This window comes from Anastrepha obliqua, chromosome 1 (genome assembly GCF_027943255.1).
Source record: "Anastrepha obliqua isolate idAnaObli1 chromosome 1, idAnaObli1_1.0, whole genome shotgun sequence".
Classification (NCBI taxonomy): Eukaryota; Metazoa; Arthropoda; class Insecta; order Diptera; family Tephritidae; genus Anastrepha; species Anastrepha obliqua.
This window is the reverse complement of record NC_072892.1, coordinates 101189178-101261266: the sequence shown is the minus strand read 5'-3', so window position 1 is coordinate 101261266 and position 72089 is coordinate 101189178.

The following is a 72089-nucleotide window of genomic DNA, read 5'->3' as shown; positions in this document are numbered from 1 at the left end:
CTATTCTTATCTAGATTAAGAAAAAAAGTGTTTCTTTGTTCCAGATTAAAATTTGCACCCTCTGTGCTGCGTGCCGCGGAGCTCCTTCAAGAGAAACCACATTACAAAAATGTCTCCAATGCCGCCATTTTGTAAAATTTTTCGATCAAACTTTGTAGTTTTGTATTTTAGTATATAAGTAATAACTTCCAAAATCAGAGTGATTGTTTCCCCTTTCCTTCTATACAAAAAAATTCTTTAAAAATCGTGTTTATTTTACGCGTCTACAGTGGTGTTACCCCTTAAGGCAAATGCATACATATATACATTTTACTGTTGTGTTGCTATGGTAATTTGCAACTGTTCTTTGTTATAAGCCAAAACAATGTTACAATACGCATTTTACATATGATATATGATGTGATATAGCACCATATTCCAAATTATAAATATGTACATATAATATAAATAATACATCGTTTAAAAGCAGCCAAGATATCAATAGATACGATACATTTATGGGTTTTGTTTTTAACATAAGAAGTTAGAGGGTTCAGGAGCTATACTCGTAATATTAATTTTGAGTTGTATTCAACCATACCTACAACCTGCAGCATACGGACGTACCTAATTTGTTGATTATATTTTCAGTGTACCCTTCAAAAACGCATACAAAATGCATCTAACAAAACAAAAACGAGTACTGCTCAAGTAGCTGCTATGGGAGTTGTAGTAGCACAATAGAAGAAGAGTAAATAGGAGCGGTAGCGGGAGTGCGCATGAATAATTCCGTAATAGCCCGAGAGCCCGGGGTCGATTTTGGACTGCGCTTATATAGGTACCGTTAAATTCTTGACTATACTTGTTATTCAACTTTCATGAATAACGAACTTGTAAAATAAATTAATACGTAAAACTACTTTATGCCGATTGAAATTTACATAATTTTGGACACATATGAAAATATTATATAATAATGATGGTCAGCTGCGTATACTCGTATAGCGGTGGGAGACCGTCAGCGGAAGCAAGAATGTATCATTGCGTTCATACATCTCGGCGGCGCGCGGAATTTTCAATGCTTCGGCTGACGGTCTTTCCACCGCTATACGAGTATACGCAGCTGACCATCATTATTATATTTTCATATGTGTCCAAAATTATGTAAAAAAATTTCAATCGGCATAAAGTAGTTTTACTTTTTAATTTATTTTACAAGTTCACCTGTTCAGCTGACGTATTTTCCCACCTCTACGGCGCAGCTGACCATTTTTTTTTATTCTACTTAATGTCAACAATACACAAATAAAATTTCAGCCGGTATTAAATGAGTTGTTAAACATTTTTTTTCGACACGTTTCGCAGCATCCCCCGCACGTACCTACCGCTACTGGACCAGCTGACGGTTTTTTTCGTCATCCATTGGATGGCTTCTGCCTTCAGTATTCAAATCAGTCGGCATGAAATGATGAGGTCAAAATGACCCCTTGCTCACGGACTATAGGTAGCGCTCCGGCCGATTCCAAGTTTTCCGTTACTACTCCAACTACAGAGAGTACTGAACCTTTTTTTTACTGAGCTACTAGCAGTAACGAAAATTTAGGATATTTCAGGTTTTACTAATAGGACTATGTTTAAGTTCGTGCGGTTTTACAACAGATGGCGTAACTTGATTATTATTCCATCGATCCACATTTCCAAACATTCATTGGAGAGCTACTGTCGTAAGGCACAAACGTCAGTATAAGTTTTTTATTTGAAGCGTAAACAACAATATTTTTACCACACTTGAAAATGTCGAATTTCGTTTTTGCGAATTTTTTGCGGGGAATTTTTTAATATGAAGAAAAAAGCAGCCGAAAGTCATCGTATCTTGGTGGAAGTTTATGGTGAGCATGCTCTAGCTGAGCGAACGTGCCAGAAGTGGTTTGCACGCTTTAAAAGTGGTGATTTTGGCTTGGAAGACGAAGAACGCGAGGGTGCGCCGCCAAAGTTCATGGATACCGAATTGGAGGAATTGCTCGATCAAGATCCGGCTCAAACGCAAGAAGAGGTTGCAAAAACTTTGGGAGTTGATCAATCAACCATTTCCAAACGTTTAAAAGCCATGGGAATGATCCGAAAGGTAGGCCATTGGGTGCCGTATGAATTGAAGCCAAGAGACGTTGAACGCCGTTTTATGGCATGCGAACAACTGCTTCAACGGCACAAAAGAAAGGGTTTTTTGCATCGAATTGTGACTGGCGATGAAAAGTGGGTCCATTACGACAATCCAAAACGTCGGGCAACGTATGGATACCCTGGCCATGCTTCAACATCGACGTCGGCGCAGAATATTCATGGCCTGAAGGTTATGCTGTGTATCTGGTGGGACCAGCTGGGTGTTGTGTATTATGAGCTACTGAAACCGAATGAAACGATTACGGGGGATGTCTACCGACGACAATTGATGCGTTTGAGCCGAGCACTGCGAGAAAAACGGCCGCAATACGCCGATAGACACGACAAAGTTATTTTGCAACATGACAATGCTCGGCCACATGTTGCACAAGTGGTCAAAACATACTTAGAAACGCTCAAATGGGATGTCCTACCCCACCCGCCGTATAGTCCAGACCTTGCGCCATCCGATTACTATCTCTTCCGATCGATGCAACATGGCCTGGCTGACCAGCACTTCCGTAATTACGATGAAGTCAAAAAATGGATCGATTCGTGGATTGCGGCAAAACCGACCGAATTTTTCACAAAGGGAATCCGTGAATTGCCAGAAAGATGGGAAAAAGTAGTAGTAAGCGATGGACAATACTTTGAATATTAAATTTGTAACCATTTTACGTCAATAAAGTTTCAAATTTCGAAAAAAAACCGCACGAACTTAAACATAGTCCTATATTTTTATTCAAAATACGGCTCTTAAAAACTATACGTGAAAAATAGCACAATTTAAATGCCCATCTCGAACACGTCTACAGGTAAAATCCGCCAAACAGTAGATTTATGAATACGTTTATTGATGGGAACGTCGAGATATCGATGTTAAGAGGTTACATACGTCCAGAATTTTCAAAACATCGATTTTTTTACAGATTATTATTTTTTATAGTTTTAGGCGTATTTCTGTGGAAGTCGATTGTAAAAATTCCCCACAGATACAAAGTTATGGTAAAAAATGTAACTGCCCGACGAGAGTTTGATGCGCACAGGTAGCTGTCCTTCGTTTGAGGCAGAAAGTTTCAACTCGTTTTTCTCGAGACTACTTTTTCCGGCATGGTCAGCATGATAACTCATACAGTTTCTAATATTTTTTGATGCGATTTTTTTAAATATTCGAAAGTTTTTTCTCTATAGTCTGTCGAGCCGCATTTCTGATATTTTTATTAAGAATTTTTATAAACATAATTAAAATGTGACATTTATGACGTAAAACGCATACTTTTCTTTAAAATGCCGTAAATTGCAAAATATTTGGAAATTTATAAATCCGGCTCGACAACTATGTATAACTACAACGTTATTTTACAAGAATTGTTTTTTACTTTTTACAGATCTATCAACATTTCAAGGAGAAGTGATGCAGACCGTGCAGCAATTTTTTTTCATTGTACTTTGGGTCACGTGATTTTGTATGTACTAATTTTTGTATTTTGTATTTATTTCTATTGTTATCCTTTCTAAAAACAGTTTTTCTTTTCGCGCATTTTTGGCGCTATGTAACCCCTTAAAGATGATTCAGTAATACCTTGGGCTACAGCAACAATAGCTTCAACAGAACGCCCTGTTTTTGGTCAGTCAGTCCTTTTCCTATCCTCAACAGAATCAGTTTCTTCAAGTTTTTTAACCAATTGTCGACTCATTCGACGAATATTTCTATCAAAAAATCACGAATTTCGCAATGTGTCGTTCTTCAAGATCAACCTTTTTCATATAAATTTCAATAATTTTAACGCGTTGTTCTATCGTCTAAAATTGTACATCTGTCTACATGACAAAAAACCCTTCTAGAATTATTTTCATCTAGGCGTCACTTTTGAAAGGCCATTTATTTTCTAGATAGAGTTTTTTCTTTCCTTAAAAAAATACAGAACTACGGCCCAAATTATAGCGGCCGAAGTAATCGAATGAGTTGGTGCGTAGTTTTGAGTCTCCGTGCATGAAACGCCAAAATGATAGAAAACGTTTTTTCTAATAGCGGTCGCCCTTGGGAAGGAAATGGTGAACCTTTGAGTGTATTTCAGCCATGAAAAAGCTTCCCATAAAAAAATATCCGTCGTTCAAAATCCGTTTAAAATTGTTGCTATCTCTATTGTGGAACAACATCCAGAGGCACCATAAATAGTAGGAGAAACTCGGCCAAATATCTAAAAAGGGTGTAAGCGCCAACTATATAAAGTATGTACATATATATTTACTTATATATATACCTAAAAAAAATACAGAATTATGACCCCAAATAAGTTTAAATACAGAATTTAGATGCCCAGAACAGAAATTTTACATTACTTTGCCATTACACGATTTTGAAAATAAAAAATGATGACCCAGCTGAATAAAGACTACTTAGAATATGTTTCACAATTTTTTCAGAATTTTGGCCCAGAATATTATTTTAAGCAGAATTTAGTAACGCCCCCGAAAATAGTAGACTTTATAAGAAATTAAGCGTCAGAGCTTCCAATATACTTCTAGTAAGAAAAAATCAATTTTTTAAACACTTTTTCAAGAACTTTTGAACAAACGAATATTTTAAAAATGTCTACAATTTGAACGTCATAAAAACTGGGCTGATGGAAAGCATATTCCAACGATCGGTAAACTCGCCAGAAGAATAGAGGCATCGAAGGCTATACGAAAGGAGACATATATGGATGAACTGAAATGCAAAAATTGTCATTATCAGTATCATTATGAGCCAATTGAATATTGAAATGAATGTAAATATCCATTAAGTAAACTACATCATAGGATTTAAAAAGTTCAGTTTGAATTACTCATTACATTCGAAATTCAATCATTTCTCCAAACAATTTCAAACTAATCAGTTTATCGAAGAAATATAATAATATTGTATGTGAATGCTTATAAATACAAACGTGTGCAATACGCATATGTGTGTGTGTTCATTGATAACCGTGACCAAGCGTTAATAAATCTGTTATTGAAAGGGACTTAATTAGAGTAATCAAACACTAACACGTTACGGTACATGCGTGAAAGCGTGATTTGAAAGCGTGCATAGGATTGAATCAGCTCGTTGATGCAAGGTACGTCACAACAAAACAGAAGGTTGAGTTCAAACTAAATTACACAAACTATGTTTACTTATTGATTAATATAATTAAAGGTTTATCGGTGCTTACACGCACTTCATATTGCTGGCATAAGAGTACGGGCACAAAAAATATTGGAAAGTTTTGCTGCATTACTTTATTACATGTGAAAGGATTTCTAAGTAATGAGCTGTCATTTAAAAGGAAATGAGAGTGACTGCTTCTGGTTGCCTTAATTGTGTAATATAATCGTTTATAATTATAGTTCATGCTAATAATACATGGGCACAAAGTGACTAGGACATGGCAATAGCTTTTGCAAAACACTTGCGAAAACTTTCAACCCAACGAAAACCAATGTTACTATAAAAGAACTCAAAAGAGAAATAAAACAACTAAAAGGTAAAAAAGCGCTTGAATTCGATTTCCTTACAGCTGAGGTGCTAAAAAAGTTACCCTATGTAAGTTTGGTTAAATTAGTAAAGTTATTTAATCATTTAATTCATCTTTATTATGTTGTAAGCCTGTGGAAAGTTGCAGAAATGATAATGACTTCAAAACCGGGGAAAGGTCTACATCTGGTTTCCTCATACCGACCATTCTCGTTCCTGCCTCAAATTGGTAAGCCGTTCGAAAAGCTCATCGTCAATCGATTGACGCCAATTATCGAATCCAAAAATGTGTTACCTTCACATCAATTTAACTTTCGCTGTAAGCATTCAACCATCGACCAGGTGCACAGAATCACAGCTGAAATAGAAAACTCCGAGGCTGCACTTGAAAATAAAGATGCACTGCTCTACCAAATTTGTGTACACATTCGTGGTATTTCTCAATACATTTTTATTTGTGCCTTTCTTTCGTTTTGAATAAAGTAGGCGATGACAATCTTTGTGTGCTGACGACTTACTCTGTGCAATGCCAACTGGTCTAGAACTTTATCGAAATCAACTCTTATTGCGTCCTAGGAAAATATACTTTAGTTTCAAGTTTTACTTTAGTTTTTTAAGTATAGATATCATGCATGAGCGGCCGTCGTAGCCGAAGGGGTTGGTGCGTGACTACCATTCGGAATTCAGAGATAACGTAGGTTCGAATCTCGGTGGAAGATCAAAATAGTTTTTTCTAATAGTGGTCGCCTCTCAGCAGGCAATGGCAAGCTTCCGAGTGTATTTCTGCCATGAAAAAGCTCCTCATAAAAAATATCTGCCGTTCGGAGTCGGCTTGAAATATCCACATTTGTGGAACAACATCAAGACGCACACCACAAATAAAAGGAGGAGCTCGGCCAAACACCCAAAGAGGGTGTATGCGCCAATTATATATATATACATATATATCATGCAAGTTAATTGTTATCCCGAAAAACTTGGTCGCACTTTAGATTTGATATTTTAAAGTAAAATGGTTAATTTTTCCATACTTGAGTGTGCTCTATCTATTATAAAATCAGATATGCATCACGTACCACTAGTTTTTAAGCTTGAATTTTATGATTATGCTAAAACTAGATATCGTAATCCCAAATTTTCGTTTAATTTTATGTTATGTGATTTTTTTAAACTAAATAATCTTTTGCTCAAATAGAACTACTGTGGTAGACGTTTGTAAAAGTGTTATTCCTTCGATAACAAAAATAAAACAATATATAGTACCCTGGTACAATGCTGCGTTGATTAAACTTCAAAATAAGAGAAACAAATTTCTCCGTAAATTCAAAACATGTAAAAATTCAAATTTCTTTACTCTGTATAAAGATTGAATGGTATCAAAACGGCTTTAGTGCTACTTGAGTGCACTGAAGTGCCAGACTGGCACTTCAACCATTTCACCTACCTACCTATAAAGAGTATGATAAAAATTTCCGACCGCTATTTTTTCGGTGACAAAGCTGCTAATACTCCAGTCGATGCCGCTAATCTCTACGCTGAGTTCTTTAAGTCCAATTTTGCATCGGCCTCCGAGAGTGAAGAAAATGTTTCCTTCAATATACATCCATTTATTGACTTCGGCAAGCCAGTATTGTCCATGTCTAGGTCTATGGCTATGTCTATTCCTTTAAACTCAGTCTTCAAAAAATCTTCAATCAGTTGTCTATAGCGATGTCCATCGACAGTAACTGCTCTTTCATCTTCGAAGGAAAACGCAGCTATTATTCTACCAGCCCTAAACAAAAAAATATTCCACCAAACTAATTTCTATGAACAAAATCCTTTCAAAACAGTATTGACAACTGATTGTCAATTTTGCAGCTAATCTGCTATATGTGAACGGGTAGAGTAACTTTTATGGTTTTTTGCTAATCACTGCATATGTGAACGAACTTTTATTTTATTTCTCTCGTGTTTATTGAATTCAACTAAACCAGTTCTTTTGACAAATGAAAAGAAAAAAGATTACCTATTCTGGGAAATTGGATATATTTATTTATTTATTGCACCGTCATTGTCAGTATGTTTCATACAGCGGTAGGTAAATGGATTTCAAGTAGAAATTTGCGATTTACAGATTTTCTGTCGAAACGCACCGAATACTTCAAAACACCATATGGTTTTATTGCCTATTCTTATGCAAATTTACGAGTGACACAAAAGTTTTAAATATAATATATACATATACATATATCGACTTTCACTATACTTTCACAGACGACTTATTACTAACTTTATTGAAATCACGCGCTCCTTCGACGATTTCCGGCAATAATTCTTGCTGTGAACGAGTTGGTTTTTCATTGCCATATTCTCTAACCTATTTAAAACTATAAATATGTATATATACATATATATAATTACTATTGAAACCCAGTCCAACTATACATGTAAACCGTTAACAGGCTTAGTATAAAGCTGCTGATATGCTCAGAGTGCTGTAAATCCCTTTTTGACAAATACTTCACTTGAATTAATGTTTTTAAAATGCCTTAAGTCGAATTAAGGCACCATGGTTTATAGCCACGGAGTTTATTCAAGAAAAGTTATTAAAAAGTTAAAAGGGCAATTTCTCTCTCTTACTAAGTTTCCAATAAGTTTATTCAAAAAAGTTACAAAATGGCAGTAGGACTAAATTTTGTACGCAATTGAGATTTTCAGACCAATTTAAGTGCAGAAATATCAAAATCTATAACTTTCAGGGCACTGTAATATTGTTAAATTTTTAAATTTTTTGCAAAATTTATGCTTAGTTCTGTGTAGTCGCAGCTTTAAATAAAATAATATTAAATAAAATTTAACAGCCGCTTAAGGTATTCAAGATATGTTAAATATCCAGCAAAACTAACTTTGGAATACCATAAGTGAAAACTTTCGATACTTATAGTAGGGCATTTAAAAAGAATAAAAATTGTTAACATAATTAATTTACTAATTGCGTTGAATAAAAAATTGTATTTCATCCCTTATATAATATATATATTATATATATATATATATATATATATATATATATATTCCCATAGTTCCTAGATGAAACATAGGGCCTCAATAAACCAGTTATAATTTCGTTTGTTTAGAACTAGATGTTTACTTTGACTCCAGGAACGTCCTGCTCTCTTCGAAGATATTTGGATCTCAGAAAAGATACCTATTGAGCCGAAAGGAAGGCGTTGTTACGCTTTTACCGAAAAAAGGCAATTTATCTTAATGCGAAAATTGGAGAGGCATTACGTTGATGAGTATACTGAATGAAATCATAGCATATAAGTTAAACTACCCGGCCGTGGTGGCTTATAAAAAAAATTGTTCCGGACGAGACCGGTCTTTATTGGTTGATAATCTCTTTACAACTGAACTTAAAATATTTTAATTCTAATACTAAGACTAAAAGCTAAGCCCGTGTGCTTGCAACGTGACCAGTACTTTGCTGAGTAGGCGTTTCCCACGGGAACGCCAATCGCTGCTCTGGTATTTCCTCAAAAGCGTTGCGCGTGTGGAGTGTTGGGTTACAACGACTTTTTGGTTGAGGTGTGTGAAGTATTGCGTTAGCTTATATAATCAACAATGACTATCAGACGTTCTGTTATGATACCTGAGCGAATAACAAGCCGGATTTCGGTCACGACGCTCTTGCGTCGACCAAATTAACACCTTAAGAGTGATCGTAGAGCAGTCTGTGGAGAGGCGCACACCACTGCACATGTGTTTCATCGTAGTATATAGTAGTAGTAGAAGAGTTCGGCACATAGCTACACTCATACTGATTAATAATTTTTTGGGTATTTGTGTTTCAGATAAATATAAGAGCCAAAATGGACAACACCGTCCCGGTCCAATTTAATTAAGTAAAAAGCATAAAGAATTTAAATATCGTTTTTCATTTTTTTATTGTAAAAAAATTTCCTGAAAATACCCTAAATTTTCGAGCTCTAGACCACCGGGACCACTTAAGTCGAATTTAAATTTATTTATTGAGGCTCTTTGTTCCTTATAAGAACTATGACCAAATATACATATATGTAATAGATTGTTATATAAATGTTCGATAAGAAAAACACAATTTTATGGTTTCAAATACACATTATTATTCAGTATCGTCTCCCTGATCACCACTATACTTGCAAAATACGCTTTCACAGCTGTTATGACCTCATCATTTGATGAAAAACGCTTTCCAAGCATGCATTTATTTAGGTCTAGAAGCAGATGGAAGTCGGTAGAAGCCGAATCATGTGAATACGGTGCTCCAACAATTCGAACTTTAATTCATAGATTTTAGCCATTGTCAAAATGCTCTGGTGACTCGGTGCATTGTCCTGATGAAAAATAATATTTTTCTTTTACAAACTGGGGCATTTTTCACTAGTTTTTTTCTTCAGCTTGTCTAAAAGGTTACAGTAATAGTCAGAATTTAATGTTTACTAGTTTACAACTAGTCAACAAACAAAATTCCTTTCGCATCCCAAAAATCTTGTGCGAACATCTTCTTGGCCGATTTCTGGACTCGTTTCAGAGCCGAAGAGCCAGAGCCAGGTTCACACCACTCTTTAGCGTCTTGTTTTGATTTAGGATCGTGGTATAGATCAAAGTCTCACAAAATCTGCTTTATCCTTTGGAAAGCGCTCTAAATGCTGCTGAGAAAGTTGCATCCGAATGTGTTTTTGTTTCATTGTTAGCGCATTCGGCACTTACTATGCACACAGTTTTCTGAAACACAATGCTACTGCCCATTGCGATGCCTAGGGCTCCTACTAAATCACTTTCAGTCACTTGACAATTTTCCAATAAGATATCCTATTATTCTGTATTTTTCTCCGGATCGTCTTCAAGACTTGTACAACCACGTTTAAATTCAGCAACCCATTTGTACTAACTAATGGCGAAAAGTCCTTATACACTTTCAATATTCCTTCATAAATTCTTTCTATTGTAGATCCATTGTACAATTTTCATCAAACTATAAGTGCATACATATTCATGTAGACTTACGCCAAAGTGCCTCGTACCAGTAAAGTCTATTGCATTTATCAGCGGTTCATCAAATGTGGTCAGCAGGAAGGTCTGAGGTTAGCAATGCAAGGTCCCATTCGAAAATAATTTCTCATTAATGCAATTATGGTTTTTATACATTAAATAACTGTAAACATTGCACTATGGGCTGGCATCAAGAAAGGTGGCCAAAAGTCGGTTTTGGAACTGGGACCAATGGAGTATATTTTTGATATCTATACACTTTAGAGCAGCTATGAGCAAAATTTCAGAGAATTTCGTTTAGTAGTTTTGCCATTAAAGGGCGATAACCATTCATACTTCGGCTTTTTTTGCACTTGGTCATATAGTTAAAAACAGTGCGAAATTCGAATATCGCTCAAAATATATTATTTTTGGTAAATTTTACGTTTTTGTATTCAGTTAGAATATTCCAACACAGATTATACTGAAAAAGCTTTGAAATAAAGGAACTTGACGAAAAAAAATTAATTTTATTCTTAAAATGTTGTTTTTTACCAAAAAGTTTTAGCCGTCGAATGCTGGCAACTTTTGGCACTCCATGATATTAACAAAATTTCAATATGAAAATATTCTTTGAAGTATCTATTATTACCTATTAATGCGCAAATGTGCGCTTTTTAGTATTTTCAGAGATAACGGTAAAAACGTATGTGCGCTCTGAACAGCTTTTGTACTGTGTCTATGTTCAAATGCCCATAACGTTTTACTGAATTGACAGATTTGAGTCATTTTTGATATATTAAAAATATTTTTAAAAAATCGTTACACAGCCAATAGAAATGTTTTTTTTGTTTACATTACAAAAGTAACAAAGTAGCCATGATAAATTAAAAAAATCGTTGGGAGAACGTAATTCTGATTGGGGGAAGGTTTTTTTAAATGTCTAGAATTTTGCTTCTAACAACATAGTAGGCATTAAATCAAAAATAAATTTCAGAAAATTCGAAACTTAGTTGGTCGGCTCATTGTTAAATGCAATTTAATCAAAGCTGTTTCATTATAATGGCGACATTCACGAAGAAGGAAATTTTAGATGCCAATGATGCTGAAAAAGGAAGCGGTGTAAAATATATTTTAAATAAATTACTAATTGAAGAAAATAAGGTACATTCTGAGGATCTTAAGCGTTTAGTTAAGATGGTTGCGTCTCTTATTTCTAAAAGAAAGGTTAAATACAAAAAAACCAAAAAAAATAATAAATCATTTACAGAGAAAAATGTCGAATGGATTAATTCACAGTTTCTCATTCCAGAATTAAGAATAAAGTCTAGTTCCGATTCTTCTTCCTTGAAACGTGGTCGCCCATGTGTTGAATTTGAAAAAATGTCAGATCGATCGAAGCGGCGGGCAATTGCAAAAATAAGCCAGCAATGTGAAAACGATCCTCTAAAAATATTATTGGCGGCACGACAAGCTGCAATAAAGTCTCAGGAGTGCGAATTAAGTTCGGTTTTGAAGAAAATCATAGAAAACCCAGAGTATTGCGTGAAAATAAAGCAATCCAGTAAAGCCACGCTTTCACTTATTGTGAAATCTCCTGAAGAAGCTCTGGCTTTTTTGATCGATAATGGGCTTTCAAAATCAGTTTATACAAATATAAGGTTAGCAACAAAATTAAGCGGAGCTGATGTTTGGCCTCCTTACGATCGATTAAAGGAAGCTAAAGAGCAATGTAGACCTCTAAAAGAATTCATTCAAATAAATGAGAATGAAGCTAAGTGCGATCTTCAAGCGCTTTTAAATCATACTGCCAGAAGAATTGCCGAGTTGCAGCAAGAAGTAGTACTTTTATATGCACAGAAGTCTAATTTCTGCGACATTGAAGCTGTTTTTATTTTTTCTTGGGGGTTTGATGGAACCAGTGGATTTCCATTATTCAAACAACCTTATTCTGAATCAAGTGTAGAAAAAGTTGATACAAATTTACTTGCTTGTACATGCATTCCTTTAAGATTAGTAACGTCAAATGGGACCATTTTGTGGAACAACGCTATTTCTCAATCTGAAAAATTTTGTCGCCCAATTTCACTTAAATGGATAAAAGAAACTACTGAAATTATTAAATCACAAAAGCAAATAATGGACGAACAAATTAATAAGCTCGAGTGCTTGGAAATTGAGGTACAACATTTTCGTATACGTTTACATTTTTCTTTGCATATGACTCTAATAGATGGTAAAGTTTTAAATGCACTTACTGACACAACATCATCACAGTCATGTCCAATTTGCCACGCGACACCAAAACAATTCAATGATCTTTCCAATATTGCGACAGATGTTTTCTTACCAATTACTGGCTCCCTGCAGCATGGCATAAGTCCATTGCACGCTTGGATTAAAATTTTGGAATGCTGTTTAAATATTTCATACAGGAAAAATATAAGAAAGTGGAGAGTCTCAAACGAAGTTGATAAAAAAGAATATTCGCGCAGAAAAGCAGAAATACAAGATATTTTGTGGAAGAAATTGGGATTGAAAGTGGACATGCCCAAGGATAGAGGTTGCGGAAACAGTAATGATGGCAATTCAGCTCGTCGGGCTTTTCAAAATTCAGAAGTCTTTGCAAATTGTTTAGAGTTGAATACAGAATTAGTAACCAACTTTTCAATAATATTAATGGCTTTATCCTGCCATCTGCCGATAGATCCTAATAAATTCAATATACTGTGCCATCAGACTGCAAGAATTTATGTTGCGAACTACAATTGGTATTTTATGCCTGCGACGGTTCATAAAATATTAATTCACGGCTCTGCGATTATAGAAAATAGTATTTTACCTGTAGGAATGTTTGCAGAAGAAGCTTCTGAAGCCCGCAATAAAAATTATAAGTGTTACCGTGAGCGGCACAGTCGGAAATGTAGTCGAGAAGCTACAATGCAAGATATGTTCTTGCGTTCTATGGATTCCTCAGATCCACTAATAGCGTCTCATAGCTTGAGTTCACGACTACAAAAACGAAAAAAATTGCCTCTTCCATCTGCAGTAATTGCATTACTCGCATTACCAGAGGTTCCGCAAAGTGAAGAGTAACGGCCACTCCTCAAAAGAGATAAAAAAAAGTAAATCATAAAAAAAATATAAAAATATAAAAAAATTAAAAAAAAAAATCTTAAAAAAGCAAAAAAAAATATTTTCAGTTGAAATCAATTTTATTTTCCTAAAATATCTTTAATTTTCAAATTAAGAAAAATATAAAATAAAAAAATCTTAAAAAAAAATCGTTTTAATAAAAAAAAACCAAAAAACCGTAAAAAAAAATTTAAAAAATAAAGAAAAAATAAAAAAAAATAAAAAAAAAATTAAAAAAAATAAAAAAAAAATAAAAGTGGAGTCTTCTAAACCTGTAACCTCCTCGTGGTAGGCTCTGGAAACTGCAAATGTTCACCAAACTTTGCAGGCTAATAACAGGCTTATGAAAGTGCTGGAATTTTCAACTTAGGCGCTTGGTATAAAGATTTTTCAAATTCTGAGTCCAGATTCGAAATCAGCGACCTCGAAAACCCCTTTATGCAAATATTTGTATAAAAAATTGATTTTTTTTAATTTCGGCCGCCATATTGGATCCGCCATATTGAATTTTTAAATTCTGAGTCCAGATTCGAAATCAGCGACCTCGAAAACCCCTGTATGCAAATATTTGTATAAAAAAATTGATTTTTTAAAATTTCGGTCGCCATATTGGATCCGCCATATTGAATTTTTAAATCCTGAGTCCAGATTCGAAATCAGCGACCTCGAAAACCCATGTATGCAAATATTTGTATAAAAATATGGATTTTTTAAATTTTCGGTCGCCATATTGGTTCCGCCATATTGAATTTCTAAAATCTGATTTCAGATTCGACATCAGCGACCCCAAAAACATTTATATACCAAGTTTCACGAAAAAATGTTTTGATTTCGATTTATGGCCGCTTTTCCTTGATGCCAGCCCATAGTGCATTGTGCACCAATAAATGAGCCGACTCTCTGGTGTCTGACTCTCATAGCTTATGGCAACACATGAACATTCTTGTGTACGTAAATGCCTGTGGCATATACAAATGCATACAAATGCAATATACAATATTTACAATTTTGGTCAAGTGGATGTTAAAAATGCACAATCATTCCCACACTGAACATGAAAAGGCACTCTTGCATTGGCTTTGTTATGCATGGAAATGTATTTGTGAAATTCATTCGCATGGCGGCCAACTTAGCTGCATTACTTTGTGTGTTATTCAATTCGGTTGATTCAAGGTTCAAAACTTACTGTGGGTATGAAACAGAAAATGTTGTTTCTCATAGCGTCTACTACTCAGTAGACAGTTCGAATACTTTGAGTTTATCCCTGCCATAAAGAAAGAAGAAACTTTTCATTAGAAGTTAGCTGGCGTTTGGAAGCGGCATAAAACTGTAGGTATCTCTATTTGTGCGTATGCCATAAATTAGAAGAAAAGCTCGGCCAAACATCTAACGAAGTTCATATGAGTCTGTTATTTACTTTTATATATAAATATGCAAAGTTTGTAAAGTTTTGAGCTGTAGATAAACGATCAAAGGTTATGGAAGTAAAAAATCAAGTAAAAGTGTGTGCGGCAAACGGATATTTGTATGATATGAGTAAAAATAAAAAACATTCTATACTTACGCTAATTGAGTATTTTTTGTGACAAAATAATAAATGAAGTATGAATAGGAGGTAAACATAAGCTAACGGATTACTTTATCAACTGACATGTACATACATCCATATACATATACACATACAGGCACCGATTAAAAAAACACACACATACACATTGTCAAACGATAGTACCGGGAGGATCGGTACTTTGACGGGCGGAAGATTAGTTCGGGTTAGGGTTCCACACTCGTAAACAAACAACACAAAAAAAAAATTGTACATTGCCGATTCCGAAGGCGAGGTGGAGTGCAATTTGGTCAAGCATAGATTATGGCGATTTAATAGCTGTTGGCCTGTAGTTAGAGGGCAAAAGTTTTCGAAAGGCTAGCAAATAAAGAGAAATCGCATGTCTGTAAATAAACGACTATAACTTTTGCTTAGCAAATAAAGTCGTGTATGGTTGTGGGCGTGGGTATGCTAATAATATTATATATTATATATGTTGGGCAATGTAAATTCACCTGTATCCAAATATAGTATATACATATATACACTTGCGCTCACATAACTGAGTAACTTTATCTTTTTTACAATATTTTTTTTACATATTTATTTCTTAACTTTTTCTTTTTATAAAACTATAGTTCATTGCATAGTAATTTTTTTTTTAAATCAAAGTCCGAACCTTTGTATAAAACTCACAAAAATTTAGCAAATTTCCAAAATTTCCATTCAAATTTTCCACTTTTTAATCGCAAATCTTTACAAAATTTCTAGGAATGTAATAACATAGCCGGTTCAAATTTAATATAACAAAGTTTGAAATCATTCAAAAATTAATTTAATTTTTCCAAACTGTTACGACGTTTAAGATTTTCTTCCATATAAAGCATATTTTCGGAAGTGTTTTATGTATATTGCAACATCGATTAAAAAAAAATAAATATATTGTCGAAACGCAACGCAACTTTTGAGCGACTTCACACTGCACTTCATTATAGTGAACTTTAATGAGCTCGCAAACTAGATACCTAAAAAGTGCAATTGTTTGAAGTTTTCTAAGTTTTTTGAATTCCGTACAAAGTTCGAAACTTCAACACAATACAAGATTTTCGTTATGTCGAGGGTTTTTTCGATATCGATATCGATAACTATGATTTGACAGCTGAGAATTGCAACTATGTTAACATTTTTGTTCAGCTGCTGCCGCCGTAGCCGAATGGGTTGGTGTGTGACTACCATTTGGGAGTGCGTGGATGCGAATATCCACGCCATGAACATCAAATAATAGAAAAAGTTTTCTCTAATAGCGGCCGCCCCTCGGCAGGCAATGGCAAACCCCCGATTGTAATATTTTTGCCATGAAAAAGCTCCCCATAAAAAATATTTACCTTTCGTAGTCGGCTTAAAACTGCAGGTCCCTTCATTTGTAGAACAACATCAAGACGTACAGCACAAATAAGTATAGGAGCTCGACCAAACATCTAACAGAAGTGCCAAGCAAGCCATCATGAATCGTTTAACCCCTGAACAACGGATTCAAATTGTGGAAATTTACTTTGAAAAAATTAATCTGTTGGCGAAGTTCATAGAGCACTGGTGGATGGCGAGCGCTATCGATTAATGCTGACTGAAGTTTTGTCTCCAAAAATTAATCAATTAAACAACGACAACATTTGGTCCCAACGGCGCACAGTAGTCTCAAACGGGGTTGCGAGGGACATATCTAATTTCCGCCTCTTAGAGAAGAGCTACGGATATGTTTGATATATCATTTGAAAGGTAATTAAATGTTCTTTTATGGAAAATTATAGAATTTTTTGTTTCTAATAAAGAAACAGTTAAAAAATTCTCCCAAAGTGACGATTTATTAGCCCTTTTTTCTTTTTTTAAGAAAAGTATTAGTGAAATGGAAGTTCTGGAAAAAAATGATGACATTTTCTTAAAGTTCAGTTAAAAAGCTTTAATTTGATAGTTTTTTCATGTCTATAGGTGCTACAAACCCAAAGTTATGATACTTTAAAGATGTCGATTTTTTCATTTTTAATTTGTTTTTCGTTATTATCCAAAACTGAACCAAAACGCTTAATATGCGATCAAAATATCAACAAAATTCTTATAAATACTTCAAAATTTTTGTTATGACTAATCTTCTAAATCCCCTATATTGCTGGTACTACTGAAAAAAATATTAAAAATATACATAAAATTGAATTTTCTCTCAAAACTATCTTATATAATTCTAATAAAGAGATACAAGTATCCTTGCAAACAATTTTAAATAAAACTAGCGAACGTTTATGCGATGTAATCATGTAATGGAACGAAAACAGTTTAGAAATGGAAGTGTCTATCGGATTTGATAGCTCTTCTGGCCATTTGAGTCCACACCAAAACTCTGAAAATGGAGATGCCGATTTTACTTGTGCCCAGCAGTCATTGTTCACAAGCTGTTTTAATATAATTCAAGTTAAAAGTAGTTCAGACGAAAATTGTACGTGGATCAATCCTACACCTCAAAGTGTTCGATTTACTAGACCTTTACGAATGTGTTTTGAAAAAGAGGATGATGCAGCTACACGTAAAGAATATGGGCGCTTACGAAATGAAATTAAGAACTTAAAAATACACAAATTTAAATTGAATAATGGAAAGCGCGTTTGTGTTAAATACCAAGTTCATTTAACATTATTTGATGGCAAATGCGTGAACAGTATTGTGGATAATCCAGCCTCCTCCAGATGTCCAATATGTTTGTGTACAGCACACCAATTTGGAAATCTTCAAAACGATTTTACTCCAAACGAAACATCCTTATCTTTCGGCCTAGGCTTGCTACATGCCGAAATCAAATTATTTGAATTTTTAAAAAACTTAAGTTATCGCATGCCATTTAAACAGTGGGATATTACTTCTAATATACGAGGTTAGTGTTAATACTAAGATAAATTAATTTTCACACTATTCGTGAATGAATTAACTAATGAATTACAAACTCGATATTGATTATGATATAAATATTCTATCTATAAATGGTATAAAACGCTTATAAATATTTACTTCTTATACAATATTATAATATATGAAATATAATTTTATTTACATTTTAACTTTAATAGATGAATTTAATTTAAGAAAACAAAAAATTCAAAGCACTCTTTTCGATAATTTCGGAGTAAAAGTTGATCTGTGTCTGCAAGGTCACGGTACAAGCAATACAGGAAATGTTGCTCGAAAATGTCTAAGACAACCCGAAAAATTTGGGAAATGTTTGGAGCTCGGTGGAGAATATGTCAAAAAATTAACAAGTATTTTACTGTGCTTTAAAACCAAAAAAAAAATTGACTTGGATAAATTAGAAAAACATTGTTTTAAAACGTATGAAGACCACTACACAATATATCCATGGGCCAGACTAAGTCCAACAGTACATAAACTTTTAAGGCATGGATGTGAAATTGCCCGTCAATTTAGTCTTCCTATTTCATATTATTCGGAGGATTCAAGCGAGGCGTGGCATAAACACAACCGTAGAAACATGCGAGATCATGCTCAACAAAGCAGCTGCGTAAACAGAATTACAGATGTCTTTAATTACGCAATATATGTACTATTCTGACCCAAAAATATCGCTAACGTTCCTCAATAATCGATTAAAATTTCAAAAGTTAATGGAAATCCCTAATGATCTGGAGGAGTACATTTTAAGGTAACATACCTAAGCTTAAAATGTAATAGTTTTGAGAGAAAATTCAATTTTATGTATATTTTTAATATTTTTTTCAGTAGTACCAGCAAAATAGGGGATTTAGAAGATTAGTCATAACAAAAATTTTGAAGTATTTATAAGAATTTTGTTGATATTTTGATCGCATATTAAGCGTTGTGGTTCAGTTTGGGATAATAACGAAAAACAAGTTAAAAATGAAAAAATCGACATCTTTAAAGTATCATAACTTTGGGTCTGTAGCACCTACAGACATGAAAGAACTATCAAATTAAAGCTTTTTAACTGAAATTTAAGAAAATGTCATCATTTTTTTCCAGAACTTCTATTTCACTAATACTTTTCTTAAAAAAAGAAAAAAGGGCTAATAAATCGTCACTTTGGGAGAATTTTTTAACTGTTTCTTTATTAGAAACAAAAAATTCTATAATTTTCCATAAAAGTACATTTAATTACCTTTCAAATGATATATCAAACATATCCGTAGCTCTTCTCTAAGAGGCGGAAATTAGATATGTCCCTTGCAACCCCGTTTGAGACTACTGTGCGGCGCACCTTGCCATATAACGCGTTTAACCTTCGGTAGACACACTGGGGAGTGAGTCACCTCACAAAATGTTTCATGGGTTGTAGTTTGTTTAGGAACGCTGATTTTACTATTCAAATTCATACAGTAAGTCCTCAGTAGCTGATGCGCAGCGAATTTATGCACCTATAAAAAAGTGATTGGGTGAAATTTACCATAGTTCGCGTACTTTTTTTGCAAATAAATTCAGCGTTAAAAGAAAATGTACACCATATATTGACAAGTCTAATCAGTATCATCAAAATCAATTATTTCAACATCCAAATCAATTATTTCTTTATCAAAATCAGATAACTATTTTTCCACCTCGCTTTCTGGTGGAGCCCAATTTTTAGACTAGATTGCCATTACTGCTCTAAAAGAAAATCACCCCTTATAGAAATGGAAATTAAAAAGGGAAAAATTCAGCTTTGACAAAACTAATCTAAATATATATACATAGGTACATACTGTCTTCCTCAGAGCAAAGTGGGGTATTGATAAGTTTTGACTATTTATTTATTTATTGTAGTTTTTAATTTTAATTAGTTTTTACTATTTATTTATTTATTTTTTAATTGTATAAAAATATAATTCATAACACCACAAAAACCATATAATGCTACTAACTAATAATTCTATTTTTTCTATTCATACTATTTTATTTTAAGTTTATATAGCTTTCAGAAGCCCAAGATAGTTTTCCGATATGTTTTTTTTAGAACGCAGAGCCTATTTATAATAAAAATTTTCTTTATGGAGTTAGCGGTAGTCAAAATTTAAAGAACAATATTTTTTTTTTTGTGAATCCGACAAATACTTTTCCAGTTATTCAATAATTAACAAAGGGCGCTCGGGCGCTCCGAGTATCGATGGAAAAACTTTAAATGCATTTGAACTGGTGAGCACTGTAACTTAAAAACCGCATGCTAGATTTGAAAAAAGTTTATATTGATTTTGAAAAACATTAAAAACTCGTATTTGATCGAAAGATTTTTTTTCAAAAATTTCGATTTTTTTTAACAATTAATTGTCGGTTTTTTCTCGAAAATCTGAAATATATTTCCTGGGGCCGCCATAATGTTAATTTTGAAAAAAAAGCTTCGATAACGCTCAAGATTATCTGTTAATAAAACTAAATCCTCTTGTCCGATTGATTCTAGATGAATCTCCAAGGACTTGTGATGATCACGCAAGGGAATTCTGAAGAAATGGGTTCCACACAAACAGCGACAACTTTTACAATCATTAATGTTTTTGTTGCAAGTTTGCTAGCGTCAAGTCGGAACATGATGTATTAATGTCACGTTTTTATTTTTGCAAAATAAAGCATCTGACTGTCAAAACAGAATTATTGAAAATCATAATTTTTTGGACCTCTAATCCCTTTTGTGAATAAAATCTAATGATGTTATTATATTATCTGGTATATTCGAATAAATTAAATTAAACAATTCATTTTAAATTTATTTTATCTACTTATAAATTCTTACAAAAAAGGTGTGAATAAAAACTTTAACTTTATTTGTGTATGCCTTGTGGTGAAATTCACCCCAGTGTGTCGTTTACGTAAAAAAACATAGGTGGGTCTACCGAAGATAAACAATCGATTTATTGCAATATTCAAGCCACCATTTATGCCATATGGCCAGATTTATTGGAAATAGTAGTAAAAAATTGGACTGATCGAATGAACCCTGCACCTCGTAACGACAGCTGAAATATGCCGAATTTCATATTCAACAAATAAATGCCATGAAATTCTCCACCAGGTTGTAATACAAAAAATCATTCCAACAATATTTCTGTTTGGTATTATTATTTTATATTCTCAAGCTCTTAAAAAACACCCGAAACAATGAATTATATTTTTATAAAAACATTCAGCACGCGAATATTGCAAAAAGATAAAGTGACTTATTTATATAAGAACAGGTGTGCATATAGAGTATAAATATGTATGTACAGGTATATGTACATATATTAGTAAATTCATGTTTATTGACAAGTGGAAAATCACCACGAGCACGCTGAAGCGCCGCCTTTTCTGCGTTAAATTTAATGAAAGCAATAGTGTACCACCATCACTAATAAATAAAAATACATTTTCCATTCAACACAAATCTAAATAGAAAATTTTACTTGTAAAAAAAATATGTTAAATTCACAGTCATTTAAGTAGCCATAAAGTAATGTTTACTACACACAAGCTAAGAACGCATACACTCACTTCGCACCCAAATAGAGAACACGCACTTACCTTCCCGCAATTGTCCTTTTGGTAGTGGTTGAGCACAAATCGATAGTTAATACAGTTAATTGTCCTGACATGACAGCACTGCACAGACATGAACACCACAAAAGCTACCTACCAACGACTGGCATATCTGCATGAACGAGGAATCACTTCCAACCGCTTTCTGACTGCCAATAATACTCATACTTATGTACTTATACTTGTATGTATGTAGTGACTACAGACAATCATTTAAAGGTACTGTGACAACAATCTGAGTGTGACAATACGAGTACATAAGCGCTGAATGGAGGAAGCACGACATGTATTGAGTGTGTGATTTTGTGAAGAAAAACTATACAGACCCTGTACGCTTTATGCTTGAGTTTTCATTCAAATGGCAACTGTTTCCCGTTGTTTTGAATATGTCGATATGTATGTACGTACTCTTTAATAAGTATTCCTCGGATGACTCTTTGTGCTCCTCCTATATTTATATGTATGTGCGTTTGTATTGACGCGAACTGTTGCTTCTCATTGTACACCATCTTTTGATTCAGTATCGATAAGTGTGCAACAACAATTATACATATGCAGTTGACTGGTGTTGTACGGTGGATAAAGATAGTGATTTTGTGAGAAAATTTTATTTTTCATAATTGAATTTTTTTAGAGAAGCCCAGCATTCCATTCCTCTATTATTGGTCTTAAAACTTTCACTTCTTGGAAATTTGAACTGTTATGAGCAAATCTATTTGCTTCACGACAAGTGTGAAACATCGTTTGGTATCAAGCAGCTTACTGCTTTTAATAATAGTCATTCAACTTATATACCTATGGTCTATATCGCCTACTTCGACCTTTGCCACTCATTGTGATACCACAGTAGCAGTTTACCTGCTACTTCTCATGAAACCCATTGATCTGGCTGGCACTTATATTTGAAGGTCTGCGGCATCAGTCAAGAACGATGAGCCAAAATATCTAAACTTAGTGGCATGCCAGGCAGGTCTACGTCGGAGAAGGTGACAAACTCTTCCTCCACCTCATTCTTGCAGCTTCTGCAATAGTCAAAATGAGGTACGTCCAATCTTTGAGCATTTCGACCTAGGAGACAGTGGCCTGTGATCAAAGCACCTAACATAGAGACGTTTTTGACCGATTGACCGATTAAGTAGCGTCTCGTTTAGACCAAATTCTCATTAAGAAATGGACGTCATTTGCGAGCAATGATTGAATTAGTGACAACCCCACCAAGAGATTTAATCGCCGCTTGGATATCAGAATTAATAAGTTATGTCAATATTCAAGGGCAATATTTTTGATCAATGCCTACAGATTTATTTTAAATTTGTGTTTGAATGTGTTTTCGTAATTCTTCTCCCCCTAAACGGTTTGATTAGCTTAAAAGATTATTTTTGTGCACCTTCACTTGGAGGACTTTCAGCTATACTTGGACCCTATATGCAGCGCTATGGGCGATATATGGTGCATACATATTTTAGAAGAATTGTGTTTGTGGTTAAATTTAATTCGTATTCAAACTTTATATTAAATACTTAGAAGAAATGTATTTGAAGAGAGTAAACTCCCTATCTCGCTCTCGGGCTCAGATACGAGTACATATATGTGTAGGAAAGTCGTATTTACGGAAACATTTAAATAAAAAATATTAGTTATGATTTTGATGAAGTGTTTTCCATTTTTTCTCATTTGTGTAAAGTTTGAAATTGGATTTATATATTTGGTTTTTAGTTAAACATATACCAGCTTGATCCAAAAGTTTCCCGAAAATATTCAGGAAATTCAAAAAAAGGTATATGGTATTCCTCAAAAGTGATATTATTGCCTTCAAAGTACTCCCCATCAATGGTACGCACGTATGCCAGCAATTGATCCAACTCGCGAAACATTTCTGGAACATTATTTTCGGTATAGCCATCAAAGCCGTCTTCGATTTTTCCATTACTTTCTTTCGGCTGTTAAAACGCGCTCCCCGTAGTGGTTTTTTGACTCGATCAAACAGAATTCGATGGCTATTGAATGGTATACGTTTCGCTCTTGGTCAAAAATTCACGGATAATGATCGTGATCACCATCGAAATTATGTCTTTGGCGATATTCGATATCAACGCATGATATTCAGGTTCCTTGAGACCAACTTTGCAGCAACACAGTGCAAACCCAAATCACTAACTACTATGCAATGCCCTGAACAAATCCATAAGTATTGCTCAAGTCCTCTGCCACCTCTCTGATGGTTAATTTGCGGTGATTGATCAACTTTTCTTTCAACTTATTGATGCTTTCATCATCGCTGAGCTCTCGTTGTCTTCTGAAGCATTCCTTCCACTCGTAAATGGCTGTTTTCTTTAGAGTATCATCACCGAAACAGTTTCCCAACATTTCTAAGTCCATCTAAGACCATCCAAATCCATTTTTTAAACTGTAAAAAATCGAAAACACGTACAGAGGTAGATTTACTCAAGACGGCGTAATTTTTGTCAAAAATGTCAAACAATGGTGATACAATGGCGAATGTCAATCACAGATGTGGTAACCTAACAAAATAACCAGAACTCAAATCAATTGACCTAAAGCATTACCTGACGCCTGTTCGGGGAACCTTTCGATCAAGGTGGTATATACCCTATGATCAGAAAGTACCGGGAATGTTTAATTTAAACGAACCGAAGGTGTAGTGCCAGACAGTCAATAAAGAATATTATTTATCCGTTTTGAAACGTTTGAGAGATGCTGTACGTCGCAAACGGCCGGAAATGTGGGATTTTGTATGATGATAACGCGCCATCGCTCCGAGCCCAAATCGTGCTGGATTATTTGACCAATCAAAGAGGATACGACGAAGGCGCTGAAGACCATCCCTTCGTCGCCCTACCAGGGGTGCGTGGAGGACTGGGTGAAACGTTGGCACGTGTGTATTGCTTCAGACGGGTCATATTTTGAAGGAAATTTAACTCTGTTTTTTTTTATTTAAACATTCGCGATACCTTCTGATCATAGGGTATAATTGGCGCTATATAAATGGAGGGGCTTACAATTTTACGTTGCCTCCGAATAGCAAATGGTTCTTTAAGAGGAGCTTCTTCATGGCAGAATTACACTCAGAGATTTTCCATTGCCCGCTGAGAATCGATCGCCAATATTGGTTTTTCGAGCCCGCGGTTCTGTATCTGTTCACTTTCGAATGGTAGTCACGCACTCACCCTAAAAATGGGAGTCATAATCTTCGATGCTAAGTTTTCCACATTGAATTTCTTTGGTGTAACTAAGACGTAACCTTTCTCCCCTATTTATCGTCTTAATAGTAACTCGCTTTATTATTTACTCAAGATTTTAAAAAGAGCTTGAACCCACTTATCGATTACCTAGATGCTTTGAATTAAGCTCAAACCCCTGCTGAAACACTTTGCTTTAGGTTTCATCGAGTTTTGTAAAGATGTAGACGATTGCATTTGCATACTTTTTATAGCTAAATCAATTGATATATTTGTAATTGGTGTGGTAATGGGGTACTAAAAAATTCTTCAGCGGTACAGGATGATTTGATTCCTTCCGCTGTGTTCGAAATCCACTTTACTACAATATTATTCCGCCTTGTGATAAATGAAGCGTAAACTTGATTTTAATTGCTCTAATGATGTCAACTGTAAATGTTTATATGTATGCATTTCTGTAAAAGAAAGTAATAGCTTCTCATATTTTTTATGAATTGCTGAAGCAAATACGTAAATACTTTTATGCTTGTATAGCATGGGTAAATTTTTAGGCTAGACTAAGAGTAATAAAAATAAAAATCAATTGAAAAAATGTCCTAAATGGACTAAAAAATACAAAATAATTTCCCCTAGACTACTAAACTGTCAGCTTAGACCTAACCTTCTATTGCACGCCTACTAATTTGAGATCGCGTTTAAGCAACCGGGATTGGGTTCATGAGTATCACTTCTCATATCAATTGAAGAATGTAAATTGTTTATAAAGACTAGGGTATGGCAAAAAAATTCAATTGCATATCTTTCCATTTTAATGCTGCCAGCACCCCTAGAAATTGCATCGCAAATGAGCTGACTCTATTCCCCATAGTCTCTTTGCTTTCAAGCAAGCTCTGTGCGGTCTACATCGCGCAAGTCAACAAAGAGAATAAGCCTCATTTATTAGAGCATATGTCATTATGTTTTATTATAACTGCTTGATTTTGCTTAGTAGTTGCATAATTTTCCATTTCTAAGTTAATTTCAAGCTTTCAAGAAACACGAGATAGTTATTTCTTAAACGCTAATTCATAATTCTTAATGTAAGTTTTAGCTTTATGAAAAAAATAGATTGAAAATCTTTAATGAAACGTAAAACTAAAATACAGGTCGAAGCTGCAAATGTTGATGATTTATCTAAACATTTTACGTATTTTGTCGAAAACTAAAGGCTTTGAAATATTGAAAAAGATTACAAATTTCTTCAGAGATGCCAATTAAAAAACTCACGGTAATGACTATACTGCTTCAGACCTATCACCTTTGAAGTACACACCCATTACATCTGCGGATACCAAACACTCATTTTCTATGTATACATTTTCCGCCCAATAATAGGCATTATTTTTTTTCGTTCATATGCCACAACATTTTCTTATTAACAGCAATAGTTTGAAATTATGTTTTTTTCTAAATACTTTTTAATTATTTTTACACATATACTTGCTGATTTATTTGATGAAAATAATGGTTTTATTTGTATTATTGCAGTGTGCTTTACATATTTTTTTAAGTTTTATAAAGCATTTATAAGCGCCTAAAATTAGATGTCTACTGTATATTTTGTCTTGTCCTAATAAAGAAATAAAAATTTGAAAATCAGAACTTATCAAGACCAATTCTATAGGTCTAAGAAAGATTTTTTCTAATTTTTAGTATATTTATAGAAAACATGGTACATTAAATATTTTTTTATTTTTTTATTGGATTTTTATTCTCAACTGCAGTGGCCCTTGCTTGAACTCTGGATCATACCAGGGAGGCCAGGTTTTTTTATAAACGCGCCCAGTGCGATCGTAATTTCTGTTCTCCCATATCGTCGTCGGTACTTATCGTCCGGTGTGAGCATTCACGGTACCTAACGCGTACTAATTTTTCTTCGTGCGCATATTAGAAGGAAAAATCTCTCCATTTCATTCTGTACAAATCTGTAAGATTCTTCGATCGGTCAATACTATTTATTTAGCATTTTAGATATTTTAGATATTTTCTTCAGTCACTGCTATCACTGGTCAGTTAGGGAGCTCATCTTCACATGGCTATCTTCTTTATTAGAATAGCCAAGTATTTTAAGGTATGGATTCGTCACGGATCAGTATAAGTATTTTCTGCGTATTTCCTTTATTTATCAGAAATATGTTATTGGAGTAACAAATTGCGATAAGTTCCGATTTCCCTTGGCATATTGTAGTTGTTTATCAAACGCCGCTCGTAGTGGCTACACTATGTGATATTGTGCTGAAAGGTTCCTTTTGCGTTTGCTGGCAAACAAATAATTTATAGTCGTGTCGCTTTTGAGAAATATTCTCTCTTTTTTTCATCATTTTATTACTATAAAATTATTCTTTCTCAGCCGTAGGTACTTACATTCGAATAAGTACTTGCTTTTCTGTTATACGATTTAATTTCCCTTTCACCAGTGCACAAATACATACCTAGTATATTGCGAGCTTACTTATAAGCACGTGTAAGAGTACTCATACACAACATACGTAGCTCCTGTGGCCACTTACATACTTCGGTGAGGGTAAAATCGGTTCAATATTTTCACTGCAGAGTGACAGCTAAAGCAAAGATTTATTTTTAACACGTCAGGTTGGAAATTTATCACTCGCTATATGTGCATATGTGCATGTGTGGGTAAGTGCTAACATATTTACGTCTACTTGCAATTTTACACAAGTGCATTCATATACCCGTATACACATTTTATTGTAGTAATAAAAAATAGGCAAATTTAACGTTCGTGTACTTTACAAAAGCCGCAAGCTCCACAGGCTGGAATCACAATCGATGTACGCTTAGATATGTGCAAGAGTAAGTATTTGTATTTCTAAGGGTGTATGTACTTTAATGGGCGAATCAAAGTATACAGCGTTCTAAAAAATTATGAGTACAGTAGTAACTTGTATGAACTTTGCTACCTTTGTATGCCTGAAGCAGGCATCTGGAAATAATAAGTGCAACTTGGTAAAAATATTATGATATTCCATTTACAATGAGTGGAGATCGAATAAAAGGTTCTTAGTATTCAGGACACTATATTTTTTCATTATTTATTAAAAATAAAGGTTTCTTAATTAAAAAATTAAAGTAACTAAAGCTAATTAAAGTAACTAAAGCTATTTTGATTGTCAACATTACCAAAATACTTTATTTATATCAAGAGCTCCAAAAGTTTGCTCAGTATTGTAATTCGTGCACCTATAGTTTGTGCGCCTAACCCTATAATTTAACATGATGAAAACATTTTGGTGGTGTGGCGAAGATCAGACCATTAACCGCCTCTCAGCGAATTTGAAATAATCAGCTGATTGGCTAATGTCACATAGGTCATGTCAGCAGTTTGTTTACGAAAAAACTGAATTTTGTATTGACGATATACGAAAGAATCAGAACAATCTGCGCTCATTTTATTTCGTTGACGTAGGTTTGCTCTTCAACTATGGTGAAAAAGAAATTTGAGGTGACTTGGGTGATTCAGTATCCAAATTCTCCATGATCATTTCACATGCAGTCACACACTCGTCCATTTAGTCTTGTTCAGATGGCAACAAAGTGTCATTGTTTAACTTTTGTTAATATCACCAACACAATCTCAGTTTTTTTTTGTAAGCACACCCCAAGTGGTGTCAGCTCATCAGCTAATTCTGTCGAATTCGCTCAGAGCCGAATAACGGTATGTTAAGGCGCACATCTCCCTCGGCGACATGTTTTGTTTTACACCAAAGCTGAAGGCCAAACTTGTGACTTCATCGTCCTTGTGTATCCTAGCAGTATACAGTTCCGCTCACTCCTAAGAACTAATTAAGACAAGAGGTTTTCACTAAAGCTCATTATTTATGTAGATACTTATATTTTTATATGTATATTATTTTGTCACTAATATTAATTTTAGAACTTATTTCTACCGTAAATTTATTTAGTATAAAAAAACGAGACTAGCACATTGATATTTATGCAAATTTCGAAGTTACATTTTTGGTGTTTTCTAGCATTTATTTCTTTCTAATTTTCTTTCTTTTTCTTTCACTATTTTCTTTCTTTTTCTCCGGTGTCAGCGATACAAACCAAGGTAGTTGACGCGAATTTCAATATTCTAAATGTTCCGCCCATCTTTAAGGTACCCCTTATCATTGTACCAAATGTCTTGTGTATCATTAGCCAAGTAAAAAAGTGAATGCGAGTCAAGAATGAATTGTTAATGTCTGATTTTCTTATGTATTTTTTAAGGAAAAATTGCTATCGTTAAATTCACTTGGCTGATTCTCAACCCTGGTGTTTCTGATCTGTAATAGAATATTACATTTTAGAAGGCACGTCGGTGTAGTCGGCTGTGCTTGAGCTTGAATAATTTCATCAGAGTTACTATTTAAAAGATAGCATCACGTTCCAAGTGAATTTTCATAACATATTAATTAAATACTAACAATCTGTTGCTCAATGGAGAGAATAATGAGGCGGCGCCTATCGTGGTACCGTTACTTTGGTCTCAGTGAATTTGATAATATCAGCATATTTTCGTGACATCTTCCTAGTGCAAATGGTAATCAGTGTGACCAGATTACCATTTTCGTAACTTGCCATCGCATTTTTTGTTCCTTTTCCTCTGAGTTTTAGTTATTTCTTCCTGATATCTTTCTAGCCTCTTCTAATTAAAATGTGAAGAGGAAAAAACAAAAAACAGCAAAAGAATTTTTTTAGTGTGAAATATCACCTTGTAGGATAAATAATTGTTTGATGAATACTTTACGAGATATCGATCTCTACAACCATCTACCGAGAAAATAATGAATTTGTTTTTCCCCCAAGTAATATGCTTCTTAAGCCCCAAGTAGAGTGAGATTGTTGGAAAATTGCATTCAAATTGATTTTGGTTGCGAGCGTAAAAAAGTTTAACGAAGTTTTGTATAGCCTATTTTATATTTGGCACTTTAGTTTCGTTATTCTGTTGCACAACAGCATGCCTGATGGCAGGTTTGCCAATAAGAGTTTTTTCATTGCAAAAATACACACGGATGTTTGCCTTTGCCTAACTACTACTACTACAACTAGTGTTTCACACCCGGTGTTCCGAATGGTAATCACGCACCAACCCATTAATCTACACCTCTGAGTCATCTTGGAATATAAAATATTTTATTTAAAATCAAATAAATCGAGAATAAATTTAACTAAAAAGAGCAACATTGAATGCCTTTAATTGTGTGGGACACTGCATGTGGAACTTCCACTCCTACTCTTGCATTTAACGATGTAGGTATGTATATGAATTTTTCCACACAAGTAACTATACTACATATACTTGTACATATGTATGTACATATATGAGTTTATTTCTGTTACGACGAACTCCATCGATTACTAACTTGACTGCGTCCTATTTTAGTTAATCCAACAGTTTGAGCTTTTATGTGAACGCAACGACACTAATGTCGAACAAAACTAGCAATAACTATGTATGGTGCTTATAAAAGCAATAACAGCAACAACAACCATTTCTTTTGCACATACATATATCGCATATAAAAGGAAGAGATAAACACAAATCTGCCCATCAATGCGTCCTGTCATATCTTTATGGATGGCTGCTATTCACTGTAGTTGCCCATTTGCACTTCTGGTCCATCCATGAATAGTCATCATTCACCCACAGTACATATTTGTTTCATGGTTCATAGAAATTAGTGTCTACAAAAATATTGATGCGTCGAATTTACATTTTTTAATAACCAAATGCTCAATCGTATAATGACATGTGACATGGCTTTTGGGATGCAGCAATGATGGGTGATTGCATTTCGAATGAAGAACATGGCGAACGAAATACGATATGGAAGCAATACAAAAATAAAGAGAGTGTCGAAATAATAACAATTTATTGCTATCAAAATGTTGATTTAATCAATGTTGGTCTTCCGTTCAAAAATTATTAACTTCAACATTCATCAAGGGATTTCTATCAGTGCCAGCTTCTATCTTTGTGAAAAGCCAGCTTCATATGAAACGATTCAAACTAGGCTTATGTGAATCTAAACTTTTTTATTGCTAAATATGGGCAGCATCTAAACTGATCAAAGGTACTGTATAAAAGAAATATATAAGAGCTCAACTAACTCAAATTTAAGTACTTTCTTGACCAAGTTATTCAATTATAGCTCGAGACAACTTCAAATTATTTAAAACAACACTAGAAAGGTTATAAGTATTTCCAAATTTTCAAGTTTAGTGTGGGGCCAAAGTCAGGAGAAGATTAAAATCAGATTCAGAGGGCTGAAAAATGTATCGGCTTTATGAGTTAATGCAATTCAACTACTATCAAAACTATAGGAGCCCGACAACCATTATATATGTACAGGTATATATTATATAATTGGCACGTACACCGTTTCTGGGAGTTTGGCCGAGCTCCTCCTCCTTGATGATGTTCTACAAATGGAGGGACCTACAGTTTCAAGCCGACTCCGAACGGCAGATATTTTTTATGAGGAGCTTTTTCATGGCATAAATATGGACACTCGGAGGTTTGCCATTGATTGCCGAGGGGCGACTGCTATTAGTAAAAGCGTTTTCTTCATTTTGGTGTTTCACCGAGATTCGAACCTACGTTCTCTCTACGGCGGACGCCGACAACTCTTACTTTTAACTATTAACAAAAATGTAAAGAAAAACAAACCACATTTTGCAATTATTTATTAATAACCAATATAAATCCAATACCCTGGAACTAAATTTAAAATTTTTACAAGATTAGATCGAGATAAATTGAAATCAAGCTGACTGCAATTGGATAATGAATTATAGTCTCGAAGTGCGCGAGCTGCCAAGAGAGGCTCGCAATTTAGACTTAAAATTGTTCTCATAAAAGGGAAAAGATTTGCGAAAACTTCTTTGTAGGTCTTTTAAGCTTACCCACTCAAGTAGAAGTGGGCAGTCAACAGTCGACAAAGCCATTAACAACACAGAAAATAAACGAAAGTAAAATGACTGGCGGCCGCCGTAGCCATTCGGAATTCACAGAGAGAACGTCGGTTCGAATTTCGGTGAAAACACCAAAATTAAGAAAAACATTTTTCTAATAGCGGTCGCCCCTCGGCAGGCAATGGCAAACCTCCGAGTGTATTTCTGCCATGAAAAAGCTCCTCAATATCTGCCGTTCGGAGTCGGCTTGTAGGTCCCTCCATTTGTGGAACAACATCAAGACGCACACCACAAATAAGAGGAGGAGCTCGGCCAAACACCCAAAAAGGGTGTTCGCGCCAATTATATATATTATATATATATAAAATGACTGTACTTTTCTTTTCTCAAGATTTTAGATAAATTAGCTTAAGCTGTGAAGATATAAAATGGAACAGGGCCTCAAATCGTAGGAAACGTAATCCCTTAAAGGTATGCAATTTCCTGCCAAGGGTCGACCGATAATAACAAAAACTTTTCTATCAATTGGAATTTTGAGTCTGAAGTTTCGAACCTTTGCATTTCCGAATGGTATTCACGTAACAGCCTATTCAGCTAAGGCAAAATATTCAAGAGAAAATAAATTGATGGCCCTCTCAATCTGTTGAAATATACTTAAACAGATGTTTGTTTTGGTGTTTTTTTCGATTTTGTTGTTTCGATTATTCTATGAATTAGAAAGAAGAAAAGTATAAACAAATGAAGTATAAAAATAATAAAAAAGCGACATTGATAGAGGTTCCATGTAACCGCAACTACCCGAATTTATATCCGGCCAAGTACTGTCACCTCAGCAGCATTCCCTATAGGTATACATTCTGTCAAAAAAGTAACGGGAATTGTTGAATAAAACGCAAAATAGTTGGTTAATCATTAAAATTTATTTTGTCGCCTTCAAATTAGGCTCCATTCAAAGCAATACACATATGCCAAAGCACCTTTTAACCTATTAACCATTAACTATTGACCCAAAGCGGTGTCCTCGGAGTGGCAATTTAATTTTTGCGAAAGGGAAAAAGTCACAGGGGGCTAAACCCGGTGGTTGTTCGATGATATTTGTCGAGTTTTTAGTCAAAAAGTGTTCACAATATAAGCCTTGTGAGACGGTGCGTTATCATGGTCCAAGTTCCATGAGTTTTCTTTCCACGAATTGGGCAGTTTCCTACGCACATTCTCTCTCAAACGTCGCATAACTTCTAAATATTATTCTTTATTTATCGTAGAGCCATTTGGAACGAATTCCGATATTTCGAGTACACAACACCATCATAATCAAAGAAAACGAGTATCATGACTTTCACTTTTGACCGACTTTGACGTGGTTTTTTGGGTTTCAGCTCACGTGGATAGCGCCATTCAGCCGCCTGTTAACTGGTTTGCATGTCTAACTCATATACCCATGCCTCATCGCCTGTTATGATGCGCTGGATAAACGTTGGGTCCACTTGCTCAAGCATGTCTTCAGCCACCTACTTCCGATGAATTGTTTGAAAGGAATTCAACTTTCTTGGAACGAGTCGAGCAGCCACGCGTCTCATGCCCAATCGATGATGTAAAATGTTGCGAACTGATTCGTGAGACACGCTAAGGTCACAAGCTATCTCCCTCAAACTTAAATTATGGTTTTCCAGCACCATTTCCTTGACTTTGTCGACGTTTTCATCAGTTCACACCTGCGGTTGACTGATATAATTAAATGCCAAAAACAAGCTAATTGACAGATCACGCTCAAACTCTGTGACACTATAGAGGACAGTTGTACCAACATACCTGCAAAAAAAGTTAGACATATCGCACCCTAAATACAAAAGGGTCACAACTCAAAATTTTCCACACTCGAGCTTGACTTGTTTACAGTAGCACAGAAAACAAACTATGTGACATATCACGCTGAAATTTGCCATATAAGATTATAACAGTCCTACCAAAAAACAAAAAATTTATTTTTGCCATATGTCATCCGCGGACCGTTTTATTGATAACGTCTCGTTCATATTTGAGCAGAAGTACATTTTGAGTTGTGACCCTTTTGTATTTAGGGTGCGATATGTGTAACGCGCGCTTTCTAAATGAACAATTCCCGATATTTTTTTAACAGAATGGATGTATGGGGAATGTTTATGTTGCTACAACAACAACAACATGAAGTTAATATACGTAAATAAATGTAGCCTAAGCCAGATTATAGGGCTTCAGAATAGAATAATGAACTGAATTTCTAGACATTCTCAAATTTTCAAAAATAGTTATTTGATATTGAAATATGTATTGAAATTTATTGTATCTATCGTGTGTTGTATAGGAGCTATCAGCTACTTTAACATGGACATATAAAGATGAATAATTTTTTTTAAATACACTAGATTTAATTCGATTTTCCATTGAATACAAAAAAGAGGTCATTGAAAGCCATTGACTACTCAACGAGAGAAACTCAATTTAAAGAAAAATCTGCCGTGATGTCAGCGGTCAGTTGCAGTGCACACAAAGAGCCACAAGCAAGATATTGAAGTGATTTATTTTTCTACAGCCCTTTGCTTGAATAGGCTGACCAACTGGGTGACAGACAGACAGTAGCGCAATATCCCATTGCCACACTTAATTATAGCAAAAACAGTCAAGTACGAGCACCACCTGGAATAGGGGTATACGAGTACAACTGGCAATTACACAACAGAAGAAAGCATTGAATCACTACACATTCCGTATACTTGTACGCAATTCAATATTCACCTACTCAACGATAGACGTAGCTGTCGGAGCGATTGCATCAGACAAAAATAAACCAAAGGAAAGCAAAACATAAATCGGTTTGAAGAACGAGGGCTGCTCCTCACGCAAGTTGGCCACAAAGCACTGCTGCATTGCGATGTTGTGGTGGAACAGACATCAATACAAGTCTGACAAGACTGAAGCAGCAGGAGATCTTTGGCAAAGGCGTGAAATAACCTTGTAAATGGCGGAGAGCACAAACCGTGGCAGACGGTTGTGTGCACGTGCACACACTACAACAAGAAAAACACAAACACAAACACTAAGCCAAACAATAACAGCAAGTGTAATTATACATACAACTACATAAGACCACAGCGTTCACATTGTGGGGAGCTTATGACTGGGTCGACAACGTTGTCGAGGAATGACACATGAAAGGATAGAGTTTTGTGGAATGTATTCCAGATGTGAGGTACCAAGAGTCCATGTGTAATGCTAATATCGAAGACACAACAATAACTACGAGGTGTGTTAAAAAAATGAAGCGAATTTTCAAATTGCGGGATATCGGTTGGCTCATTCCATGCAATCTTTTCGGAAATTTTGGGCATGAAGCGTGTGGAAGCGAATTTCGTTCAGGAATTGTTGAATGATGATTTGCTTAAAAGGGTCATAACTGGGGACAAATCATGGGCCCCAATCGGCCCATTGGAAGAGTCCAGTAGAGCCAAGAGTCGATAGCAGAAAATCGACGAACACCCAAAAACTTGTCTTACTTACGCTTCTCACAAACAAACTATATTGCTAAAACCGTGAACATATCTTCGAGACGAGTGTACGAACATAAAAAAATAGTAATCGAAAAGCGAATTTGAAAACTCGCTTTATTTTTTTAACTCACCTCGAATAACAAAAGCAGAAAAGTAGAAAGTGCACCAGGTGAGTGGTCACGTGATGGAGGTCTAGCGGTGGTGTTATTTTTAAACCCGCCTTGAATTCAAAGATTTTGGATAAGTGGCAATTGGTTGTTATTTGCTGCAAGAAGGTAGTTCGTGGAGTTGAGAAAAAAATTTAAAAGCCGCAAATAATAGTCTGAATGCAGATAAAATCAGACTAATGAACGAGTCGAAAGAAGACTTAAAGTCGAAAGAAAAAGACTTTAAAAAATTAGAATTGTGTTTGGTGTGTCCTTATGAGCCACAACATAAACAAATATCGTGCTTTGTGACTTCTAAAACAGGTTAGGCAGGGAAGGTATATTTGGTTATCACTGTCGGAAGATTTTTTTAATGAACTTAAGCTGATCAGCTTCGTTCGGGCCGAAAACATTAGAATCTGTAGACTCTCTCTCCAGCACAAACATTCAAATTCATCACGCTCCTGATAGAAATACGCATAACCAAATCGGCCTTGTTGAAATACTTGGACCAAAGGTCTACACTCACCTCTACTTTACATCGAAAGCTGCAATTGCGACGGGCAGCCTGCAGATTCGAAATCTTTTGGTTCGGCACCCAAAGAGTAATGGAGTTACAGTACTCACTAACTGCCGTAGAATAAATTAGATTCCTTCGCACCTGGAAAATACTATCTGCTAATTGGTAACAATGGCCGAAGCCCAAGAGAAGATGAATATCTCGAACTGCCAATCATTGACAACAGAATGATTATGATGATGATTGATTACGCGAACGATGAACTGCTGGTTGAGACAGCGAGAATTTGCAAGTTGAATCCCATCATATTGAAGTCATCTGGAGTGCAGAAAAGCAGACTGTTTTTCACTTAATTTTTTAGAACTGATCCAAATATCGCGAATTTAATCTTCGCAATATCCCTATGAGCTGATTAGATCTGAACAGCACGCGCATCATTCCGGCCTGTGCCATTCACTGTCGGACAGATATTCACAAAACAAACAAGTCGTGGAAAAAACGTGTGGAAAAAACGTGTGGAAAAATTCAACACCCTTTTCAATATTACAGCCGCTTTACAAAGCACAAAAAGGAGTTTTATAAGATACTTCATGCCGGCGAACTCCCTACAACTCATGAGACTACTTTAATCTTTTGCTGGCAAATAATGTTTTGAAATGCAAAATTCAATCGCGCTGGCACCATTCTTTGTAAGATAATATTGATGTCAACGGTCCATCATTCATTGAATCTGCTTTTTCAAGTTGGATAAAGAAGGGGAGCGAATTGGTATGATGGTGAACACCAGCAAAACGAGGTATCTATTACATCAAGCAGTGAGTGACATAGAATAGTTCAGCCACTGTCCGGCTAATTAATATCGTACGAATAGATTCAAAGGATCCAGCTCTGAAAGTGTTCGATGTGGTACCTGGATATGGTAATAGGAAGTTACCATTTTCATATAAAAAAAATCATTACATGCAGCGTCAGAGCAAATATAAACGAGCATTCCGTGCCAATTTAAACTTCCATTATATTGTACTAAAATTTAATGGGCGCATCCCAATTTTGGTTTTAATTCTTGATGAAAACGTTTGATGAAAATTTAGCGAATTCATATAAATTTGTTACAAAGTCAAGGCGCATTCATTAAAGCCAGACTAATAACAAAGTTTTGTACATAGAAAGAAAGTGGAAAAATACGCACTATGCTGCGCAGACGACAAAAAGGGCGATATGCGATATGATAGTGCGAATGGAATGGCTTTTCGTCATTTCATTTTATGCTGACAGTCGGATGCACATGGCGAAAAAAAATCAAATAAGCGGGTCTACCGATACCACCTTTGACAAAAGCGTCTTGTGCAAAGTTTGAAACTTTCATTTCTATGAAATTTTATGTAGAGTGAACTATAATTAAAAAAAAATTACGAAAATTAAAGAATCAAAAAAAAAAGTAGTCAAAAGTGCAAATGTTTAAAATACAGTTTCACTATAGGGTTTTGGCGGCTTGTATTAAGATTTATTCAAAAGCATTTATAGCCTCCCCTCATTTTCCTTGAAAAGTCTTAAAAACTCTTTTAAAAATCTCTAGCATACAAAAAAATTAAACTTCTACCCTATTTTACATTCACAATTGTCTACAAAAACCTAATTGAAGAGCCACGTACACGCGACTCACCTGCAGCGGATGTCAAGGGCAATGATTGAGGAAATGTTCTGCCAACTTGCCACCGGCACGCTGCAATAAATGTAAGCTCCTTAGGAATTTGCTAGCGAGTGAAATGATTTCAATTTTCTGATATAGAATTTCACCTAACTAGAAATGTTGCAACAGCAATACCAGCCAATAGTAACTAATGTGCGACTACGTGAAATTTTGTTGGTGAATGTTCGTTTACCGCAAATTGGGGAAAGGCAAAAAGGAAATGTCACATGCCACTGTCAAGTGGAGTGTCGGCGAACAGCGTGCGATGGCACTACTTTCAATTTTTGTTTTTTTTTTTTATTATACTTATTTAAGTTTTTAAGTGTATGCATAGACATTCCACGTTTGGTAGGTTAGTAAAGGACAAATCTGAGGCATTATTACCAGGCATCGGAATTCTATGAAATTTATAATAATATTTTGGTTTGACATCCAAGAGCTTTTCTACTAGAAGAGAAATGTATTTCGTTGAAAATGTAGAGCTTTGCCTCTGCGTGTTTGCATATTTTTTTATATTTTCATATTGTTTTGCTTTTCTTGCGAAAAGTTATTGCTAAGCAAAAGCATGGGCGGGCTGTGACTTATTTATTTATCAGTTTCGCGATTTGTAGCTTTTTCAAGCGATAAACCCAAATACCACCAGTATTATTTATTTATTTATTTTTAACTTCCAAATAATATTCTTTATTTACCGTAGAACTATTTGGAATGATAGGCCCAAATACCATCAATATTAGTATTAAAAAGCCTTTATTTTATCCGAAAGAATATACAATTAAAGAAAACATATAAACTAAAAAACAATTTGTTGTTTGCTAAAGGAGTTTTCTGCGAGAAATTTCTATCTCTATCAAACACTAATATAGTCTACCTGATCACTGTAGCACTATCGTCCAAGTGAAGGTAGCCACTATAACGTAATTTTAAAGTCTTCTTCTTCAGCTTTATTTAGGACGGTGTCCGGTTTTGTAACAACATTGGATTAACAATAAAAATTATACATTGCTTGCATATGTATATTTTTTCTATTCGTATCTACCTGGCGTTCTCGACATATCCGGTCTTTCTAGCATTGCTGCTTTTGCAAATCGCCCATCAGCCATTTTGTTGACGTATCGATTCCACTCTTTTCGACGGTGTTGACTCCACTTAGTAATATCTTCAATTTCTCATATGTGCTTTACCTCTTAGTTTCAATGGTAATCTAGTCTGGCGTACCCAGAATATTACAAAACACGGGCCTAGATGTTGTTTTAAAATAAAATGTTTAAAAAATTTGATTCTTTAAATTTTACCTACTTTTACTCAAAATACGGCACTTAACAATTACATGTGAAAAATTAAATCCATCATGAGCACGTCTGCAGGTAAAATCCGCTAATCAGTCGATTTGTGAATGTTTAATTGTTAAGGATGCCGACATATCAGATATCGATGTTGAAGATTGTTCAGCAACACTTTGCGAGGTTAAACCTATTATTTCCGCAGGGGGAGCAAAACAGTGAAAGCAAAAATAAACTACCTAATTCTTATTCCTACGAGAGTAAGGCAGCTGAATAAAATTTAGAAAACCATTTTGTTATATGTAGTAAAGTTTAATATATTTCTTTTCAGTTTATTCTAAAACCATTAACCAGAAAAACAATTGGTTCGACCCATCTCCATCCACACCTCCATCGGAAGTGACTCGTGGTGCACACCTACCATGCCCAACCACTGCAAGCACTACAACGCGAATCGGCCCTACTACTCGCGATACCAATAGCGCTAGCGCGTCGATGGCACAACCGTCTCCTGCCACCACTAACAGATATGTCTAGATATGTCTCCTCGTCTCAAGTTCCCATCCAAGTAGTTACCACCGCGCATCACCCGGTGAGCTTGATAGGACCAAAGCCTCCTGTGACCAACATGTACGGGGCACTAGCCTCCGCGATGAACAACGATACATCCACGACGCTGCACCCGGCGACTCATTATGTCGTCATAAGTGACGTAAACGCTTGAGCGTTTATGTGCAAGGCAATTGACAGCGATACGGGTTCATTCACCCATGCGGCACCAATGACACGATTGGCTCTCCTCTGTCATGCCACCTCCAGAAAAATAATTGGTTCGACCCCTGCTTTTGTAGAAGAAAGGTTCCATATTTGGTTTCAACGGTATTTATTTAAGATTACTTGAAAAGACTTTCTACCACAATACATATAATTTCGGCTGTTTTTTAGCTGCATGAGAACTATCGATATCGGTAACTATGGTTTGACAGCTGAGAATGGCCAACTTTACTGTCATTTCTATTCAGTAAGGTTTGGCAAGGAATGATGAATGTTTAAATAAATGACATAAAGCTTTCCACCAGATTGTAGTACAAAACAAAATCCATAATATTCCAGCAATATTTTTGTTTTGTATTATCATTTTGAATTCTCAAGCTTTTGGAAAAGTACTCGATAAATTAATCGAAGGCCGTTAGTTGCAGATAACCTAACCTAGTTGCAGATAACTAGATTAACTTAGTTAGGTACCAACTTGGTTTGCGTTTTCAACACTTTACGATATCTACTCCGCACCCTACAATAATTTTTGGTTCGGTTTATAATTGCTTATGCGAGAATGTAAGTATATAAATGCAAATGAATTGAGTGGCCTTATTCGAAATTACTTGAATACTCATATTATTAAATATTTTAGTTTCATGGTAATAAGAACCTCATTCTATGTAATCAACAAATAGATAATCACTATTTGCATAATCCTTGCTCATGAAATGATTTTGTAATGACTCCAACACGCAAATACGATTCTCCGAAGGCTTCATACACACACACACACACACTATAAGTATATTCACAAGGATTTTTACATACAAACTTTATCCGCACGCATAAGCTGGCTTTGGTCACGTTTGTGCTCAAATTGCCTGCGCTTAAGTGGCATCAATTAAATTACAATTGTGCGCAACAATTGTTGCCGACAGACATGTAATTTTGCTTGGCTTTACATTAGGGACTGCCACACCCCCTCTCAACACCTGCAACCACACCTCCTTACTATGGAAAAACTAATGAAATTTTAATTTTAATGCTAATCCGCCACGTGTCTGCGGGCGACCACACCAACAAACCTTCTTAATAATGCATGTAAATAGCTCCTCGGTAGTACATACATGCATTTCAAATTTAGGTACAGTTAGTTTCATAGTAATAATAGTAAAAGGGAATCCTCGGGATAGTTATCTATAGTTATCAGTTTGACATAATAGGTGCTACCATCTTCGTTTCCTTTATCTCCCTTTGGAGTAGAGGGCTTGAATAAAACATTTCCACTTGGTCCTATTTTTAGCTATCAGTTTTAACTCGTTCCACGATGTTCCGCATTCTTCGATTTCTTTTTGTAACGATGAAGTAGTAGTAGTCTTAGAGCGACACCTCTCGTAGCTTCCTTGGGGATTCCAATCAAGAACTTGGATTAATAGCATTAACACAAATTCTCATAGAGCGAAAGTGAGTTACGAAGCCGACATTGGGAAATATTATATCTGATTCGTTCCAAGAGATACGGGCAATCACTTTTATTTGATGACAATTGACGATTTTATAAGTAAACGACAATCTTAGTATAGACCTACGATTTCGAAGAGATTCGGGATTTATGACTAATACAAGACTCGTTAAAGATAGAGCGATGCGCGTTTAATTCTATTGGTGACAAGTTGATTGTCTTGTCTGCAAATAAAAATAGCATTTACAAGATGTGGCCTATTAATTACACAGGCCAATAACCAAAAAACTTTTTCGATAATTTTAACTAATTACTTTGTAATTTGGTGTCCTGATTACGAAAAAAATTATTAAAAAGTTATATCACCCATCAATTTTTCACATTTTACAATTAAGTAAAAATAAAGTTTATGTACCAAAATGTATCGGATATATTTCACAGTCCTGCGAGGTACAGTTTCTAAAGCAGCTGTGGGTGTTTCTTGAAGGTTTTTTTATGCTGAAAACGAATATGACCTTGAAAAGCTAAAGAGTAGTACTTTGCGATGCCGTTGTGGAAAATTAAAAAAAGACTTTACCTTGCTCAAAAAAAAATTTAAAAAATGGCCAAAATCTGCATTTTTTTGACTATTTAACCTCAAATTGCCAAAAATCCTGACGTGCTGGAGCATTTTCAAAGTCATATTCGTTCTCAGCATAAAAAAACCTTCAGGAAACACCCATAGCGGTTTTAGAAGCTGTAAAAAAGCGAGATTTTGCTGGTCTGTGTTATTTTTATAAATAATAATATTATGATTTTGAAACGATGCTCCAATATGTGCTACAAAAGAGCTCAACTACACCGGGAAACAAAAAAGGTTGAATGAGTAAATCTAAATTCAATACCTAAATAAACGATGATAAACGAAATTAAGAAAAACATTTTTCTAATAGCGGTCGCCCCTCGGCAGGCAATGGCAAACCTCCGAGTGTATTTCTGCCATGAAAAAGCTCCTCATAAAAATATCTGCCGTTCGGAGTCGGCTTGAAACTGTAGGTCCCTCCAATTGTGGAACAACATCAAGGGTGTACGCGCCAACTATATATATATTTATATATATAAATGAACGATGCCATGCCAAGTCATCTAAGTATTTTAGAAGTAGTCTCCATTTTTTTCTGAAAATTTGTAGGCTTGAGTATAATAACAAGTAAACTTACAAAATTTTAAACTCAATTTACTAATTTTAAGTTTTAATGCTGAAAATTGAAAATGGGAAATTAAGAAAATCAATGTTGAAAATTTTGGTACAGCGTTTTTTAAGTGAAATATCTTAGGGACTTTTTACCATTTTTATAAATTTTAATTTTCATTTATTTTTTTAGGATCAAATATACTGTTTTCAATTTTTTTTCTGATTAATAGCTGAGACTATTTTGGAACAACATTACGACGCACACAAGAAGGAGAAGCTGGGCCAAACACCCGAAAAAGCTGTAAGCCCCAATTATTATTACTTGTTTTGTAGCTGAGACCAAACACAACTGCTACTACTGGACCGGACAGTATAGACAATAAACGACATTTATCAAGAGGCAGTCAGCACCACCCTAAACTCCCCGGCACCGAATTTCGCTATCAGAGTCCTACCTCCGCCTATTGCAGCTGTCTCGTGAGACCCGCATAACTTTGGCTCCATTAGGGTCTGGATATTGTATAATAGCAAATTGAACTTCCACCTAACCAGAATCGACACCGACATAATCAATATATGTCCGCACGATACTAACCACCTATTTACATGCCCTCTCAAGCCCACTAATCTTACATCCCTCTCCATTAGAACCCAACCTGTTGAGACAGCCTGTTTCCTGAGCGTACCATTAGACGAGCTCTAAGATGTTTTTCAAACGTGGAAAAAATATTTTGTTTCACAAAAATATTGAAAATATTTTCCCCAACAAAAACTTTTTTTAAATGCATATTTTATCGTGAAAAATTAAAAAAAATTATAGAAATGTTAGAGAAAAGAAATTTCACCTAAAAAAAACACTGCACCAAAAATTTCAACACTCAATAAATCTTAAAATGAGGAAATTTTTTTGAAATTTTTTCCCGTTTACTTCTTATTATACTCACGCCTACAAGTAAACCAATTTTTCAAAGAAATTGCATATAATATATTATATTGTTAGAGAACAAGACATGGGTTAACCAGTTAGTAAGTATCGCCATCGGCCTTTTAATCGGTTAAGTATCGTCGAACCTTGAACCTAAGGTGAAATCTGCATTAAGTGCAAGAAAATTAGTTTCAGTGAAAGCTGACGGAGCTGGTAGAAGGAGATGTTCAGTACAGCGTGGAGCATCGAAAGTTTCATAAAGAAGATTGAATAGAGGAGCGCATTATTGAAGGTAGATAGTAATAGTAGTAGATAGTAACATGTAATGAAATATAATTAGAGTACTATCGCTGACTAAATAAATGGCAAACCCCTCCCGGACTTATTATAAATGGATTAAAAAACTAAATGAAACTACGTTTTAACCACTTATCAAATTGTAAGAAAATAAGACTCTTCTATTTCTAATGCTAACGCCTCACTTAAATCTCTATATGCATGAAACTATGTGGCTCTTTTAATATGTACACCACTGTAAATATGTTAATACATATGGTGATTACTTATGTAGTTTACCAACCCATGTGCCAGATGACGCCGAACTCATTCAACATCCCGCAAATTTATAATCAAAGCAAAATGTACTCATGTAGAATATATTCTCTGAATTTTTTTGTGATTTAAAATTCATATGCCACATGTGACATGCACAATGTGCCACATACACATCTCCATAAACATTCATGAGACTCTCTTATACGTAAATCTTCATTAACAAGAAGCCGAAGTCAAGTTGAGGTGATACAAGTAGCGCATATTCGCTTATAACTGTAATAAATATACCATGATGTATGTAGGCGTAAAAATGTATGCTGTACTCCATTTATGTGCTTGTGGGAATTTAGCGTAGGTACTCTATATGAGAGCTAAAAGTTGAATAGTGTTTAACCCTAGAGACATTGCAATCGACAAACTCTGAAGGGGTCAACTACTTTAAAATTAATTTTATTAATCAAAAAATTATGATTTTAAAACACAAAAGGGTTAATTCATTACGTAATAGTAAACATTTTTTATTATTATTTTAGTAACAACAAATTAATATAATATTTTTGTATAATAATAATTCGTTTAATTTTGTATTTGAAAAAAATTAATGCTTTTAAAAGTTATCTAAATGTTAAAATTTTAATTTTTGTATTATTCAGAAATATTCTTCCACAAACGGCGTATGAAAAATGTCTTGAATTGTGACGAGTTCCAGGAGATTTTTCGCAAATTCACACATTTTATGTTAAATAACAGCGAGTGATCCTACATAGGAATTGAATAATGGCTCGCGGAAGACAAAAAAACAAATTTGTGAACCAGTGTAATGAGAATTTATTCGCAATATGGGGCATGCAAAATATCTGCCTTTCCAATTTTGACTTCACAGCCGTAAAATGTTGCTAGCAACACAGATTATCAAATGAGAACAAACATCAATTTATGAGCATCGCCCCAGAAGGCGTGGGCAAATTTTTTTAAGAAAAGTGTTTTTAAACATATTAATATCTGAAAGCCTAAATAAATAAATAAACAGATTAAGACACATATATGTTGATAAAAAAAATAAAGAAGATTTACCTAAACTCTTTGCGAAGACATTTCGCTTAAAAACATAACAAATCTGCAGAGTATTAAACTCAGGCACTTCACTCGCGAACGAACTGTCCGTTTTGGCTCAATTTTAAATGGCATTCATATGCATTACTAATATGTACATGTAAAAAATGTTGCTGGCATTTTGCGCGTTGTTTTCACGGCATGAACTAAGTACTAATTTGGCGTGAGATGCATACGAAACTTCACGTATATTTCCTCTCAATGCAATTTGTATGGATTTTGACAGCCATTCCACGCGAAACGCGAACTTCTGTTACAAACGCTTCAATAGTTTTTGACAATAATAATCTAAAACTAAATTTAATAATTCATCGCATTTGACATAAATTCAATGCAATTATCTCGTTTTCATGCATAAGCAACCAGTTTATCTATTTAGCGCGAAGTGAACTCAGTCTTTGAGTGCTAACTCGCATGTCTTTTCATTTCCTTCATTATTAGTCAAATCTTCTTCTTCTTAATTGGCGCTATAACCGCTTACGTTAGTCAAATCACCTTTAGTGTAATCCAGTGTTTCAAAATCACTAGGATCTTGAATATAGGAGATTTAGTGGCTTTTTGTGTTTCTGCCTCTAAACATGGAAATTAGATTTGCGATTTACATTTGGCGAACCTGTCTCACTATCTTTATGGGCATTACACCCAGAATCAGAGTATGCCATTCTTTTAGCGTAGAGTAGCAAACCCTGCATGGGAGTGTAGCCATATATGTAAAGTGTCATATTTTGTTGACAAATTTGTGGTTATGGAGATGAAGCGAAGTTAGTAGGCACTTCTTTCTATGCGTACAAATACATAAACATATGGATGTACCTGCAAGAATCAGAGTAGAGCAATTCTAAGTGGCACGAATGTAAAATGTGCTGAGCACAAAAACACTGTGTCATATAAAATCATACAATACTATGTTATTAATTTTATTTATACTCGTATGGTCTTCATAGATTGCGCGAATAAATTAAGTGTTAACTTGTATACAAGTACACACTTTGTGGTAAGAATGTTCTTATACTCGTAGTTGCATGGTTTTACGCTTCACATTAACTTGTTTATTTATGCAGCTTAAAGAAACTAGAGAACTCAGACTATACACATATATATATATGTTTACTCATACGCAGTATAATATAATTAACATTACAAAAAAAATCTGTTCCTTGAAATAATTTTTTAGCATCCACAGTTCGAAGTTACCTTTCCAACTGGCACTCTTCGTTGCCTGCAAAAGATTTTGGATTGCTAAATGGTTGTTAAGTGAAGTGCATGACTGAGAGGTTGTGCACTTTATGAGTGTATAGCTACCTAGGCGACATTCGCACTCTCCCATACATATGTACATGTATACATGCATATGAGTACTCGTACAACAGCTAATGTGAATACATATTCGGCTTGTTAATTTTCGAGTGTCACTTCTTGAAGTGTCGCACACTTGAGTTTGAGTACACCAAAGGGATTCTATGGAATATGAAAATGTGTGAATGTAATGGTGGTGATACTTTTTGACTTAATGAAAGGGTCACGGAAAAAACGAAGAGTTTAAAAAATAGAAATTTGCGGTTTGAAATATACAATTTTTTTTTGGTAACACTATTATATGTATACATACACATACATATAATTGACGCTTATATCCTTTTGTTGGCTGTCTGGCCCAGCTGCTTCTACGACTTGTGGTATGCAAATTTTATGGTTTTTCACAAATGGCGGGACATAAAATTTTATGCCGCATGCGAACAAAGATGATAGATTTACCAGGTTTACTCTTTAACCCTCCGTTGCACACATTTGCGTTAAATACACGCCCAAAGTCGAAAGGCCAGATCCGGGTGTCCAACGGCAGCCGCATCGCACATAGAGACAACGATGCCACTTGGTCCACGAAATGGGTCCGTTGTGAGCCGCGGGGGCTGGGCTACATTTCCCCTCCATATTGAACCCTCCTGAGCTTTTGACAAAGCGTAAAAGGTTGTTGACACCTAAAGTGTATAGATTATCTGTATTCATTAAGAAGTAGGATCTTAAATATCGGTTCCTGGTTCTGGCTAGAGCTGATCATGTGCAAAAAAGGTGTTGAATTGTTTCCAACTCCTCCTTATTTCTGCAGCGTTTATTTCCCCTTGAAAAACACTACAGTGATCCGGTAGTTTAAAGGATTCACTAATAGAAAGTTCTTGGCAATATAACCCTGATCCTACACCGCTGTCCATTCTAGATCCGTTCGCGTAAATCTTAACGGGTGAGTTGGGTGTTGGATCCTCTTCAAGCCATTCCAGTCTAGAAAGGATTTTCACTAGGAAATTCCTTTCGAAGCAATGATTATGCTTTTTAGCATTTTGCCACCAATGAAGCCTACCAAGCCCGGTTCTACCCCAAGATCAGTGAGTGCTGCAGTAATTGCCTCCCCCCCTTCGACATTGTTAAAAGCCCCTTCAATATCAAGGAAAGTGGCTAAAGTAAATTCGTGTTTGTGCAGTGAACTCTCTGCCGTGTAAATAAGGTTATGTAGAGCTGTCTCTACCGATTTCCCTTTCGTGTAGGCATGTTGTGACGTAGAGATAAGATTTCTATCTATAGTTAGGTTTAAATGAAATTCTATTAACTTCTCTAAAGTTTTCAATAGGAAAGAAGAAAGAGATATCGGTCTTAATTCTTTTGGATGGCTATGTGAGTTTCTACCATCTTTTGGAATGAAAACAATTTTGACTTGTCTCCACTTAAGAGGTATATGATCGTAAAAAAAGCAACCTTTGTAGATTGCTAGTAGCTGTGGGCTAGATATCCGGCGGCTTTTTGCAGTTCCACTGGGTAAATACCATCTGCACCCGGTGATTTAAAAGGTTTGAAACTTTCAATCACCCATAAGAGCCGATCCTCAGATATAGCGTCTATTGTGACTTCACGACAATGCACCGTATCTTCCATGTCATGCCCAGTAATGTCTGAGCAGCCTGGAAAATAAGTGTCGAGTAAAAGTTCTAGAGACTCTTTACTGGTTGTAGTGAAAGTACCATCACTTTTCTGTAGCAGTTTCCAATTTTAAGGACTTTCCGCTAAAATCTTACGAAGTCTGGAGGTCTCAGTTGCCCCTTCAACCTCTTCACAAAAGGATTACCAAGATTGTCTTTTGACATTTCTGATTTCCTTCTTGTAGATTCTCAGAGCATCTTTATAGACTTTCCACTTCCACTTTCGTGTTTTCTTGGCCTCATTAAAAGAGATTCTGCTTGTTTTTTGAAGCTTGCTTAGTTCATCCGTCCACCACTTAGGCTTGGGTTTACCCCTCAGTCTTCTTAAGGGACAGGCTTTCGCGAAGGCTAAGGCTAGGGCTATAATTGGCGCTTACACCCTTTTTGTGTGTCTTGATGCAATTCCGAACGCCAGACATTTTTTAAGAGCAGCTTTTTCCTCGCAAAAATACACTCGGGGGCTTATCATTTCCTGCCGAGGGTCGACCGCTATTAGAAAAAACGAAACGGAGACTCGTACCTACGTTCTCTTAATGGTAGCCACGCCCTAACTCATCCGGCTGCCGAAGGGTTAACTTTGGTGAAAAAGAAAATTGTATGGGGAATTTTGGTTGCCGCATCACTTGGGGATTCGGCAGCCAAATTTTGCACGATTACTTCACATACCTGTATATTCACATATTCGCCCAATCAGTCATTGTTTAGAAGGATGTATGTCACTAACATAATCTTATCAACAGCCGAAATTTGTACAATCATTTCACACATATTCACACATTCGTTGTTCAGACGGCAACAAAGTGTCATTGGTTGATTTTTTTCATATATCACCAATAAAATGTCAGTTTTTTTGTAAACACATCCCAAGTGAAGTCAGTCCGTCAGCTGATTCTGTCAAATTGGATGCGAGCCGAAGAACGGTCTGCTAAATAGTACACCTCTGAAAATATTTTCACCATGGCCTTCGAATGGCAGATGATTTTTCTTGAGGAACTTTTTCATGGTGAAATACACACGGAGGTTTGCCTTTGGAGCCAAGGAACGGGAACTTTTTCTATCATTTGGTGTTTCACGCCCGGTATTTCGAAACCGAGTAGTTACTACAGGTACTATTTAATAATGAATTATTTATTTTCAATTCAAACGCATTAGCTGCAGTCGGTCACGATCGCCAGTGATGGTTCCAGATGGTTTAAGGAGTTCATAATAGATGACACCCTTCTGATCCCACCATATGCAACCCATAATCTTTGAAGCATGAATTTTTTTTTCGCTGTCGCTTCACCTAGCAGCCTTTTCGATGCTTAGGGTTATTATAATAGATCCATTTTTCATCGCCAGTGACGATGTGATGCAGAAACCCTTTTCTTTTCTGCCGTTCAAGAAGTATCTCACACGTCACCAAACGACTCTCGATATCCCTTTCTTTTAATTGATGTGGCACCCAGTTACATGCTTTCTCGACCATTCCCATCGCGTTTACCAATGGTTGGTCTGTCAACATCCAACTCTTTAGACATATCATCAAGGGTTCGATATGCGTCTTCATCCAATAATTGTTGTAGTTGAGTATCTTCGAATTTTCTCGGTGCCCCTTCGCGATCTTTATCACTTGCGTCGAAATTGACACTTTGGAAGCGTCGAAACCACTCTTTACAAATTGTTTTGGATGGAGCGTAATTACCGTAAATATTGATCAATATACGACATGTTTCAGCACTTTTCTATAAAAGGTAATAATGAACCATGACCTGCCGCAAATGCTGTTTTTTCGGGACTAACGTAGACATTTTTGACATCCATTCCAGCAATATATCTCATCAAACCTTATAAATAGGGTATTAAATTATGAATATTGTACAGCAGCCAAATTCGAAATTAAAAACCTGAAAAATAACAGGGACGTCACATGCGACAATTTTGTTACATTTCACGTCGCAACTGATTTAAGCACTCCCGCTGTTGTTTGTTTTCTGCTTTGCAGATGCACATAGTCCCTAGATATACAAGTATATTGTCCTTTTATGTAACGGTAAATTTTGGTAATCCGCACGTACAAAGATTGCGCAGCATTCCTGGATGGGCATAAACATCCAAAAATGTGTATAGTTGTGCCACATAGTAATATTTGTAATTTAATAATTCAGTAGTCGTCTACGTTTTTGAGAAACAGGACTAACACCTCAACATGCGCCAAGTCATGCTCACTACAGCTAAACAAGCACTCTGTACTTTCTGGCTGACATAAATGTTATCTACGACTTTGTTGAATATCTCAGTATATTCACTAAAAGTGTTGTTACAACATTTCTACTAGCTATCGTACTCGCATTTACCCTACAATAAAAGGGACTGTTTCCTCAAAATGAGTGCATTTTTGAGTGGTGACGGCTTGCGCTTTGTCTTTGTAAAATGTTTTCGCCCCATATATGGAATATGGCATCATTCAAATACTAGCCGCTGCTTCGCACGCAACAATTTCAGTGGTATTGTCTAGACGATTCCAGCTCAGTATAAAAGATCTAAACCTATATAGTAAAGCCTTCAAATCTTTTTGCATACTCAGGAAAATAATACCCCCTTACTTTATGAATCGACCGACGATTGTGTGTGCCACTTTCGATGAAAGCTTTTCTCGTGCGTAAAAACAATCTCGTATTTGATACGAGGTTCTCACTTTTGGCCAGAAAAAGTCATCACGTGTCTGATACGCGGTTCTCATTTTAGGCACGGAAGTAGGATCACATCTACCAAACGTTGTTTGAAGGCAAAGGGTTTGTGACTTTGTTAAACTTGGAATTATTTGCCTGAGTGTTTTTCCAATATGTGGACTTTTTCGTTTTTACATTCTTTGTGTAAAGAATTTGTCTGATAATATCCCTAGTGAACGCTTCTGTTTAATAATTTGCTATGACATTACAACTCTTTCCCGACCTCCCGAATGCCATTTTATTTTTTTAGACTTTCCAAAAAAAAAGTGGTGAGAGATTTAGCGGGTTAAAATATTCTACAAACTTATCCTTCTTGAAATATTATTATGTATACCGAAACTATTCCAGTCTAGCGCTGTCCTTGCGAAGTTATCTCGTGGTTTGCGCAATGTGTGTCCGATCCATTTCCACTTGCGGCGCATAACTTCTATGTGAACCGGAGTTCAATGATTGTGATATACTTGTTGTTAAGTTTCATGTTTCACATTCACACAGAACTACCGACTGCACGCTGGCATCAAATATTTTTGAGTTTTGTGTGCCTGGAGATATGGGTTGATCTCCATACCTTATCTAGCATGCCAAACGCAACGCGCCCCTTAGATATTCGGTTGCGTATGTCAGTTGTTGATCCGCCGTTTTTTGAAATTATGCTCCCAAGGTAGCGAAGTACATCTAAAGGCGACTTCACATAGCCCCACAAGGAATAGTCCAGCGGTGTTATATCGCACGATCTTGGATGCCACGCCACAGGTCCACGGCGCGAGATAATGCGCTCACCAAAAGTTTCCTTCAATAAATCGATTGTTGCGTTGGCTGTATGGCATGTAGCGCCGTCTTGTTGGAACCAAAGGTCGTCCACATCAACATCGTCCAATTCAGGCACGAAAAAGTCATTAATCATGGCTCTATAGCGCTCTCCATTGACTGTAACATTATGGCCGGCTTCATTTTTAAAGAAATATGGACCAATGATTCCCTCTGCCCATAGAGCACACCAAACAGTGACTTTTTGAGGATGTAACGGCATCTCAGCAATGGCTTGTGGATTATGTTCACTCCAAATGCGACAATTTTGCTTATTGACATACCCATTCAACCAAAAGTGAGCTCCATTGCTGAACAAAATTTTCTTGTGAAAATCGGGATCGGTGGCCATCTCGTTTTGGGCCCAAATTTGCACGATTTGCAAACGTTGTTCAGGTGTAAGTCTATTCATTATGAAATGGCAAACCAAACTGAGCATAAATCAAGTGACAGCTGTCAAAAAGACCATCTACGAAAAAAGTAGTGCCAACTTGAAAACCTAACCTCTAAAAAAAACACCCTTTACATCTTCAAGAGGCGTGTCGGCAATTCGAAGGGCTTGCGTTTCGATGGTGTTAATCCACATCGCTTTGGTCTTTGCTATATTAATTTTTGGACCTGTTTGTGCTACTGCATGGCATACCGCTTGTAGTTTAGCTGATGCATCTGAGTACTTGTGCGATAGTAAAAAAATGTCGTCCGCATAGCCTAGGTCTCCAAACCGGCAGCATAAACCCCAGAAAATACCCCTGCTAACCGCACACGCTTGACGCATTGCTAGGTCCAGGACAAGGTTAAACAAGAGTGGAGATAATACACATGCTTGCCTAACACCGGTTGGAACTTCGATACTACCTCTATGGATAGTGTGTGAAAATGAGATATTGAGATTACGTCATTCACATATTGGTAGTCACATTCAACATTAACGTCGTAAGTTTATTTGCCAAATAAAGTCAATTTCATGGGTATTAAGAACATTTTTCTGAACTTCAAATACATTTAAGACCATCGCCTCCAATGAAACACAATCAACAATCAACGAGTACTTTATTACTATTCAAAACTTCATCTACCAAAACATTTTTCATGGCATCAACAATTCCAGAAGAATAATTGAACTCGAATTAGCTCCACGTAACTTCTGAATTTTCAATAAATAAAAAATATAATATCACTCTGGTAACACTAATTCGAGTCCGTAGAAGAGATTTAGAACTAGTCGATTTTTTTTAAGAACTAGTCATTCCATGAGACTGTCCATATTTCTACTCCATGTTACAAAAATATTCCCAGCCACTTATTACACTGCACTGTATTATTTGCGGCATGCGAATGAATGAAGACGTGATTGTGGTTACTTATTCTGCACGCCTGTCACACAAAAACGTGCAAAAGTAGCGGTAATGACAGAGCAACACCAAACCCATTTATTAAATCTACACAACTCTGTTAAGTTGAATTATTTTTCATGTACTGCTGCAAGTTATTGCCCAATTTTAAGAGGGCTGGCTGCTTAACTGCTGATGTAGCAAATTTTCTAGGAGCACTTTTCATTTTTCCTCACATACGTACGTTTTCATGAACTGTACTTTTTTTTTGTATAATAATTAAATTTTGATAGGCATGCCACATGTATTTAAAATACGTAGGCTCATCAATTTGGACCATATTTTTTAGACTTGTAATACTGCGTTTGACATTTGTGTCAAATTTCACGTTAATGTACGTTAATGCGTACGTGCTTTGTGAAGATTAGAGAGTGGATTTAGATAGTTGCATTAAATTTCTTTGCGGAATGAAATATCAGTTGCAAAACATTGAGAACGATGTAGAAGGCTTTCGGCGCCAGATTCAATTCGAAAAAAGAATATTTTTGAATGACACAAACAAGGTAGAAAGAACCGTTGATGCTCGTTCCTGGCGATCATCACCATCTGGGCGATTCTCATAAATTCAAAAAATCTAAGAACTCACGTATTCGGTCCTCAAACAGCATATATATGTCGCTGTAAAGCTTATACAGCTCATTGTTCCATCACCTACGATACTCGCCGTCGCCAACTTGCAAACGTCCAAAAGTCTTCCGCAGCATCTCTCAAATACTCCAAGGGGGTACTTGGTCCAAAGTAGCACTTTTTGGTAAAAAAGATTTTACGTTGTATTTCAAGGTTGACATTATTATCGATGTTAATGTTGGTTCCTAAATAAAAGAACTCTCTTAAAAAATCGCCTTACTTTTATTAACATACCTGTGAATGCTTACGAAAAATTTTAACAAGATAAATAAATAAAAAATGTTGCGCAAATAAATTGTCTATCCATTTTTTCCTGATGACCGATATCGTAAAATGTTACAAATAGCCCAAATGTGCATCACTGGAAATTGTGATAATCTCCTCGATTTGTTAACGGTCATTGGCCAAATATATTGCGTTACATCAAATAAAATTTTAACCGGGGAAAGCAAAATTCATACATTTTTTATTCAATTATTCACATATCTGGTGTCAAGTATAGATGGAACAAAATGATTTAGCTGCTATTGCTAATTTCTTGTTCAATAACATTAGCTACTTTTCTTACCTTACTACAATTTTATTAACAACCTTTAGTTTCAAACCAAAAAATTAATTTTTTTCGAAGAATTATGAAGAAAATCGCTAAAACCGCTGATCTCTGCCTAAAAGGTAAATGACATTTAAAACATCAAAATGTGGCATTTAAAAATACCGAAAGTGAGAGTCTCGAGAGTCTTTTGGATATTGTTGTCACTTCAAATAAGCAAATTTCCAACCAAATAACCCAATAACCAACTACGAAAGCGAATCTATTAAAGACGGTATCGGTAGACCAGCTGATTTATTTTTTTCTTTCGCTGTATGCATCCGGTTGTCAGCATAAAATGAAATGAGGAAAAGTCGTTTGTCCTTTGCTAAAAGTATTATCGTCGTATGATTCCAGCTGCAACTTCATGTAGGCTGTGCAACACAGTTCGTCCTTTTATTATTCGTCCTTATTTTCGCTAAAGAAAGTAGTCTCTTCGCGATAGGGGATTTCACGTTAAGACGGGTTGGACTTCTCGTGGACTTACAGTCCATTTATCAAACACACCGATAAAAATTATGATCCAGTGAGTATAATACCTGCATCAATTGAATTTTTCGGAATTTTCCACATTCTAGACGGGCGCAGCCCAAGCTACTAAGCCCAGTGTCGAATCTCGCAATCACTTCAACAGTGGCGATATCTTATTTAATGTGTAGACATAAATCAGATCAGGACAGCAGCTTTGGTGGACAATTATTTCCAACGCGATGTGTACCAAGAGCTCTGTAAGCTTAAGGAGTAAATTTTGCAAATAAATTTCCACAATTATCTTAGGTTTCAGCAGAATGGCGCATCACGCCCAACAACCAACGCCATTATCGATCTTGTGCGCGTCAAGATTGGTAAACGTGTTATCAATGGTCTCAGCGATGTTAATTGACCACCGCGGAGCTGCGATTTGAAACTGTTACACTTTGTTTTCCGAATTACCGTGAAGCATGGATTGTTCCTATTTATCCTATTAATGATTAAAGTTAAAACGAAAACCAAACGGGCTATTCATGAGCATCGAAACTAAGGTTTTATAAAACTTCACTTAAAGGATGCGCTTTGACGAAGCCAGCCGGGGAAGCTAGATGAACCACTATTTCATTCGAAAATAATGCAAATTTTTGACATTTTTTTGTTTTTAATTAATTAAACTATGTAGACCACCCTGTATACGCTAACTAACCAAGTCAGTACGGCGCTTTTGTACTGATTTTTACGAAGAATACAAATGAATGAAGACAACTCACTGTGCTACAGCAAGCCTGCAATTAACCTAGTTTGAATGTCCTTCTCTAACTGACTCCAAATGCTCCCAAAAACTCTTATCAACATTTGCCATTTTTATGTCTGTTCCAACCTCTTCCACTATTAAAATTGTTGCTGTTATTACCACTTATATTGCTTTTGGTATCTAAGTATGTAAATGCAAATGCATGTGATTTTCACTCGCATACATGCATACATACCTACATATATCTATGCATATCTATTGCGCAGCGGGTAATTGTGGTTATGGTGGTGGCATAATGATTGTGGCCTAAACCAGCGGTCTGCAATGGTTCCGTTGCATGCTGCCTCCATGTCCTAAGCCTGTGGATGATGTGTGGTTTTGTAATGATTCAGCTTTGCGGCCTTTTAACAAGCAAATCCTTTCTGCGACGAATATAAGATCATATCTCTGTACATGCATACATGCATACATACATACATACTAATAATAACTGCATGTTTACGTGCGCACACTTGCTTGTACGATTACTTATACTCGTAAATAGAAAATGGGAGGCAACAAATGCCAGACTTTCTAAAGGGCTTAGATTTTGACGGAGCCTTCCCAGCTGTGTGAGTAGGCTAATGCTCGTATGTATGTTGAGATTTATTGTAGTTGAAATATGTTGGTATTTTTGTTTTAAATTAAGCTGACTGCAAATGCGTTGGAGATTCGTTTTAAATGGACTTTTGTTCTCGCTTCTACACTTCATGCCCTTTATTTAGCCTTTATTAGTATTTATTTTCCTCACTTAAATAGATGAGAGTGAGCTCTTTCTATGGAAAACATTTATGTATGTCTACTAAAGTCGACATGATGGAAGTGTAAAAAGAAATGCAATTGCTTGGAAAGTATACTCTTATACATCGTTTGTTCTAAAACAAAACCGAAAATTGTAAGAATAAAACAACTTATAGCGTCACGTGTAGGAATTTTTTTTTATTCGCTTACTGGGCCTCCTCGATTCGCCAAGCGTTATCGCCACATAGATGAAGCAACTGGTATAAATAAACATATGTTGGTAGCTTTGGAAAAGAGCTGCCAAGAACTACATTTCTTTGGAAGCACTGAGTATTAGTAAGACCGCGTTCATACAGGGACACATTTCAACTACCTTTATGATCTCGTTCTCAATGTTGTTGACTAAAAACTAACGATTGAAAGGTGTGTGAATGTGAGGCGAACATCAAAAGAGAATTGGGAAGCTTAAAGCAACAAAATTGTCCCTATATAAACGCGGTCTAACGAATCTCTCATGAAAGAGAGTCCACAGCATTGAAATTAATGAGTTATATCAGTTTTACGTCATACTCGCTAGCGGCGAATCTTACCCGATAACTTTGTTGTTTCTTTCAAATGCAAATTTGTGGCCTAGGTAGCAGAGCCTAGAGATAGTGAGAAGAGAAGTATCGAATCGAGGGAAATTTAATTAATTCATTGCCATGCTGTGAAATAAAAAGAGACATCTTCGTTAGTAAAATTTGTTTTTGATTTTAAAAATGAGTTTTAACCAAAAAGCTGATTTGGCTTTAAACTTAATATTAAACGTGGTAAATCTCTAACTGCAAGCCGTCATTCGAAAGAGCACGGTTCGAATATCCGGGCATAAAACAAGTATTTTTTTATATTTATATGTCGCTTGGCAAAAACAATTTCATTTGGGTAGAGAATCGTTGTGTGGCGATAAAAGGCGAGATCTTCTTTACTATGTTCAGAAAATTTCAAAAAAAATAAATCTTTAATAAAAATACATATAAAATCACCGCTGGGATAGAATTAGCTACCATTCACACAGTTGTGTACTACATTTTGACCGAGTTGCAAGATTTTCATAAGCTAAATTCAAAAACAAGCTGACAGGCGACCAAAAAATCCATCTAACCGGTCACGAGTTATGAATAGATTTCTAACTCTACGTGATTTGGCACCCTACTATTGTTATACATTCGCTAACTTTCGTGTATAGATTAAAGACATTCAAGTTATTGCGACAGCATTCCTAGCAGAACATAGTTAGCGAATATCTTGATTATATATATATTTGTATATATATATATTATATAATTATATATATAATTGGCGCGTACACCCTTTTTGGGTGTTTGACCGAGCTCCTCCTCCTATTTGTGATGTGCGTCTTGATATTGTTCCACAAATGGAGGGACCTACAGTTTCAAGCCGACTCCGAGCGGCAGATATTTTTCATGAGGACCTTTTTCATGGCAGAAATACACTCAGAGGCTTGCCATTGCTTGCCGACGGCGACCGCTATAAGAAAAAACTTTTTCTTAATTTTTTTTATCTTTCACCGAGATTCGAACAGACTTTCTCTCTCCGAATTCCGAATGGTAGTCACGCACCAACCCATTCGGCCACGGCGTCCGCCAAATCTTGATTAATAAAAAAAATGTGTCTTAAATATATATAAGTATGTACATACACTAAAAGAACTTACTGATAGAGAAGTGATTTTTTTTCGGTTTTTTTGTATTTTTGTATTTTTCATATAAAATATTCTTCCAATTGATTAGCTCAGTCGTATGGGGCAATTGCACTGCAGAGAAGCTGAACCGAGGTAGGCTTGTTTTACGAGATAATTCGTCCTCTCACTATAATTTCGCATTAAAAGCCAGACCTTAGCTTCTTAAGCGGCACGCGCGTGAAAAATGCATGGAAATGGCAGAAGGTTACGACAGCATGGGAGTATAAGCACACGTTATTCCTATTATAATTAAAGGCTGATATATAATATTATATGCGTGTGCATCATTTTTCGAGTATTTGTTCGACCTCCCACTTCGATTTATAGTGCGCGTCTTGCATCTTCCTACAAGAGAAGATCTGTTCTTTTTTTTAAACAAGAGATGGTTTATTTATGAGCAGCTTTTTCATGGCAGAAATGCTATCAGAGGTCAAAGTGGGCTTAGCTTTTTGAACTACTTGTAGAAATTTCAGAAAATCTTCGATAAGATGAATAAACAAAGGCTTCAACTTATCGCGGAATCAATTTTTTTAGTTAAAAATTTTACAATAACTGTTATTGGTTAAAGTTGTAGATATTATAATTAGCTGAAAAAATCTGTTACAAACTATCTGGCAGCGTCACCCGCGAGAGCTTTTGCAGCGCGACAAATAAAGCTCAACCTGAGTGGTTTTCTGAATGGCTATAGAAGTAGTATAAGCAACAAAGCGGAGAGTTTCGTTAACTATAGGCTTGCTTCAAATTCGTGAAGGAAAGCTGTAAAATTAATTTCGAAGAAACAGATGAGATAGGCAGCAGCAAAATTAAGAATTTTTTAATCTACGGAAAAATTACTTATAGAATAAAGATACAAATGTGTTAATTAATTTAGCAATTGTTATTAAAGCCGGGTTATAGCTAATATCTGTTTACAAAATTTTAAATGACACGTATGGCATAAATCCTTAAGAGATTAACCGTTTCGCCACAGTACAACAGAGCTTTTCCACAAGAACTTTATTTTTCAAAACAAACTAAAACAAAGAATTTGGAAGAAAGCGGATAAATTTGTTTTTTTTTAGAAAGGTTATGGTTTGGAAATTATAAATGAAAAATGGTTTCGGACAGATGTCCACCTCGATTACGGTTACAGATGTCGAATCTTTCATAAAAATTGTCAATCTTTTTTGGCGAAACGGATGGTTTATTTCGTTGGCTACGTCAATAATCCCTGAGCGCAAGTTATGGAGATAATCGACTCCAAATTATTCCAATTTGCCTTAACTGTTTGATATATTTGAGTTTTTTCTTAACTGTAGCCCAAACATTTTTCGTAGGGTTGTCATCAGGCGGCTGTCAAGGCCAATTGAACATTTCAATCCCATTTTGCTATTTCCACTCTACACACCGTCGGCTTCGATGTTTGGAATCTCTGTCGTCTTGTAAACATCAAAATTGGCTTTTCGAAGCACCGCTGCGGCTCACGGTAAATATACTTGTCAGTAAATTTTATTCATTAAAACTGTATTCAAATTGACGGTAAACGCAAAAAAAACGGGCAAATAATTTTTCGGAGAAGCAGCCCCAAACATGAACCTTAACGAAGTTCTTAACAGTTCGCTAAAATTGTGAATTATCAACAGTACACCAGGACCGATGTATGCAACTATTCGCCGAGAAGAGAGATTCATACGTGGTATTACGTTTGTCCAATTCCGTTCTGAATTTGCCTTGGCTAAGTAATTTCTCAAGTATTCTGCAAGTCTTTACTCAATGTGTTCCAGAATTTGAGATCTTTTGCAAGTAAAAGTTCTCGCATCAAGTCTTTGGATACATTAACCCCATTTGTCCTTAAAACTGATTCAACTTCACATAACGATAAATTCGGTTTTGTCACTAACAAATCAATGATCTTCTGATCTTGCTTCGAAGAGGTATTCTTTGCTTTTCTGAGCCTCGTCCGGGGAAACCGTCAACGTTTTTAGGTTCGGTATATGGTTCCTCTCATTTATTTATGAATGTCTTCGACTTCTTCTTATATAATATATTGCTTCAGATGCGCATGACTTTTTTAGACCTTTAGGATCTACATAGGAACACTGCTTCAAATCGTTTTTCCAATGCAGAACTCATTTTGTGGAAACAACGTTGCTTTATAAATATCTCGCAAAACTAACAAATTGCACAACGCGTATTGCGCGAAGGATACGTCTATTTAGCAGCATTTAATTTTTTTTCTTTTTAAGTTTGAATTTTGCCGGTCCCACTTCTTTAGGCAGACTGTATGTAGATACTCAATGTGAGAATGTATATCACTCGCGGTAGCTTACATATTAAAATAAAAATATTATAATTAAATACGGAACTTTTATCCTTAAGCACTTTCGGCCCCATATTTATTAGACTCCTTCATATACACCAAAATGCACAGCAATGCAATAAAACGGCTATGCTACTCCTAAAAAAGCCTCCCCCTCCCCCTACTAATACCCAAAGCGTCGTAAAAAAAAGGCGATGGCTTTCATTCTCGCCCCTTAATTGTGAGCTTCTAGATATGCCTTTTTATTGTTGTACGCTTATGCACACATGAAGCTATAAACCAGAAAAGGTTGTCGAAATTAAATATTTAGCAATATGACACGTCTGTAAACACGCATTAAACGTCTTCACAAAACCTCATACATATATGATATTTCGCCTTTTGTGGGCACAAAGGCACAAGCAGCTCCTAATCTTGCATTTGATAGATGAAATTTTCAATAAATAATTACTAACAACAACGTAAATATGTGCATACTGTGAATGTGTATGTAATATACAGTGTCAGCTTTATTGGTTTTATCTACTCGTATGTATTTGCAAAGTTGTTGAATGTATGGCACACGCTACAGAATAAAAGTGAAAATGAAAGGGTTGTAAATTCTGAACAAGAGGCATACAATATGAGTTAAATCCACAACCTGATTTGAAATTGTATGAAGAGCTAAAAATTAATATAAATCTATTAAAATTTGTGTATAAGCACAACATCCTATAAAGAGTGAGTTCATTCAACTCCCAATTTCTATCGAGTATTTATGAAGGAGTGTCAAACAAATTACCATATTTCGAAGACGTTAAGCGATATCAAACAATTTTTTTTCTGAACACAGCATTTCATGTAACAAATGCTAGATCAGCAAAAATTCTCCAACTGAGATTGTCAAAAATTCAATTGTGTAGAGTGACAGCCTTTGGAAACAAGAAATAATTTTATCGAAAACGAATTTCATCGACATTATATCCACTCTTATACATATATTTATTTATGAATCAACAAACAGAATGCTTACAGACTATAAGATATCATAGATAAATACAAATAAAGAGCATTTAACAAGAATCTTATAAGTAACTTCTTAAAAGTAGACTTGGAGTAAGAAAAATGGAAGCATAAGGGAGAAGAATAAACATTAAAATTAGCTACCGTCCTCCTAAAAATCGTATTTATCCCATAAACAGTTTTAGCAATACCCACAAAAGACAATTCATTGCAACAGAAAATGCGTGAAGCAACATTAAAATGATTTTTATTAGGCAGATGCAGGCAATTTATTGAACATGCAATTGAATATAAAACGATTTAGTACAATAATTTAATAAATGATGGCCTAAGCTGCTTGTACTCTATTATAGACATTAAGCATTGTATTTTATATATTACTTAGTTTAATGAGTAATAATAATTTAATAAATGAAACAGAAAATAGTAATTTAATAAATAAATCAGAAAAAATTACAAGTAATACGATTCCAGATATTTGATTACAAGTAGAATTAGAGCTGCAGTTTTTAGTTTAAGATTAATTCCATTGAAATTATTTTCAGTTACAAGAATTTTTAATAAAAACAGATCTAAATAAATAAAATTAGTAAATTATAATAGGACTATGAATAAGTTCGTGCGGTTTTTTTCGAAATTTGAAACTTTATTGACGTAAAATGGTTACAAATTTAATATTCAAAGTATTGTCCATCGCTTGCTACTACTTTTTCCCATCTTTCTGGCAATTCACGGATTCCCTTTGTGAAAAATTCGGTCGGTTTTGCCGCAATCCACGAATCGATCCATTTTTTGACTTCATCGTAATTACGGAAGTGCTGGTCAGCCAGGCCATGTTGCATCGATCGGAAGAGATAGTAATCGGATGGCGCAAGGTCTGGACTATACGGCGGGTGGGGTAGGACATCCCATTTGAGCGTTTCTAAGTATGTTTTGACCACTTGTGCAACATGTGGCCGAGCATTGTCATGTTGCAAAATAACTTTGTCGTGTCTATCGGCGTATTGCGGCCGTTTTTCTCGCAGTGCTCGGCTCAAACGCATCAATTGTCGTCGGTAGACATCCCCCGTAATCGTTTCATTCGGTTTCAGTAGCTCATAATACACAACACCCAGCTGGTCCCACCAGATACACAGCATAACCTTCAGGCCATGAATATTCTGCGCCGACGTCGATGTTGAAGCATGGCCAGGGTATCCATACGTTGCCCGACGTTTTGGATTGTCGTAATGGACCCACTTTTCATCGCCAGTCACAATTCGATGCAAAAAACCCTTTCTTTTGTGCCGTTGAAGCAGTTGTTCGCATGCCATAAAACGGCGTTCAACGTCTCTTGGCTTCAATTCATACGGCACCCAATGGCCTACCTTTCGGATCATTCCCATGGCTTTTAAACGTTTGGAAATGGTTGATTGATCAACTCCCAAAGTTTTTGCAACCTCTTCTTGCGTTTGAGCCGGATCTTGATCGAGCAATTCCTCCAATTCGGTATCCATGAACTTTGGCGGCGCACCCTCGCGTTCTTCGTCTTCCAAGCCAAAATCACCACTTTTAAAGCGTGCAAACCACTTCTGGCATGTTCGCTCAGCTAGAGCATGCTCACCATAAACTTCCACCAAGATACGATGACTTTCGGCTGCTTTTTTCTTCATATTAAAATAATGAAGAAGAATTCCCCGCAAAAACACATTATTTGGCACGAAATTCGACATTTTCAAGTGTGGTAAAAATATTGTTGTTTACGCTTCAAATAAAAAACTTATACTGACGTTTGTGCCTTACGACAGTAGCTCTCCAATGAATGTTTGGAAATGTGGATCGATGGAATAATAATCAAGTTACGCCATCTGTTGTAAAACCGCACGAGCTTTATTCACAGCCATTCAGAGTCACATAAGAATTAGCGTTCTCCCATTCGTTTCCCTAGCATACGGATTCTGTGTTAGAACAGCGTTAGAGAACAACCTTCCTGCTGAAGTTGACACTACACACAAACAGCTCTTTGATTCTTGATATAATAAAGACATCGATAGCAATATTGGATAATGTATCATAAACCCCCTCGTAAAGTAATGACAAACTTCCAAGTGTATTTCTGCCATGAAAAAAGCGCCTAATAAAAACAAACTATCTGCCGATAAGACAGCATCAACTGTAGGTCCCTCCGTTTTTGGAAATACGTCAACACGCGCACAACACATAAGACCAGGAGCTCGACCGAATGCCAAAAGGAAATAGGGCGGCACTCGAAGTGTAGCCAATTAAAAAAGCCATAAATTTAACTTGGAAAATTACTTTTATTCAAGTCAAAGTAAAAAGCATGTGAAAATAATAAAAAATTAAGAATCAATTTATTTTTGCTCGAGACGGTTCAGAAACGAATTGCAAGCTGCCCGAATGTGACTTGCCGGTATTTTGGCCCACTCGCGGACAATGACTTTTTTCAGCGCCTAGAGACTGGTGAATCTTTTAGTTCGGACCTTGCTCATCAAAATTACCCAAAGAGAATAATCATCGGATTCGCGTCTTGTGATTTAGAGAGCCATTCTGTGAACGTTATGAAGTTCCGATCGTTGTATTTTAGCCATTCTTGGTTCACTCGAGCTTCGTGAGACGGTGCCGAGTCCTGTTGAAATGTCCATGGTCTGCCATTGAAATTTTTGTCACTCCATGGCTTCGTAGCAACCTCCAGAATACTTTCCCGATAATATTTCGCATTTACCTTGACGCCAGGCTCGATGAAAATGATTGGAGAGCGGCGATCTGCGGTTACAACTGTCCAAGCTATTACCTGTGGGGGGGGCCTTCTGGCCAAATTCTCGTATGAATGATCGGTTAAATAAGCCCTATAGTTGAGGGAGTTTACAAATTGCTCAATTTGAAAAATTTTTTTGTCAGAAAACACAATGTTCGGAAATTTACCGATTTTGGAATAGCGAAGAAACCCCTTCGCTCTCTCAAGTCCGACTTGTTCTTGCTTTGGTGTGAAATCATTCGCTTTTTGGATCTTGTAAGTCAGATATTTTCAGTTCTTTGGCCATTTGATTGGCACTCCGTCGGGGATTTCGCTCAAGTCCCTTCTTCTTTTTGAACCATTTCACGTGATGTTGCAGTCTTTCCCTGACCACCTACATGACATTTCGCGATTCTTCCAGTATGATTTTAATGGGTAATGGTGCAATAAACAGAAACTTCATTTACTTTAAGGTGCTCGAATGCACGAACAATCGGCGGTTGTAATTTTCCAGTCGAATATAATGCACTCAACCTATTACGTTTGAAATCCATTACTGATTTTCTTTTTTCACGTTTACTTTCGGCAAAATGTTTCCGGGGGCTTGTAAACAATAGCTAACTAACAGATCCCCGTGTATCAGCTGCGTGACCGGTCTGAAGTTGGTTACACTTTGAGTGCCAGACCCTGTATATAGCATAAACAAATATTGATATTGGTATCGGAAGGTCAGGGAGCTATAGCACGAACAATCATGAGACAAAATTTTTGGCAACATAATGGGATATTTACTTTCGATGCCACATAGGCACAAATATATGTAGTACCGCAGTATCCATGCTTGTATCAGTAAACAGCATGAGTTCAATCCTCATTTGATCTTTTCGGGCCTATATGAACCTTCTTTCTTGGTGAACTCAATGCTGCGCTTTTAAGTAAAGTCTTCTAAATGTATTCTAATTTGGATATATAAATAAGAGTGCTTTACAAATAATTAATGTTTCCCCCTCCTCCAAGAACCAGACGATCCAATTCATAGCTAAAATCCGTCGCTGAATCCGAAAATCCGCTTTTTCTGTTTTAACATTGTTTACGAGATATCGCCAAAATCGTAGATAATTTTTAGAACAATATCAAGACACACATCACAAATTGAAGGAGGAGCTTGGCCAAGTGCCTAGGAATGGATATATGCGCCAATTATATAAGAACAGAAAATTGGAAAGCTGAAACCATCCATACCCATCGTCATTTTATCAACACAAAAGAAACATATAAGAGCATGAAAATGATGCTGAAATGCGTAAAATATGCGGATTATAATTTCAAAAATTAAATATTTTTTACACCTACAGGAATCATTTTTGTACTTATGTATTTGTGGAGGTTTTGAAAACGCTCTAGTAATTTTCAAGAGATATTACTAATTTGTGCTTAAGTTTGTGTTCAAGTTTAGTACCTGCATTATTGCTCATCTTGAAAAAATTTTCGAAAAATGTTAGTAATAAGTAAAAACCATTTTCCATAATTGATTATAAAGGGTGGCTAAGTTTTAAGGGCCGGTATTGATTTTGAATGAAAAACATTTTTTTTAGGAGATTATTGTCATTTTTCTTTATTATAGTATTTTAGTATTGGTATGGCTCAATTACGTATAAAACAAAATATCGGTCAAATGGTCGTCGCGGCCTCGGCGGCACACCTCCATCCGATGGTCCAAATTTTCAATGACGCTGAGGCATAATTGAGATTAATATGCCGAATTATCTCATCCTTTAGCTCTTGTTACTGGCTTATCGACGTACACCTTTTCTTTTGAATAACCCCAAAGAAAAAAGTCCAACGGTGTCAAATCACGTGATCTTGGCGGCCAATTGGCATCGTGAGATTATTCGGCCATCAAATTTTTCGCGCAAAAGAGCCATTGTGGGTGCATTGGTTTTTCGGCAATCACTCTTGAATTATCATTAGCCCAAATGCGGCAATTCTGCTTATTGACTAATCCACTGAGGTGAAATGTTCACTGAAGATGATTTTCTTCGAAAATTGGTCATTCACTGTTGCCATTTCCTGCCACCATTCTGACCATTGACGACGCTTAAAATGGTCAAGAGGCTTTAGTTCTTGAATCAATTGCATCTTGTAAGCGTGCAAATGCAAGTCTTTATGATAATGTTCATCAACGACGAGCGTGAGAGGTGCAATTGTTGGGCACGACGACGAGTTGAGGTGGACGGCTCTTCAACCACACTATCGCGAACAGCTGCAATATTTTCTTACGAGCTGTACGAGCATGCACTGATGTTTTCACATCCCCTACAGACCCGGAACATTTGACGTTTAGGTGTGGTTCACATTCAACATCGGCCCTTAAAGTTTAACCACCCTTTAATTTGAATGTGACAGGTATTGACAGATGTGAACAAATGGTTTCGTACAACTCAACACCACGAAAGTATGTCCGATGGTGTCTAAAAATATTTTTCCATATACTAGACGTGTCAATCTGTTGGCTGTATAATTTTGTAAAAAACAAGGAACAACTAATTTACAATTCTGTGAAGATATTGCTTTGCATTTTCTACATATTGAGGCTCAGCCATCTACGAGCTCACCGGCAAGCAAAACCCACATTGCTAGACGAAAATATTTAAATTTTTAGCTCGTCTGTGATGACGGACTGCTTAAGTTCCCTTGGTAGCGAACATGTTAAATAAACACATTTTATTTATAATATAATATCACATCATATCCAATTCAAGCATACAAAATTATAAACAAAAATCATTTTTTCCCAAAAAAGTATTTTGTTATTCCCTTTCTCGCGAGGTACTCCGTTACAGCTTCATCTATAAAATTTCGAATTACAAATATATTATAAAGATAATTCGTATTTTCTTCGGATCACTCGATAGCCTTGTTAAAGGTTGTGACAGATTCTGAAGCCGTTATAATATCTTCTTTATACAATTATTAATGTTTGCTTACTCTACTCCGTACAAGAAAAATTATATGTTCACTCTATCGAGTACTCAATAAAAAAAGTTGGTATTCACTCGATCAGGGAATTTAACGAAGCCATTGTTCATTTAGCCCCGATTTTACTTATTCAAAAATTAATTAACCAGTTGACTCAATTGTATTATTTACAGTTGTATTGAGTTTTTTACTGAAGTAAAAACTATAACTCCTTATTCCTATATCCCGCAATCTTTTAACCCGCACAAATATTTGAAAAATATTAACTACAATTTTAATAATCTTTTCAGATGTGTCTCCGAGTTTGTAACCTTTGTTGGATATGGTGCTGAGGAGACTCTCAAATATAAGGAGCGGTAAGCAATAATATGCAGTATATATAAGCATAAGACTCAGCAAACTTCTCTTGATATGGGTCTTGGATCAGTAATTCATCTTGATCAATATATTCAAGCCTTGCTAACCTAGCCTCATATTATTTGAATCCAGGGAGCTAAAATCACCAATTTAGGAAGATCAAGCATCGAACTTATAAGGCAAACAAATCTCACGTAGCCTTAAATTATATCCTTATTCAATGAAAAAAAGAAGAAGTCTTCGTCTGAATCGGTATTCGCATGCTTTCCTGACTTATATACATATTTTTAAAATAGCTATGTGAAATGCGTAAATCACATTTGTATTCTCTATTATTTAACATTCCATCATAGAAAGACTTAGACCCGCGTCATATATAATTTTTTCAGCTGTATTACGAAAATCAATGCTTAATGCATTTCTTGCTGAAGAGAATAGCATATTTATTGGCTGAAGAGAATAGCATATTTTCGTAGCAAAACCGACGGCGGTAGGTGATTTCCATATCTGAAGTCCTTTGAAGTGAAACGTATCGTCTTGCCAAATATGCCACTAGACAGAGTTTTATTACTATACATAAACTACAAAAATAAACAGATGAACGGTTTAGACTTTTTTCATAAAAATATGCATTCCTTAACTGTATTTTTAGAAAATTATCCATTCATTTATTCTAAACTTATTTAATAGTAATGCTATAATATGAATAATTACTTCTAGTCACCAAATAAAGTCACATCACTTAAATGTCTTATCAGTGTCACCTTAACCTTATAAAGAACAGAGCGAAAATTACGAAAATCGAGACTCAAATGAAATTGTAGGAAAAAAGCAAGCAAAAATGTTTTAATGATGTAAATTTTCAACAACATAAATTAAATTAGTTGCTGCCACGACAATTGCTGTGCTCATTCCACTTTTCGAAAGGACTGACTGATTGTTGTTGCCACCACTCACCTAATGAAATGAAGTTTAGCAACTGTAATTCGCACTTCGCTACAAACAATCAACAAAACATGTTTGCGCAAACAACAGTAACAACAATAACCAATAGTATCTGCAGCTGAGTGGCAAAAGTCATAGTAGTAGCAAAAAGTGTAAAATTTATTCATACAGTTGCGGGCATAAAAGTCCAGTGAATTTGCATATAAATGGTTATAGAGCCAAACAAGGTGCATCACCTTCTGAAAATTGTTAATAATAAAATGTTTCAGCTTTAACTTGAATGCATAATTTGGCACAATAAATGCAAAGCAAGATTGAACGTAGCAGCGGAGAGCTTTTAGAAGAACGGCGTTGGCGAAATGTAAACAGTTCGTCGAAAGCTTGAATATGCAAACTTGACAGCAGAGTAGGTGGTGGTCTTTTCTCATGAAACCTTTTCCCAAAACTGCTCTTTCATTTACCCGATTATTGCATCATTTTTTCAGACTGAAGTTTCAGCTAATGTTGAAATTTTGGAGTACTTTGAAATCAAACATTCAGGATGGATTGTTATAATATATTTCAATAGATCTACCCCCGTGGTCGATTTTTTCAAACAGAAACAGACAGAAATTTGTTTAACAGGTGAGAGTCTACCCCAGTTCATAGGCGAATGATGCCACACAGATGAACATGCAAGGCAAGGATTGTTAAGCAGACCAGACTCCGCCCGACTTGGGTCTCAGTTCATAGAGGGAGACTGCCAGACAGACGCACCGGCAAGGCAAGGTACAATCAAACAAATTCTTCCTGAAATAAAATACTTTGTAAGAAACAAGTAAATTGCTAATTATCTTTATTGCAAAGTAGTGACAGTTGGAACCAAAACACAGCTCGTCGGGTATCCTGGAAAACATAGCCCAATCATGATGGGAGCATATGTGTATACATCTACTGTCATCGGTATTCTTACACAACATTGCCTAATACGGAAATATACAGAAAGTTTAGGCGGGCCTTATCGAAAAGGCTGGACAAGAACGAAACAGAAACAATTTCTCATCATCCCTGCTGCTGGCTGACATTGTTTGCCTGCTAAAAAGCTCTGCTAAAGCTCTGGAAAGAGGGTAGATAGTCAAGGAGGGAAGGAGAAAAGTATCAGAGAAAGAAATTAGAAAGAATAGAGGCAGATATATAGTTAGTTAGTCCTGTGAGAATTTTCCAGATTCTTTGGCAAATCTTTAAATATCCTCCAGTTTTAGAAAACGAATATTACTCATTCTCACGACATCGGAACCCAAAACTCGTAGCCGTCCTCTAGCAAAGGTTAGACACTCACAGAAAAAGTGCTCAGTGCTATCCACCTCCTCCAAGCACGACAGGCCCATTGGGTCCTCAATGATTCCAATGGTGGTCATATGCTCACCCCATGGGTAGTGCCCTGTAATAATACCGACCATCAACCGAACGTCTTTCCTTCTAAGTTTTAGTAGAAAGTTTGACAGTTTTCTGTTCGGACTTGTCACAAAACACTTTGCAGTTCTGCAGCGTTCTAGACCGGACCATCGCTCTTTATGTAGATTGCCTACATAATCGCTGATCCAATTCATGATTCCTGCGGAACTGATTCCGATTATTGGCTCTGGCCCTTGTGGGGGAAATGCTGATGCACGGTTGGCCATTTCATCGGCAATTTCGTTTCCTTGAACACCGGAATGTCCCGGAACCCATATAAGTACAAGCCTGTTTTGTCTTGCGACAGAATTAAGCTTCTTCTTACATTCTTGAACAATCTTTGAGGTTTGCTTCGTGTTCTCCAGGGCCTTCACTGCAGCCTGACTGTCACTGCAAACTCCAATCTGTTTTCCGCTCCATCTCCTCTCGATTATCCATTCGGCTATTCTCAGAATGGCAAAAACTTCCGTCTAGAAAACAGTTGCCATTTCCCCCATAGTGATACTTATTACTATCGTTTAAGTACCATCCGGCTCCAGACCCTATTTCATTTATGGACCCATCGGTAAAGATAGTATCCGTGAAACCTCCCTGAATGCACACTGGATCGCTCCATCGCTTTGGCTTAGTGTGCTGCTGCTGTCCGTGGCAACCAGTCCACCCTCACGCCAACAATTATTTTCTTTTAACAAAATTATTTCAAAATTTTAACACCAGCAATTTAAAACCTTTTTTTTTATTTCAAACTATTCCTCATAAAGCTATTTCATACAATTAAAAAGACGAATTATCCTAAAAGAACTGAAAAAGCTAAAATTTATTAGGCTCTCGAATTTTTGTGCCCACAACTGTACAAGTGCATCTACCAACAGAGCGACAACTAACTTTTAGTATTGTGCGCTGAGTGAGGACTCTTGAAATGTAGAGACCTTTGGGCGAATTCTACTTGATTGTGGTGGGTACGCCGCCCTAACGTTGGCTCATAACGCGTTATCGCAATGGGACAATTTTTTATTATTTCTCTTTTGGTTTTCAAATTCTTTCCTTATTAAATTTTGTCACTTTTTTGTTGGTCACCATTGCCATGACACGCTTTCACCAATAATGATTGCAATCTGGTAGATGGGAAAGGTAAAATAAAATCGGAAATTATTCATTCGCCAGTTGGTTGAAGCGCTCCAGGGGAAACGCGGCTAGGATGGATTGTAAAATTAGCATTGAAAAAATTCAAATAAAAAACAGATGGGGTGAGAAGCCATAAAAGCAAAAGCAAAAAAAAGATGTACGTGATTTTTTACTGCGAAGTTGAAAGAAAAATAATAGCAGAAGAGGCTACACTAACATAACTGAAGTTTCAAGTGAAAGTGAAAAGGAGTTCCAGTGGTAATCTGCCCGAATTCTTGGCAATTTGCTTTTATGTGCACCTTATTTGCATATTTGTCAGAAAATGTACATCAAGCATGAACAAATAAATGTTTTCTGATCCTTTTTTTGAAATCTTGCATATTTTAAGCATAGAACATTTTAAAGAAAATACGTATTATGTAGTTGTTAAGCAGCTTCCGCGTAACGTACCGCTCATTTCTTCAATAGCCTTCAACTTTTTTGGGAGCTGGCTATCATTTCACTTTAAAGTTGAGCCTACACTTCATGTGTGCTACAGAAAAACTTTTGAAAATCAGGTGTATTAAATTAACGCCAATGTGTGACCCGATTGGTGAAGAGAGAGGCAAACAAACCAGATGGTTCAAATAGTGCAAATGGAGTGAAATTCATCAAATTTTTCCAAATTATGCCAGCCTACTAATAAACGACACAAAGGAATTATCCTGACGCACAGTGCTTCGACCCCGTACAAGAAATTGACCAAAATAGGAGGAGTGGTCGAAATTTTCAACAATTTTGAATGACACGCTAGAGGACTTCAGTCGGTATCTCGTGAATAACTTTAGTAATGTTGGCTTCTAATGCCTCAAATCAACTGGTCCGAGACGAGTGATTTTTTGCCACCGAAATGACGACATAGCAAGTAGCGCCGTTTTGTTGGTTGTTGTAATGACGAGCTTCACGAGCTTCAATTTTTGACATTAAGAAGACAATTACCACGGCGCGATAGCGTTCGTCGTCCACTGTTACATTGCGCCAGTCCAGTTTTTGAAGTCCACCCCATAGGCTGCAGCAAACAATTGTTTTCAATGGATGTAATGGCAGCTCTTGAATGGTTTCGGGTTGGTCGTCAGGCCAAATATGGCAATTTTGCTTATTGACGTAATCATTAAGCCCAAAATGGGCCGCGTCGCTGAACAAAGTTCG